The sequence below is a fragment of the Mustela nigripes genome, chromosome 6 (genome assembly GCF_022355385.1).
Source record: "Mustela nigripes isolate SB6536 chromosome 6, MUSNIG.SB6536, whole genome shotgun sequence".
NCBI lineage: Eukaryota > Metazoa > Chordata > Mammalia > Carnivora > Mustelidae > Mustela > Mustela nigripes.
The window spans coordinates 43266580-43337634 of record NC_081562.1 but is presented as its reverse complement, the minus strand read 5'-3'; the positions used below and the strand labels follow the sequence as shown (position 1 = coordinate 43337634).

Below are 71055 nucleotides of genomic sequence, written 5' to 3'. Positions count from 1 at the left end.
AAAAAAAAAAAAATTTGCTACCCGTCATTTGAAGCTTAACAATATGCAAACCAATGCTATAGATACTGTGTAGGGATATATTTGTATGTAATAAAAAAAAAAGTATACCCAAAATGTTGAACTAGACTTCTACTTCCATCTGTATATGATCTGGATATTGGAGAAAGACTTCTTGATGCAAAACATCAGAATGCTGAAAAAATTGCAACAAAGATGCTTTAAAAGTCTTGCTCTCTTGCCAAGGAAGTAAGAAAAACATCCAGCTTTCCCTTATACATAGACACACAGGAGCACAAGCCAAAGATACAAGTAAAAATAGAAAATGGAAGTGCACTGAGAAACACAAATATCAAACTTTCAGATGGAAATAGGAGATAATGCCATTCCATATATATACAACATACCTGAAATAATTTTTGCATCCTTACTGAAAGAATGGGCAGAGTAAAAGAACGAGAGACCTTCCTGACCAGAAAAAGAACAGGTAAGAAAGTCTCTGCCATGGCCTGAGGTCAAATTAATTAATTAAAATAATAAAAATATCATCATCATCATTTCTTTGGGGAATATGTACCCCACACCCTGTTATCACCAAGTTACTTACCCTGCTAGCCAAGAAAACTCTACCTGAAAATTATAAATAAGATAACGTATCCAAAATGATACTATACCTCTTGGCTACATGACAGAATTTGGATCCCTCAACATTCTCACAAAATACAAACTTGCAATGAAAGTATCTTCAGTTTCTTTAAAGATTTCTCTTATAGCTATCATATTCTGCATTTAATAATTCTATTTATTAGGAGAAAGGAGTTCAAATTTGGTAAATTATTATTTCTGCCGAACCTCTACAAATACAATTGTCCTTTCTCATAAATAGAATTACTAAATGCAGAATATAAAGGCTACAAATTAAATTCTTAAATTAATGCATGGAGTTATGAACAAGAAACAGGAGAGAATGATGATGCAGTTATGAAAATGAATAGAACTTTTCAAAATGAAAAGAATGTATGCCAATAAAATTAAAAACTCAGTGGATATGGCAAAACCTCAGTTTAATCAAACTGGGAAAAAGAGACGAAGGAAGGAGTCATCATGGAGCACAATCTGTTGGTGAATAGTCCCTGTTTAGTTATACAGACAGCAGAGTGTGTGTTTGTGTTCCCCTCCTTGTCTCCCATTGATAAACCCACAGGTCATTTTGTTTTCTTTGCTGCACTGTCACCAGGTGACAGTGCAGCAAAGAAACAAGGTGGTGTGCTGAAAGTGCAATCAGATGTGATCAGAAGATGACTGACCATGCGAATAAAGACAATGCCAACATTCCAGGACCCAGGGTACATAGCCAGAGGAAATTAAGGGAGGCAAAATTATCAGTAGAAATGAGGAAAAGTGCCAAAAAGAATAAAGGTGTCTCAGAGGAAGTGAAGTTACTGGTATACTTGACACTGAAGGGTCTCAGATTACTTCAAAATATTGAGGGCAGGGAGTCCAATGCACCCGTAGGCAGAATTGTAAAGATGGTCTTGAGATTCTAGCCACCTGATTATTCAGCCAGACATATGACACTGTAAAGGGGTTTTGCAGATAAATAAAGTGCCAAGTCAGTTGTCCCTAAGATATGGAGATTATTTGGCTGGACTTTGACCCAGTCAGGTGAGGACTTTAAAAACAAAGTGTTCTCCATCTGGTAGTAGAAGACATCAGAGAGATTTGTGTGGAAAGTATTCAGTGCATCATTGCTGGCTTCAAAGATGAAGGGGAAGCATATGAGAAGGGATGAAGGTGCATTTTGGAACTGTTGGCCTCCATCCGATGGGTAGCAAGGAAAGGGGAACCTCAGACCAAAACCCCTGGAAACTGAATGAATTCTGTAAACATTCTGAATGAGTTTGAAAGCCAGTTCTTACCCAAAGCCTTTAGATAAGAGCCACGCACACCTGACTCCTTATCTTTGGCCTATGAGACCCTAAGCAGACAGCTCAGCCAAACATGCCCAGATCTAGGACCTGGAGAATAGTGAGGTAAGTGAGGACTGCTCTAAGCAGCTAGGTTTGTGGTAAGTAGTTACGCAAGAATAAAAACTAATATAGCTGCAACTGATCCAAACTTAAGGAGGATTATGACAATTCGACAAGGCTTAAAAAAGAAATCCTCAATCATGATTTGTGTATGAGAATAAGGCAAGTACTGTTGAAACTAATTTTGATATATTTTAATACAAATGAAACATTCTCAATCTTTCTAATGTTTAAATTTACAATGTACTAAATAAATACTGGTTTTACCATTTTTTATTTCCCCATGCATTTACTTACTGAAAATAAAAGACTTTTTAATGTTCTGACAAAAAAATTTTGTAAGCAATCAGATGACCTTAATTATTCCCATTTTTTTTAGGATTGCTTTGTACTATTTCAACTTGAATAGTCAATTTTAAAATCCATAACAACTTTGCACAGCTAGTGTGGTCTGTGTTACTATCACTTCTTTTATTAAAATGCTTGAGATATTAATGCTGTGTCTTTTCTAAAATATATTCCAAATTCAAAGAATTAGCAACCAAGAAATCACTTATCAACTTTTTATAGATAATTTAGGAGGTTTAGCCTAAAACACAAAAGGTACTGCCCCCCTATATAACTCTTAAGACTGACAGAAGAAGAAGAAAAATAAGGAAAGCAGTTGGTAGTAAGAGGGGAGCAAGAAAAATATAAGCTAAATGAAATCAGGAACACTTAAACAGGAACCCTGAGAAGGAGGGACGTTCTATCTGCATTAATGAAAAATCTCAAAGTGGGGGTACCTGGGTGGCTCAGTGGGTTAGGCCGCTGCCTTCGGTTCAGGTCATGATCTCAAGGTCCTGGGATCGATTCCCCCATCTGGCTTTTTGCTTGATGGGGAGCCTGCTTCTCTCTCTCTCTCTCTCTCTCTCTCTTTCTGCCTACTTGTGATCTCTCTGTCAAATCAATAAATAAAATCTTTTAAATAAATAAATAAATACTGACTGCACGTTTTAACCTAGCTGGGGTAATGGGTAGTGATAGGAGTAAAGTAAGGCTTTCCTGAGAAAGTGACATTTAAACAGAACCTAGGGTTGAAGGAGTTACCCAGGATAAATTTTTCAAAGTAGATGAAAAGTAAATTGGGGATGGGTTGTTGTCGGGGGTGGAAATGGAAGAAACTGATGTGTTAGAGAGAGTGCCATCCAAATGGAAAGTTTAAAGTTCTGGGAAAATAATCATTATGCTTCTTCTAGATGGAAAAAAAATATATTGTGGATACAAAACCACATATCCCTTCTATTTCTATCAGGAAGTTTCAGGATGCTCTTGAAAGCAAATGTTGTTAGACGGTGATTGTTAATATTGTCATAGACCCTCTTACTTGGATTTTATCAGGTAAATACATAAATAACTAGAAACATAATTTCACAGAACTCTAACAAACTAACTCATTTATAAATATAACACTTTATACCTTAGAGGGGTAAGGTTCAAGTGCTGTTTTAAATACACAATGACCTCTCCACTTTTACTGTGCTTTGATCTCCCCAGTCCCCCTCCCCTTTCTGTTTTCAAACACGTGCCCCCATGCATACCCATAAGCCTGTGCAAACACACAAGGTGCAACTTTAAATCAAGCCCCAGTTCAGATTAAGTTTAGCCAATCTGCTTTTGCTCTTGCTGCCCTAGGAATTATTACAGTTCAGGCACTTACTCGCAGACCAGCTACTTTTACAGTTTGGAGGTAGATTAGTATTGGCTTCTTAAGTACTTCCCTTACAGCTAATTTTCTTTTTCAATTGAAAATGCTTGTGTTATTCTGCTTAATATTAAATTCAACAATGATCCAACAATTGATTTAGACTTTGTGTAATAGATTGGGGAGAGAAAAAGCCATTAAGCTCAGTCTTCACTTTGTAAGGAATTCTGTGACCCGAATCAGATAAATTCTTTCGTTCACAAATTAATAAGCTTGAATGAAATGAGTTCTTGACTCCATTCCACCTATAACATTCTGAGATTCCATGAGCTACAATGTTTAGCCCAACTCATATAAAGCATGGAAGATCCAGATTTAAATATCTTTATCCCTTCAGTTTTCCCATATATCCCAAATTACACTATCAGTTAATCCACTGTACAGTTTTTTACTATATGTCAATGCAAGTCATACCTTTATTTCTAACTTATGATCCATTATGCACTTTTATCAAATATGTGTGTGATTTAACACTGTCTTTAAAGATCTGCTCTCATCACTTTCATTATATTTTGGCCTTCAAAATCTATTTTTTAAAAATCTCTCAGTCATAGGGTACTTGGGTGGCCCAGTCAGTTAAGCGTCTACCTTTAGCTCATGTCATGATCCCAAGGACCTGTGAAGGAGCCCCTCATCAGGCTCCCAGTTCACCAGGGAGTCTGCTTTTCCCTCTCTCTCTGCCCCTCCCCCTACTCATGTGCGCTCTCTCTCTCAAATAAATAAAATCGGTTTTTTTAAAGATATAATTTATTTGTCAGAGCCACAGAGAGAGGACAAGCAGGGGAAGCAGCAGGCAGAGGGAGAAGCAGGCTCCCTGCTGAGCAAGGATTGGGCCACCCCCCCACCCCCACCCCCTTCCGGCAATGCAGGACTCAATCCCAGGACCCTGAGTTCATGATCTGAACTAAAGGCAGACTCTTAACTGACTGAGCCACCCAGGCATCCCTAAATACATAAAATCTTTAAATAAATAAATGTTCAAAGAAAAAAAAGCAGGTATTCTGTGAACTCTAACTAGGATAATGATATAATTTATTGCCCAAAATGTAACACTTTTGAAAGGACAAGGTGGCACTATCAATAACACCTAAGTAACTGTTGTAAACTGAGACTCTCCCAAGAAAACCAAAATGTATGGTCACTCTAGTAATGACCTTTTGGGCCTTGTTAAGATAGAAGGTCTGATAAATATTTTTATACAGCTACAAGATAAAGCGGCTTAATTATCTTTTTCATTATAAACCTAACAAATGTCCCTAATATACCACTTTCTGGTCCTCTAGTGTCCTCTTAGGCCTATAGCATAGCTTTCCCAAATAGTAAAAATTGTTACTGTTAATAGACGAGTGAAAGTTACTTTGGGTGGGGGAGAAGGAGTTGTTAGACGGCACTATAGATTATCCCCCTCCCTGTTAATAATGAATAACCTATAATAAATACTAGGTAAACCAACTGGAATCTTTACTCTTTTATGTATTCTATACTTTTAGAATATTATGAGAAGAGAGCTGGTTTTATTAATCTATTGTTCTTGCAGCCTGCCATCATCATGCAGAAGAAGAGTTACTACAGCTAATGGTAATAAGTTGATGATGAGACAAAAGCAAGTCCACATCTGCTACATAGGCATCTGCTATTTAGGGATTTTGGTCATTGACTTTATTTCCATACACGAGGAAAACATATCAGTGATACGTGGTATATGAACAATAGATTATGACAGGCCCCCTTTTTGGAGTACTTACTTGGGCACCCCTGTCTCCTCCACCCCCCACCACCCTAGTCTCAAATGTTCCACACAAATCACTCTCACCTCTCCCATTACTAGCAGAGAGGAGCAAAGTAAGCACACTTTCTGAAAGCAGGGACCCTTAACCTTAACACAGCTCCTTACAAAGTGTAGAATTTTCTATTAGAATGTAAGCTTCCTGAGTACTGATAAGATTGTCCTGTATACTGCCCAACACACTGCCTGGCACATTATAGATTTTCAATAAATATTGCTAGGATAATGATAAAATTAAATGTATAAATGAATAACATTCTGTTATGTAATTATAAGAGTAAAACAATGGATTCATTTCATTCTTAGCAAAGGATGACCAAATTCGCTTATCACTATTTCAATTATGAAATCAGTCTTCTTTCTAGATATTTGTATATTCCAGGTTTTCACTTATTTTTAAAAAAAAATGTAAGATCCCACACTTTTTTTTTAAGGATTTCATTTATTTATTTGACAGAAAGAGAGAGAGATCACAAGTAGACAGAGAGGCAGGCAGAGGGGGGAGGCGGAAGCAGGCCCCCTGCTGAGTAAAGAAAGGGGCTCAATCCCAGGACCCTGGGATCATGACCTGAACCAAAGGCAGAGGCTTAACCCACTGAGCCACCCAGGCACCCCAGATCTCACACTTCTTAAAAAAAAAAAATCTTTTATAAGATTATTTTAGAGAGAGAGCAGGCACGGGGAGGGGGTGTACAGAGGGTGGAGAAAGAAGAAGACACAGAATCTCAAGCCAACTCCTTGCTGAGTGCAGAGCCTGACATGGGCTCAATTTCAGGACCCTGAGATCATGTCCTGAGCCAAAATTGAGTCAGATGCTCAACTGACTGAGCCACCCAGGTACCCCTCACAATTTTTTTTTTTTAAAGATTTTTATTTATTTATCAGAGAGAGAGAGGGGAAGAGAGTGAGCACAGGCAGACAGAATGGCAGGCAGAGGCAGAGGGAGAAGCAGGCTCCCTGCTGAGCAAGGAGCCCGATGTGGGTGGGACTCGATCCCCGGACGCTGGGATCATGACCTGAGCCGAAGGCAGCTGCTTAACCAACTGAGCCACCCAGGCGTCCCACAATTTTTTTTTTTTAAGATTTATTTATTTAATTGAGAGAGAGAGAGAGAGGAAGAGGCACAGGGAGAGTGAGAGAGAATCTTAACCAGACTCCACGCTGAATGTGGAGTCCTACTAAGGGCTCGGTCTCACATCCCTGACTAAGATCATAACCTGAGCCAAAACCAAAAGTCAGTTGCTTAACCAACTGTATCATCCAGGCTTCCCAAGATCTCACACATTTAAGCTAATTCAGTATTTCTAAGAATCAAGAATTTTTAAATTATCTTTCAGAAATGTAACAATTTACTACTTGTCCTTTTGCTTAGTACATTGTTAATCCCAACAGTGAAATGCAAAGTTTTTATGTTTGGTGGCAAAATATAAATAAGCTAAATTAGTATTCATCTCATAACTTCCATTTTTTAGGGGGCACCTTGGCAATTAAAGTTTGATTCACTTATTTCCTCTCTGGGGGCAGCATGAATGAGATCATCACAACTTCTATTAAAAGCTAAAATATTAGGCTTTGGGGGTGGACGTGAGTTAGTCACAAATTTTACACTTTAATTTTACATAGAAAAACAAGTATGTTCAGGTAGCCAATTACAAAATAAAAGTTTATAACAAAACATACAATACCACAACAAAAGCATCCAGTAAATTTTAGAGAGTTACAATTAAATTTAATCACTGGGAGAGGGAAAACCTCCAGCTTTAAGATGTTTCTCTGTTTGCCTACATTGCTCATATATTCCATCATTTATTTTTTCTGTTGTGCTTGCTAAAATTAAATTCATACTGAGGTTTTATCAACTCTGGCATATCTGTTCTTGCCATGATGGAAACTGAAAAAAATTTTAAATCTTGATTAACTTCTTTCAGTAACTAAACAATGGTGGCCAAATCTGAAGTCTATTTAGAGCAACAGATAATTCCATGTGCTGGATAAATGTCATATCTGAGTAGAATTTCTTGAACAATTACTTTTCAAAAGAGTTCACACATTGGAAACATCATTTTTAGATTTGTGAACAAAGATAATTCATATGTTAGGAAAATAACAACTAGACTATAAATCATTTAAGCTGTAATTTTAAGTGCCACCCACTTTCCCACAGTGATTTTGTTCTTTGTTTTTACTTCTGTGGGTTTACTACAGGTCAACCAATTACTCGACAGTTCAGCTAGAGAATCAGTGAACTGGCTCCAGAGCATCGTTTAATGAAAAGAGCCTTTGATCTAAAACATAATTCAAGAGCAATCTCACAGAAAGACCAAATCAATCTACTAGATTATTTTAAAGTAATTGTGATGTATTTTGAACTAATTTGTGATTGAGTTAAATCCCCAAACTAGGAAAAAAGTGCAGTTGGTGGTACCAGTTCTGCCGCAGAAGAACCATGGGATCACTGGTAATTTAAACTCGGGTTTTTGAATATTTAAAAGAGGAATAATAGTTTCTACCATTGTACTTTTACAGTGATGTTATCAGAATTAGCTGAGGTCATGGATATGGCAGGGTTTTTAAACGTCAGTGTGTTTATTCTTATTTGCCTCAGATCAGTCAATGCACATGAATATTGCAACTGCACGCATACCCAATGTTCACTACTATCTTCACGAGAGATCTAGGGGAAGATTCCTGAATTGCCCTCTATTGAATGTCTTGTTATCGGTCATTGAATTTTAATTCTACTCAAACGATACATATCATTTACGTATTCTAGAAGGAAAAATAAGTTACTTCTCTGCAGTGTTATTTATTTGTTTATTTGGTAATTTAAACATATATCCAAGTATTGCAGTAATTTATAGAAAGATGCTCTAACCAAAAAACCTTTCAGAATAGTTAGCGATGCATTTTGTTCTTAAAATCTTTTTTAAAGTGTACGTAAATGTATGAATATAATTATAAAATAATCTTTACTGTGTGACATGTGAAGGAACCAACTTACATAAAAGGGAGATTGCCCAAGAATTACACCTTTACCTTATCTTAATTAAGAGCTTTGCTTATTCTGAAATAAGTCAATCAGAGAAAGAAAGTTATCATATGATATCTCTGATATGAGGAGTTTGAGAGTCAGGGTAGGGTGGCTGTGGGGGTGGAGGGAGGGAAAAACTGAAGCAAGATGGACCCGGGAGGGAGACAAACCTCAGGGAACAAACAACGTTGCTGGGGGGTGAGGGGGAGGGACAGGGTGTCTGGGTTATGGACATTGGGGAGGGTATGTGCTATGGTGAGTGCTGTGCACTGTGTAATACTGATGAATCACAGACCTGTATCCCTGAAGCAAATAATACATTATATGTTAATTAAAAAGAAAAAAAGGGGCTTTGCTTATTCTAAAGGCCTATTCCATTGTTACAGGATTTCTGATGCCTGTGCTATTCTCAGTGCCTGATTCAAAATAATACTAACTTTCAGCCAAATATAACAATTTGACTTCTTCTATCTTTTTTTTTTTTGTCCATGTATATATTTTTTAAACATGGCAAAGGCACAATTACATAATCTATGTGGTTCCCCCTTCTGTGTTTCCTCTCTTTTTTTCTCTGTGGTCTTGGGCTGTGAAATGATCATCTTTATCAGTAATTCATTCCATTGTCATTTAGCAATATAAGGAGTGGCCTCTATGACCAAAATACATAAATGTATAAACCATGTTTTGGAGAACTAAAAAACAATGTTTCTTACATATACAGTCCAGTATATCCAGTTAAACATTATATAACATTTATTGTAATTATTTATAATTATAAATATTATGATTATGATATACCTCTAAGATATATCTCAAAAATAAGTTTTGTTTTCCTAGTCTTGTACTTTCTTGAGGAAGATCAGTAAACTCAGTCTAACCTTTCAGGTTAAGGTTTAAATCAAGGAATACCTTAGGATATAAATATCAAAGGGTTAGAGCATCTCACTAAAGATTATACATTGAATATATATGATATTTTTCTGTTATATCATGATTTTTGCTACAGACTCATTTGTTTTACAAATAATTTTCTGTTCTATCATTTTTTACTTAATAACAGAAGTCATCCTTTCTGCTTCCAGTCTTAATAGGCTTTTCCCCTGTTGTCAAGATTGTTTTTCAGTCGGTGCAAGATACTTTGTTGTAAATATCATATGAAGTAATAAATTTTAAACCATATCCTTTTATGTAAAACTTCTGGCCTACCCAGCACAATTAGGATTGGTAATTGTTGTTAAATACAGATAACTCTGATGCTCCAAATATGTCTGCCAAATAAGAAGCAATTTTAACTTCTTCTCATTTTGAGTCACCAACATCAGTATTTCCTAGAGTATGTTATGGTGACTATTGATCTGGGGGTTCTAGCCAATGTGACAGTTATTATTTACGGCATCTTAATAGGTATTGCATGTCTCTTTGTGTGGGCAGTCTCATAACCTCTAGCTATGTTTCTATTAGACTATAGGATAACTGTCTCATCCCTTAAGACTTCTCACCCAGATCCCAGCACGAATTTTTGTATGCTAAGCCATTACAAATGTACTTTCCAAATTTGGGGAAAACCATCTGGGTCTTTTTGCCAGATGTGATTTACAGATGAATGGACAAAACTGTATTTGTAATAGAGATTGTATTTAAGCTGAATGGTTCTAAATTAGCGCAGCTTTAAGATGCATGAGCATTCTGGCATCACCATCAGTAGTAAGCACAGGTGGTCCAAGCTGATGCTCCCTTGGTGAGATTTTAGGTCTTATAACATCTTTTGACTCTCAGTCTACTTGAACTGAATTTCTGAGTTGAGTCATCTCTATAAATTCAACAAAAGCACTAGGTTATTGTCTACAAATAAGAAAGAAGAGAAGAACATTTCACAGACTCTCATTTAGTAATTTTCTCATAAGCTTGTTCAAAACCAAGTTGAGTCTTTAGAGAGACAGTACTATGCAATGGCAGTGGTATAAGAATCTTCAAATTATAGAAGTCTGGATTTTAATCCTAGCTTTATGATAAATAATCTTTCCATTTTACACATGAGATAACTTTCCTGAGCCTTGATTTTTCTTTCATGTGTACACAATGGGATTATAAAAGCAATTTTTTATGTTGGTTGTTCAGATTAAAAATTACATACACACACAAACACATGTATGCAAACATAATTAGTATATAATGTCTTTATTAAAACAACATATCTGTCCTCTGAAACAGCAAAATTATCTACACAGTGACATCCTCCCTTTATCTGCCCAGTAAACTACCAGAGTCATCTGCTCTTATAGAAGAGACCCTTGTTTGAGTTTGAGGTACCTTGGTTACACCTGGCAACTTAATACACATAGCCATCAAGATTATTCTAGGGGATATGTCATGAGGAAATAATATGGGCCAAATTTTATCTCTTTAAAATTTATATATTGAAGTTCTGACCCCAGTACCTCAGAATATGATTGTATTTGGAGACAGGGTCTTTAAAGGTCTTTAAAGAGAAAATTAAGGTAGAATGAGATCATATGGGTTGACCCTAATCCAATATGACTGGTATCCTTATAAGAGGAGATTAGGGGCACCTGGGCGCTAGGAGATTAGTGGCTCAGTTGATTCCAGGGTCCTGGGATTGAGCCCCACATCGGGTTCCCTGCTTGACGGAGAGCCTGCTTTTGTCTCTCCCTCTGCCTGCCGCTCTGCTTACTTGTGCCCCCTTTCTAACTCTCTGCCAAATAAATTAAATCTTTAAAGAAAAACAAAAAAGAGGAGATTAGAACACAGATACAGGTTCAACAGACAGAAGGATTACCGCACGAGGACACAGAAGGAAGACAGCCATCTGCTGCCAAGGAGAGAAGCCTCTGAAGAAATCAAACCTGATGACTTCTTGAGCTTGGCTTCTAGCCCCCAGAACTGTAAAATAAATTTCTGTTGTTTAAGCCACACAGTCTGTGGTATTTTGTTATGGCAATCCCTGCGAATGAATACAACTTTATGTTGAAACCAAGAGATTTGGTTTAATATTGGTTACTCATCATCTGAAGGGAGGGAGGAATCTGAGTACATTCAGCCTGGTGCTTGCTTATAACTCAAACTGATCCTGCCAGAGTCTCATAGAATTATGACCAATACCCATTGATTACACTGAAGAACAAAAGTACATAAAAATTGAATATTTTTTTGCCACATTTTGTGCCAACAGTTGACTGCTTTAACACAAATATCAAACTCGGAAGCAGAATTCAGGACACCAGATAGATCCCAAGTCACAGGATAAAGGAATACAAGAACATGACCGGAGTAGGGGTAAGATTGAGAAGCATCAAAATAGGAGACAAAATGGATGCCAAGTATTTTATTTGTAGATTTTCAATGAATTTGTTAGTTCTAATATCACAGAGAGCACGATTACGTATAATTATAGCTTATAGTAGAGATGGATTACTAACATAAAACTTGAATTAGTCAAAGAACATGTCTATGGAGTGGGTAATGAGGGACACTGAAGTTATTAAAATGTATCCGTAGCCAATTTGGCAATCATTTGACTTTGATTTAGCTATCAATCCAGAATATATTTAGAAATAAATGATCCTAATAATTTTACATTGATGAACAGCCCAATGAAATGAAGTTGTCAAATACTGGCATCATTCCCCATTCATGAAAAGCTAGAAATGGCCTTTTTAATGAGCAGTATGTTTGGAAAAACACAAGGTCTGTGAAGCCAAGTAAACAGCATGAGGCTATTGGGTACAATAAAATATAAACAAAGAAGCAAGCTTAATCACAAACAAATTTGTGAATTAAGAACTTTTCTCATTTTAAATGCTCAAGCTGTCTTTCCTCTTCTGTACCCATTTTGGTAATGTTTGACTTCCATTCACCAATGCCTAGTGACCAAGTATTGTTCAGTTTTCATTCATGCTGTTCTTCATTTATTCATTCAACAAGTGGCTATTGAGCCCTTTCTTTGTGCCAGTCACTGTCATAGTTCTAAGGCCTAGAGGTTTGGAAATAGCACGGGAGAGAGAATCTCTGTGAGAATAGAGCTCAGCTGGACTTCTTGCTAAGTCTAGAACATGCCAGACTCATTTCTATCTCAGGGCATTTATTGTCATTGATGTTTCCTTTGGACCTCTCTCTGCTCACATCTTCATATCTTGTTTTTCATTTTCCAGGTCTCTTCCCATATTATTCTTAGAGTACTCCAATGGGTAGAGATGTTAGAGGCCTTAGGACCATACAGTCAGATCTCTACAGAGAAAAGGATGAGTCTCATGGCCAGAATTATAGTTTCATGATTTAGAAGACCTTATGAAATAATACTGATCTCAGCAAAAGCAGCTGCTCTCTACTCTCCATTTCTCCTATTTATTATGACTCAGTTCCTTCCCCAACTCTCCTTCCACTCCTTCAGGTGTTTCTGGAGGCCTTAAGAGGATGATCTCTGGGATCAAAATGTAGGACTCAACTAGCCATAGGATGTTGTATGAATTTTTTAATCTCCCTGTACTTCAGTTTTCCACTTCTGTAGGATTTGGAAGGATCTTACAATACTTGTAGAATTGTTGTGATAATTGAATGATATGGTATATGAAATGATCTTCCTAGCATCTGGCTACCGCTGTCCATGCTATAAGTGCCAATGTCCTTCTTTTTTGCTCCCCTTGTATTTTCTGTTCATTAGCAGCCACTTCTGTTTCAATCACAGATTTCACTTGCTACCTTCTCGGTACAGTTTGAGCCTTCTGCTTACCCCCATCTTGGCCTTGTTTATTCCTTTATTTATTCCCTTATTTATTCCTCAAAAAGATGATCTTGCTTTAATCATCATCACGCATGTTTGGCCAAACTTTAATGAAAGTTGCAGCCAGTCTTCGTTCCCCCAGTCTTCTGGCCTCAGTGCATCTGTGACTCAGCAGTAAAGTAAAACAGCCCCCTTATAAAGGGTACTTCAGGCATTAAGACCTTCATGGGCTCCTCTCCATGGCTTCCCCCACTCATGAATGAAACACCTCACCAGAAGTCCAAATGAAGTTTCCAAGTGCTGGCTTCTGACTCCTATTACTAAGAGAAGACTGTGGAGATGTTGGAGATACTTCTGAAAGAGATGTCCGAAAGTCAGGAAAGAAAATCAAGTCAATAGAAAATGGGATTGAAATAAAACAAAACAGGAAGTCTGCTTTTTTTTTTTTTTTCTCTCAGAAAAAGTAAGTTGTTTCCACAGCTGGAGGCTAAAAACAGCTGCATTATCTATAGCCCATTAAATGGAGATCAGTCATTAATATTTTACTCATGTACACACTTCATTTTGATGCAATTTTCCTGTATAACCAGCCAGAATCATTTGCAGGATATTTAACAAAAATGATGGAAATACTCAGCTGCATCTGTTCATCATTTGGCTAACCATATTTTTGCATAAATTTAACATGGGCGTAAGCCACCACCATTATTTTCCCCATCCTTTTTCTTCACTGTTCAAATCTGCATGCCAAAATTTATTATTATTCAGGTATCCAATCACATTACCATCCCGCAATCAAGTCAAAAACAGCACAGCAAAATTGAGAAGATGTTGTTTTCTAAAACTGCAGGCACATACAATACTTCCCTGAGACAACAACCAGTGGTTGTTGCAATGACAAACAGCTTTAATAATGAAAATAGACTCTTGGTTTTACCTACACAGATGCAGTTTAATTTTCTTCTTCCTTATTAGAATCCTCACTAGCTCTCTTCCTCGACCCTGCCCCCAGTTATAAGAATGAGTTGGCAAACACAACAACAGTTCTATTCATTCTCAGTTTAATATACAATTTCTCATATACACAAGGGGGCGAAATGGTTTCTAAAAACATTGGCTGGTAATGATGACAGTAGAATCTAATTCCCTCAGGTGCTCACTTAATACTTATCTCTCCGCTGGAGAGTGTAATAAGGTTGTCAGGATTATTGAAGTTGACAGAACACCAAGCTCAGATTAATTACATCATAGAATTCAGAAGGAATTAGAAAAAGCAACAATACTGCTCTTGGCAAGTGCATATATATATATATATATATATATATATATATATTTATAGTTCTCTAAGGACTCTCAGTATAATATAATACAAATGAGTGAAGGGTGGCTAATGTAGTTGATCTGTAGATTTTATGATATAGATTCTTAAAGATCAATTATTCTGAGAGTAAGAAATTACCACCACAAATTCAAAGAAAATACACAGAGTGGAGTATCTTAAATAAGGGAGGAGTCATTGAAGGGTAAGTGAAGGGTACTAATATATATGAGGCTTCTATGAAGTTCCAGAAAATTTATATTCACTGCAATATTTAATCCATACCAACAGGGTAAATAGGTATTGTCCTTTAAAAATGGAAACGGGCTGAAATAAACTTTCCCAAAATCTCCTATCTAGTGAGTGAGTGGTCAAGCAACATTTGAATTTATTACCCAGATTTCAATCTCTTTCCTCTTTAACATAGGTAATACCAAAGCACGGCTCTTGAAAAGTTGTTGTGTGAGATGAAGAAAAATTTACATAGGAAGAACTCATATGATATTAAAAAATAAATACATACTGAATGCCTTCTTTAAACAATGCTAAGGACTTACTTATTTGATTAAAATATAAGAAGTTTTAAGAAGGGGCGCCTGGGTGGCTCAGTGGGTTAAGCCACTGCCTTCGGCTCGGGTCATGATCTCAGGGTCCTGGGATCGAGTCCCGCATTGGGCTCTCTGCTCAGCGGGGAGCCTGCTTCCTCCTCTCCCTCTCTCTCTCTCTGCCTGCCTCTCTGCCTACTTGTGATCTCTGTCAAATAAAAAAATAAAATAAAATCTTTAAAAAAAAAAAAGAAGTTTTAAGAATTCAGTGAGTCACATAATTGGGTTTTAAAATCTAAAATATTTTAAAAAAATACAGGGCAGCATACACCACTACATTCATCAAAAACTAAATACATAGTTTTTAGTGTGTTGTAAATCTTAAATACACCAGGATAAAGAATAAAACATGACAAAAAAAAAATGTTGCCAGGCAGCTAAAACAGATATTACAAAGCAATTGCTCCTCAGTTTACACAACAGACTTGTAACGGAATATTATATGGGACCATTCCAATTGTCTATATGGAGAGGGATTGACTGAGGATGCAAAGTTGAGAACAAAAGGTAAAAACTATAGCTCGGCACTCTCAAGAGGGCTCACACATTCCCAGCAGCTTCCTAAGATAAGAGGTGGCCAAGCTGGTCATTATCAGTACCCATTAAAAGTCTCAGGGAGAGACTATGGACTCTGAAAAATAATCTGAGGGTTTTGAAGGGACTGGGGGTGGGAGGTGGGGGGATCCAGGCAGTGAGTATTACAGAGGACACGTATTGCATGGAGCACTGGGTGTGGTGCATAAACAATTAATTCTGTTACACTGAAAAGAAATAAAAAAAGGAAAAAAAGTCTCCAGGTGATGTAAAAGAAGGCTAGAGATTTATTAGCGATAGAAACTGCTATGGCATTTCCTCCCCTCCCTTTCCCAGGGAGGCAGGCTCCTTCTACACACTTCAAAGAAGTGGGGGTCCCCACTAAGACGACTCATAGAGTTTGAAGTTGTCAGCCATAAAAGAGATACAGCTGAGCTGCTGAAACTTGTAGGGAAAGAATGAACATGTTGAGAAAATACTTCTAAATACGTGTTTGGAAGGAAAGAAAAAAACAGGTATCTGACCGTCTGTAGAAAAGGTCTCAACTCAAAGCCTTGGCTGAATGAACCCAGAATGGAAGACAGGGAAAATGAAGGGCAAAATCATTAGCAGACCTGAACTTTCCCTGTTTTGTGGTCGAACAAGGATTTGTAAGTTTTCCAGTGGCCTGAAGGAAACTCTGGAGGGCACCAAAAGTGCTTCCCAGGGCAAGGGAACTCTTATCTGTAAAGCCAGTCCATGAGGGTAATGTGAGAAATAAAAAATAAATAAATCCCCAAAAATAAATCCCCCCAAAAAAGAAATGGTGTTGGAATTCAAAGAAGCTGCTGAGATGTCGCAGGAAATATGTCAAATATGGCCACCTGCCAAAACAGAGGAAGAACCACAATAGGAAATTGTTGGAGTAGGGATGAGAGAAGGCATTTGGAAGAAAGAGAACAAACCAACAGTCCAAACCCCATTACCCCACACTCGCCCCTCCCTCTTTGCTGGGCCTATAGCATATGGTCAGGTCTCAAATGCTGAGAAGGGAAAGCTTTACAGTGAATGCAAAATTAAAGTATTGATTTAGATTGGACCACATATTTTAACATCTGAAAGTGACCTCTAAATTAGAGTCTATCCCTGAAATGCCACTCAAGGGCAGAAAGGGGACCTTAAGAGGCTGTGATAAAAGCAATGAGAAGACCAAATAAAGCTGTGTCTATACCAGACATTGCATAAATCAGTTGCACATGCAGAGAAGAGCCCCCTGAGCTTACGGTACGGAATATTTACTCTGACTTTGCAAAGTAATGTACCACTTTTGCAGTATTTATCATTTTTTCAAATATGACTACATTAGACAGCAGGGGAATGGCTATTACTAGCTGGTTCACTGGCAGCAGTGAGCAATGACAGCTGCCAGCCTCAGAGCAAGGGAGAAAACAGCAACACTCTAAGAGGCAGATTCAAGACTGTAAAATCAGACCAGTGGCCCCCAATTTGCACTGAGGCAGACCTCCTGGCAACCCTTCTCAAAGCCCAGCCTCCTTCCTGGAAACACACACACTCAAGTGGTTTCTGAGAAAGTGATTCAGTAGGTCTACAGGAAGCCCCAGAATCTTTAGGGACTCTCAAGGTGATTTTGCCCAGATTTTGCCCAATTTTGAAGAAAAGAAAGTTGTATTAGAACCTCCAGTTAATAGCATTAGTAATGATGTTCTTATGTTCCATGTATTTCCAATTTTAGTATCAAATAACCAGGCAAAAGAAAAGCATAATACATCTTAAGTGATTTCCATTCAAAATTAAATTTTAAGAATTTGCTGCTCATAGATGCCTATCTTCAGCTTGTCAGAAAATGCAGTTGATTAGAATGATGTGTTTCCTATATATATTAAGTAACCAAGATTTTCCTGGATGAATATATTAAGTGCCATATAATAGAGTCATGAAATTAAAACCAGGGAGATTCAAGGTAAGACCGATGTACCGGGCTGGCAGAATGTTTTCAGGCGCTCAGATTTAATTCCTGGACTTAAAGACTAAGTAAATGAAGACATTTGTAAATGTTAACCAGCACGGAACACGGTGCAAAACTAATTCAAAGGAGAAGTAATTGCCCATCTAGTCCTGAGGGTGGGTAAAATTATTGTGAAAAAGAATTTTGGACATTTTGCTCTCAGCATGCTCCTACAAAGGGAGGACAAGCTGAGAAAATGGCTGGGTTTATTTATGAGATTGCTTAAAGGATACATTACACAGAAGATAAACTGGAGAAATTGCATGGTCGTGTTTGCCCATATACAATCAAATGCTCCGCACAATTGATGTATCCAATAAAATCATGAGATGCTACATAGACTGTACAAAATAGCAGAATGAGGACATTTTGCTTGGAAGATGTCCAGGACAGAGTATATGAAATAATTTATTGTATTGCCTAAACCCTGAAATCAGAGATGTCTGAGAGAAAAAGAGAGAGAAAAGAAACCACTAATAGCAAATCATGGAAGCCAAAGCCGTTACCCACAAGAGGTTTGCAATTTTTGTTCACTGAGCATTCCTGTTTCAGAGTACTTTAGTACATAGTGACTATTTGAAAAGTTGTAGTGAGGCTAAATATTAGGACAATCATCCCCTTAACTTCATAAATTAAACTCAATTCACTAAAACAAGTAGATAAATTGACAATAAATACATGTGGGGGCTTGCTTCCTTTTAGGATTCCTTTCCATGACACAGAAAATAAAAGTTATTAAAGTCTCCTGAGGCATCACTGCCTTTGTAAACACATATAGGTATTATTCACATATAGGTAAAATCAAAGAAAAGATTGATGCCTGGTTAGCTCAGTTGTTGGACATCCGCCTTCAGCCCTGGTCATGAGCCTGTGGTCCTGGGATCAAGCCACACTGGGCTCCCTGCTTGGGGGGAACCTGTTTCTCCCTCTCCCTGCTCTTCCCCCTACTTGTGTGCGCTCTCTCTTTATCAAATAAATAAAACCTTTAAAAATAATAAAATAGAATATTTAATTTATGACTATGCCTACTACAAACTTGGCGGGAGCGAACCCATGCAGTCTTTTTATTATTTCTACTTCATCTGTCAAGAAACTATCTTAAATTACTTACTCTTTTGACTGTGTTTGCCCCTTCTGGGTAGGTTTGCCTGAAGATTAAAATATCCTTAAAAATTTTCTTCTCTCTGATCCATTTATGATCCTTTTGATATGATCTCTTTTACCTTTTGCCTCATATTACCTCTTAGTTCCTTTACGCAAATATGTATTTAATATTCTCTGTGTCCAGATATAGAGCTGGTTCACCTGCTGGCACTTACTTCACAGTCTCCACATAGCTTCATGCGTATTGTCCCTCTGAGCAGCATCCAGACAGTCCTCCTACCAAGAGATGTTTATAGCAACATCCCTGTACTTCCTCCCTGAAAACAGGCCACAGTTTTAGAAAGAGAAGACCCATCAGTCCTCCTTGGAGTTTCTTCTCTAGAGAAATTCAAATTCCAGAACATCCAGAACTTCACAGCTGGCTCAGATTCTGCTTCATTCTTCTGGTCCATGGTTCTTTCTACATACTCTGTGGTGATAACAATTGTTTTCATTCCTCACTGCATGGACCCCAACCAGGAGGATATTTTGATCCATTGTATGTTAAAAGCCATCCTATTCCATAGGTGTGTCATAATTTATTTTTATTTCCAGGTCCAAACAGAGGAGCATGCAGTTGACTCTGGTGCTTTCAGACATCTGGTACTAAAACACCACTGCTGCATTCAACGTTTCTGTGGACTTCATTGCATACATGTTCTCATATATGTATTAAATAAAGTCTTAAAACTGGAATATAATATTAAACATCAAAAATTTAAGGAATAAGGTCCATTTAAAAAATGACAGAGTGATTTGTCATTTTCTTCCATTTTTCTCAATTACCCTAAAAATAACATACTTCAAGACTATTTTCTAACACCTTTTCTCATATTATTCTCTACTACTGTTCTGCTTATCATTTATAAAATTGAATAAGAATAGTTTATATCTTTCTCTATCCATTCTTCTGGACCAGTGCTGTCCAACAGACTCTCTGAAGGTGGGCATATTCATATGATGTCCAATAGAGCCACTAGCCATGTATAGCTTACTAAATACACGAAATATGGCTAGTATAATAGATGAACTGGACTTTAAATTTCATTTAATTAAATTTCATTTAATACTAATTTAAATTTAAAGTGTGTTTGGTGGCTCCCGTTTCTACAGAACAGTTCTACCCTTTGGGTCCTTGAGGACAGCAATTTTGTCTTTCATTTCTTTATGGCCAGTGCCTAAAATAGTCAGGACAGTCTAGAGTCCACTGTGGTAACATGTCAGCCTCAATGTATCTGTTTCATTTTTACATTACAAAGTATATTCCTTGCTCATCATACATGTTCAGTGTGAATTGGTGGGAGCTATGATACCTACCATTATTCAAGGTTCCAGGCTAATGGAAATTCCAACACCTTGTAGCTGCATTTGGAATATAAGTCCTCTGAGCGTCTCATAGTGTGACTAAGTGTGCATGGAAATTTAAACACCCTCTTCTATGCTTTGCTAAAAACCTACTGATTAAGACAAGTCATGTGGATTCACTCGAATACCAGTTAGTGGGGAAATGTGGGGGAATATATTATTATTAAGTGATGAGTAATTATTTCTGCCACATAAAGTATCTGGAACATAATACTCTATGAATGCTGCTTGAATGCTGAATAAGGGAAGACTGTGATTGGCAGACAGAAGAAGAGCATTGCAGAGAAATGGAAAAACAATGACACTGAAGTGGGAAAGTAAAAAGAAACTATTCTGTGAAAATTGGTAAGTATAAATTTGAGACAGATAGATAAAAATGGTGGATGATCAAGAAGTTTAAAATAGACTTGGAAAATATCCACCAGTGGATGGTTTGCTCTGGGTCATCAAATTATCAGACCTTTAAAAATGTTTTTAAATTAAGCTTAATATGACATTAGAACGGAAGAGTCTTCTTTTTCGACATCAGCAAAATAGAAAGAAAATATGGGTGAAAACATAAGAGAAATTTTGAGAGATCCAACAAATGTGCTAGTAGACATACAAAAATGTCAGTAACACAACAACTAACATATTGTCACCTATAATATACCAGACACTGTCTAAATGCTTTACATCTATTGATTTATTGAACCACAAGAAACATATGTGATATATACTATAAACTCTCCCTGGGGCGCATGGGTGGCTCAGTGGGTTAAGCCTCTGCCTTCGGCTCAGGTCATGATCTCAGGATCCTGAGATCAAGCCCCGCATCAGGCGCTCTGCTCAGCAGGGAGCCTGCTTCCCCCCTCTCCCTCTGCCTGCCTCTCTGCCTACTTGTGATCTCTGTCTGTCAAATAAATAAATAAAATCTTAAAAAAAAAAAAATCTCCCCAACTTAGGAATAAGGAAAGTAAAGTTTTAACAGAGCAGTTAAAATTTACCAAAAGTGGTATAGCTCATAAGTAGTGATTTATTTGGTTTATAAAGCAAGAGGTATGCAATACACTAAGAAAAGAATGAGGATCTGAAGAACTGTAGAAAATGCCTGAAGAGTCACTCTAAGGAATAAAGTAAGTCAGTAAGCCCTCTTAGGTTTAGTAAGAGCTATGTCATGTCACTCCAATTTTCCACCACAAAATCAGTAATTGGTAAAGCTGTTCAACAAAGATCAAAGTGGAGGAGCCTGGGTGGCTCAGTTGGTTAAGCAGCTGCCTTTGGCCCAGGTCATGATCCTGGAGTCGTGCACGGGTTTGAGGAGTTCCAGTCCCATGTTGGGCTCCTTGCTCAGTGGGGAGTCTGCTTCTCCCTCTGACCTTTCCCCTCTCTCACTCTCTCTCAAATAAGTAAATAAAATCTTTAAAACAAACAAAAAGACAAAAGGAAATCTTGAGCAAAGGTCTAGCTGAGGTAACTAGTGTTTTGTTCTATTGGGGTTGATACCTTGTAGAAAGGTATCATGCCCCATCCTTCTGGCTACTTTTTACTTACAACTTAGGAACAACTCCAGAGGTAACAATATATCTGGTACTTACTTACTTTTGTTGACTAGTTGCTCTAATTGGTTTTTATTTTTAGCAGTGTTGATTAAAAAAAAAAAATGAGGGGGAAAGAAATTGGCTTCTTTAGATGTCAAGCTATTTGTATCCTACTTATCTATATTTGGGGTTCAAAAACTATCTGTTCACCATTATCATGCATAATTGGAAGTTGAGGGTATGTTTCATATATAAAATACATAAATTCTTCTGTTTTTAAGATCAAATATACTTTTCTGTTTAATTATTGCTAATATTTATTCATATCAGTATTTATTTAAAAAGTTCCTGAGGCAAATAAAATGCTAGTTATAAGAAAGATATAGGCTCTTGGTTGTACCATTTTGCTGCTCTACAAAATCAGTGAGGACTCAGGAAAAAAAAATGTCTCTGGCAGTGCAAACTCACACAGTTGCACATCGATTATTTGCCAGGTGGCAGTACATTTTGCTGAGAACAAATGACATCTGTAGAAAATCAAATAAGGCAAGGCAACAATTTTGAAAGTGCCATCTGAGTTTTCATTCACTTCCTAATGTCATGTTTTTCAAATTGCATCATGTTCTCATTTCTGTTCTCTGTTGTTGCTTTGGAAATAGAAACCAAAAATTAAACTGCATTTTGAAATGTGACCTCAATTAAGAAAAGAAGTTGTCATTATCCTTATGGTAAGCATCACTATTTATCAATGTATTTGATTCTATTTAGCCAGGAACTAAAGAAAGATATGTTCAGGAACACTCAAGGGTCTTTTTTGCTCCCATAGAGAGAGTTCTTTCTCATTTTCTGTAGTCCTAAAATTGTCCATGAATCTCAAAAGTGTACATGCAAATGAAAAAATGTATACATGCATTTTTTTTTCTGGAAGTGGGCCTATCATGCTAAGATATTCAGTTTCTAAAATCAGCTAAGATTACCTGCTGTCTTTAAATAAAATTATTTGCTTGCTCTTCTATCCCATTTTCCCCTTCCATAAGTAGCTTAAGCTCAAGGAGAATGGTTAGTAACGGTCATCAGTCTCTTTTTAGGAGAACCAACAGAAACCCTTGATTTACTAGGAAAATTTCAGTTACATTCCATCGTATCTACCTGATACTTGAGAACCCGGAAAATTACCTAACGGGGCATTAATTATCACAGGGAGACACTGGTTTTTAGGACTTGATTTTAAAAGATTCAGGTTCAGGAAAAATAAAAATCATGTTCAAGGTTCACATATTTGTGTTGAGTCATCTGGGGAGACAAATCTGGAAGGCAGGAAGAAAAGAAAGCTAGAAGAAAAAATATGGGTAAAGGGAGACAGGGAGAGATATAGTTTCATAGCTTTACTAAGGGAAGAAACAATTTAGAATAAATTTTCAAAGAATAATTAATGCATATTTTAATATACTTATTGAGGTATAATTCACATACAAAATAGTCATTCTTTTTAAAGGTACAGTTTAATTAGTTTTAGCAAATGTGTGTAGCAGTGTAACTACCAACACAACCAAAATATAAACATTTATCCTCATCACCCAAAATAAGTTCCCTCGTGTCCCTTATCTGCCCATACCCAGGCCCTGGCAAAAATGATTCCATTTTTTAGGAGTTTATTTTTAAGTAATCTCTATACCCAGTGTGGGGCTTGAATCTGCAACCCCAAGATCAAAAGTCGCATATTCCACTGACTGAGCTGGCCAGATACCACAGAAATGATTCACTTTCTGATTCACAATATTGCCTTTTCAAAATGTTGCATGAAGGGGACCATACAGTGTTTAGTTCTTTTTGTCTATGTTACTGTTAATATAATGCCTTTCCAATTCATCCATGTTATAAGATATATTAGTAGACCATTCCTTTTTATTGCTGAGTATTATTCTATCGTACAAATTTTTCAGTGCGTTAACTCTTTTCTCAGTTGATAGACATCTGAGTTGTTTCCAGTTGGGGTCTATTATGAATACAACTGCTTGAGTTACAGGTCTCTTTATGGTCATTTGCTTTCATTTCTATTAGGTATATACATGTCCACAAGTAGAACTTCTGGGTCTCCACTATATGTTTAACTTTATAGGTAATTCTGAAACTCTTTTCCAAAATAGTTTACCATTTTGTATCACCAATAGTGATGATCAGCATCATAGTATCTTTCCTTACATTTGGTATTGTTCATTGCTTTTTAAAGCCATTTTAATGGTTTTTAAGTGGTAACTTACTGCCATTTTAATTTGCATTTCAAATTAAGTAATAATGTTGAGCATCTTTATATTATTTATTGACCTAATTATTTTTTGTGAAGAACCTGCCCATTTTTTTTGCTGTTTTGTCAAATTGCTTTCTTTTTATTATTGAATTGTAAGAGGTTTTAAAAATATATATATATTTTGATACAAGTCCCTTATCCAGGATTTGTTTTACAAATATTTTTTCCTAGACTTCTTAGAAACAATTTAGAAAAAGAATAAAAAGGGGGAAGAGTCAACTTACTGATTTCCAGGCTTGCTATAAACCTATAATAATCAAAAGGGTATGATGTATGTATAAGGATGAACATATAGAACAGTGGAACTAACTAGGAAATATAAGTTTACACTTCTAATAAAACTTCACAGACATTGTCTTTTATCTAATTTAGCCTTCAAGTTTTCTTTTCACAGTAGGAGTATATTATACATCTTTATAATTTTTCAACCATCAAAATGAACAAAAGGAAGATATGGTCCATATACACTATGGAGTATTATGACTCCATCAGAAAGGATGAATACCCAAGTTTTGTAGCAACATGGACGGGACTGGAAGAGATTATGCTGAGTGAAATAAGTCAAGGAGAGAGAGTCAATTATCATATGGCTTCACTTATTTGTGGAGCATAACAAATAGCATGGAGGACATGGGGAGTTAGAGAGGAGAAGGGAGTTAGGGGAAATTGGAAATGAGAGACTATGGACTCTGAAAAACAATCTGAGGGGTTTGAAGGGGCGGGGGGTGGGAGGTCGGGGTACCGGGTGGTGGGTATTATAGAGGGCACAGATTGCATAGAGCACTGGATGTGGTGCAAAAATAATGAATACTGTTATGCTGAAAATAAATAAATAAATAAAATTGAGAGATAAAAAAATAATTTCATAGGTTGTGTTTTATTGTTTCTTAAGATAAAATTTTGTTTTGAGCTCTTATTTTCCCTTTATTGTTAAACTTCCACTTGGCCATAATATGTATTCCCCTTCTGACTTATTGTAACAGACTAGTCATATATTGTTAGGCTTCTCTAAATTTCTTATTGTAAAGTCTTTATCTCCAAGAGTGTGTCCTTTAAACATAACTTTGAGGCTATAATTGTTCTATAATCCACATAATATTATCTTAGAGTTCTTGGCAAAGTGCATTCAAGGCTCTTCAACTTCATACTCAGAAACAGGAATTGGGCAGAACTTTCACTGTACCCAGGTAAGCCTGAACAAAAAAATATATTAGAATCTTCCTCTTAAATTCTCCTTCTTAAAGTAGTCTAAGAAATACAGGAATTCAGGTGGTGGTGAGGGGATATTCCAGCCACAAATTTCCCCTTTGTGATTCTTTCCTTTTGGACACAAGGTCTCTTGTTACAATCCTGGAAATGCTTACCATCTAAAATGAAGCCAAGTCTGTTTAAGGAAAGTGCCCTGGTTTGCAGGTCCTCCTGCCTCTACCAAAGACAAAAAGCACACTTCCTTAGCCAGTCTTCACTGACATGGGATCTGCATTAGAATTTGAGACAAGAACCTTATTATATTCCATACTTAGTTTTGGGGACCTTATGGGATGAGGTGAAAGGTCAAATATATATTATGGCATCCCTGTATATCCCAGCATTAATAACCTCATTTCTGTGATATCATATCTTCCTTTACTCGCATACTTCATTTGGGCTGGTGGTGTCCGAATTTTCCCAGAAACTTAACTAGAAATAAACTCTTACATTAACAAATCCCACATAATCCCTTAGCACTGTCTTCATACCTATAGTATTTATATCCTCGGAAAATTGAAATAGAGTTTGAGAAGGACCTTGGAACCTTTGGGTACATGGAGGGCTTGGAGAATTATGGGGTTCTCAGTCGAGAGTGAGAGCTCAAGTAGCAACCAAAAAGCAAGCAGAGGAGCTATTTATGGCCTCTCTTTACCACTTGACTCTAGCCTGGGGCAACACAGCTGCAACACAGATTTTGTAGAAAAATTCAATGAAGCAGTGACATAAGACAAAAGAAATATTGTTTTAGTAATAAAATTATTTTCTAATGGATAAAGTTGTCTCTGGCTTTTCTGTGAATCCTGGTGAAACCAAGGTGCGTTGAAAATGCATTACTTCTAGCTTTCTCACCCTACTTTGCCCATCCATACTCATTTTTCAACCAGGCAATCACTTCATTCATCCACTCAGTATACATTTATTGAGTTGTAGGTATAGTTTTTAGCCTCTGGAATACTGAAATTAGAAGAAACTCCCTCAAGGTGTTCACAATTGCTTTAGAGACAAATGGACAGAAAGACCTGGTCTACTGTGAAAATGAATAGCATGGAGTGTTTGGACAGTGTGGAGGAGAGACTGAATTACACAAAAACCTGCATCCAGTAGTGCACATTCATGCTGGAACTCAAGAAGCAACTTTTCAAGACAACCTTTGTTCAACCCTATCTTCCTAAGAGCCCTTGTTAGCATATTTCAGTGAACTTCAAACTTTGGAAGGTGGTGATGGGACAGAAAGAACTCTCCTGGCTACCTCTTGTGGAATTTAGGAATATTGTTATACACAGAGTTTGCAATTACTATCACCAGTGCCTTTATACTAAAGAAAATTATATGTACTAAGGAAAATTATAAAACCCACAAAGCTCTGACTCCTAAGAAATAAATAATTTCAAGATTGAGAATAATTAAAAGATGTCATGAACTTGTATGTGTTTCACAAAAAAAGTACATGGGTACTACTGACTGGATCTTCAGAAAATTTACTAATTTTTACAAATGTTTTGTGTTTCTAGGACATTTTCATATTCATGGAAAGCACATTAAGAATAATATACCTCAGGGCACCTGGGTGGCTCAGTGGGTTAAAGCCTCTGCCTTCGGCTCGGGTCATGATTCCAGGGTCCTGGGATCAAGCCACACATCAGGCTCTCTGCTCAGCGGGGAGCCTGCTTCCTCCTCTCTCTCTGCCTTCCTCTCTGCCTACCTGTGATCTCTATCGAATAAAAAAAAAAAAAAAAAAAAAGAAGAATATACCTCTGTATCTACATTGATTTAATAAATAAGAAAGAACTTTTTATTAAGGTATTGCATAATTTCAAATGTATCTTTTCATCGCCAAGACATACCTCAGGTCATTATTAATAACTTTATTCACAATAATATCTAAATTTAAGCAACTTGGTAAAATATTCTAGAGCAAATGCTCCATTATATTGTATACATTTTATTTTTAAGATTAAAATTATTGGAGCTCCTGGGTGGCTCAGTGGGTTAAAGCCTCTGCCTTCCCCTCAGGCCATGATCCCAGGGTCCTAGGATCAAGCCCTGCATTGGGCTGTCTGCTCAGCAGGGAGCCTGCTTCCACCTCTCTCTGCATGCCTCTCTGCCTACTTACAATCTCTGTCTGTCAAGTAAGTTAATAAAATCTTTTTAAAAATTATTGTTATTTTTATTTTATTATTATTAATATTTATATATTTATTATTTGTTTCTTTTTCTTTTTTTTTTTAAAGATTTTATTTACTTATTTGACAGAGAGAGATCAAAAGTAGGCAGAGAGAGAGGAGGAAGCAGGCCCTCTGCCAAGCAGAGAGCCCGATGTGGGGCTCGATCTCAGGACCCTGGGATCATGACCTGAGCTGAAGGCAGAGGCTTTAACCCACTGAGCCACCCAGGCACCCCTATTTATTATTTGCTTTTAAGAATAAAATTAAACTGTATACAATATAATGGAGCACTTCACTCTGTGTGCTTTTAGGTTTCTTCTGTTTTTGTCTTGTTTTTCTCCTGGTCTGAGTGCTGTAGGCTGAGGGTCTATAAGGAAGAAATAAAGGGCACACGCCAGATGTGTGTGGTGGGGTTGTGGGGTAACCTGCCAGGGCACATCCAGGCAGCAAATTTCCCAGGAGGATAAGGTCTGAGCCCTAGAGGTTTGGGGAAAAACCTGGGCAGGGAGGGGACAGCCTCCCAGTGGTTTCCGTTTGCCTCTCCCTCTCTTCCCTTTTCTCTGCTGATCAGTTTGCGGTTTTTGTACCCACAAAAGTTTCAGGAAGTTGTAATGAAAAGAAAATAATTTTTTTTTGCATGGGAGTGGCAGGGGAATGCTAGAAGGGGATGCTGAGAAGGAAGTAGGTCCCCTGCGAGAGGGCCAGGCCACAGTCCAGAAATATTTTAGGTCTTGCAGGGAACTGGATTTGCCTAGCACTCTCAGACTGCTGCCCGGGGCTCCCTGCAGGGGAGAAACTGAAGCCCAGAGGGAACAACAGAGTTCTAAAAATGGTTGAGGCAAAGCCATTCCCTTTCCCCTATGGGTCTCTATTCCTCTGCCAACTACTGCACAGGGATCCCCACCCCTACGTCCCCATCCAGGAGCCCTGGGATCAAGAGATAATGTGAAATGTCGACTGTGGACCAAAGGTAATAAAAACCTCTTTTTAGGAAGAAAACCAAAAAGGTTCCCTTACAAACCTCTCTATAATAATTACTTGAGCTATGTACTTTCAACTCATTTCAGCAGATTGATTCCAAATTACTGTTCTAAAATAAGTTCTGTAAATGGTCCTGTATCAATGGTTTCCAAATTGTTGGTCTGCTCCTATCTCCCTACCTCATCTATTACTCTGGCCAAAATATTCTCTAATCTTGCAGAAGTGAATGTTGTCGGATTTCCGCCAATGAAGTGTAATGATAATCCTTTGATTCCTCAAAAACCTGTGGATATTGGGCTTTTCCTGATTGACTAGAAAATGCTATTAATGTAAAGCGTTAACATAAAAGTTAAAAAAATTAGTAAGCACACACACACACATACACAAACAAACAAGAATATATGAAACTTTTATTAATAATTCCTAATACAAATTAATAACATAGAAACTTGGAGCAAGATACGAAATCCTTCTCAAAACAAGTATGAATCAATTGCTCTACACAATGGCTTGTTTTCTTAAACTTACTCATTTTCTAAATGTTGTAATCATTTAACTTCTAAGGTTTTTTTTTTAATGGTACATTTGTCTTAGAGAGATTTTTTGCAGGCCTCCTTTCATATTTCATGCATCTGTACATTAACGAGGATTATAACATCCATGGCAAAACCTAGATTTCTTATGTTGAATTACAAATAAATATATTTGGGATAAGCTTTAAAATTTATATTTGTGGCCTCTGTCCTCACAAGTTATAATATAATGATAGGTTATTGAAGTTCACTGCAACTTGAATAATCAAGATATCTGATTTATCATAATGATTTCTGCTTAATTAATATTAAAATATCAGTAGTTTCAGAATAAGATGGTATTTCAAGTAAGGATATACTCACAGTCTACCGTCTGAAACCTCGCGCTGAAACATCTTGTCTCTAGTTAGGAATGATGCAGAGATGGCTAGAATGAGCAGGCAGATTTGTAAAGCATGAACATAGTCACATAATGATGAATTTTCTCTCTTTTAATTGTAGAAAAGTCCGTTATCTTTGGCTAGTATAGAATTCAAAATATCACCTCTATATTCTAGATTTGTTTATATCCACATATCTTCATCTTCAAATATTTTCTATGTAGGTCAATGAGAATTTTTTTCTTTTCTCTCTCTCTTTTTTTCTTTTTCTTTAATTTTTCCATGTGTATATGATGAAGTCTTAGAATATAAGTGAGGTTCAGTGGGATGAGATCTGGAGCCGATGACCAAGAAAGAATTCTTGAGACATCTTTGGTGCGCAATGGTGGTTTATTAAAGCGTGGGAACAGGACTGGTGGGCAGAAAGAGCTGCTGCCTTGGGGTTGTGAGGGGTGGTCCATTATATACTTGCAAGATGGGAGGGAGTAAGGAATAGCGTTAAATCTCCAAGGAATCTTGGAAGCAAGGTTTCCAGGACCTTGAGGGGCTAGCTGTTGTTGGGGAACATCATGTATTACTGTCTAATAAAACCTTAGTCATGAGGGCGCCTGGGTGGCTCAGTGGGTTAAGCCGCTGCCTTCGGCTCAGGTCATGATCTCAGGGTTCTGGGATCGAGTCCCACATTGGGCTCTCTGCTCTGCAGGGAGTCAGCTTCCTCCTCTCTCTCTCTCTTCCTGCTTCTCTGCCTACTTGTGATCTCTCTCTGTCAAATAAATAAATAAAATCTTTAAAAAAAAAAAAAAAACCGTAGTCATGAGACCATTCAGATATATATCAGTGGGCCATATGCTTGGGGATGATCACCAACATGTGTCTTGGAGGGTTTAGAGATAAAGGAAGTTTGCAAAGGAATTTTTATATGTTAAAGCAGACCCATAGGATCCTGGTTGAGGTTGGGGGGTGGGGCGGTAAGGCTTTTTGCCCTTAGCAAAGTATGAAGGTGGAGGGAGTTGAGTCCCCAGAGGAATGTCACTCTGCCTGTTTCAAGGGCTTGTCAGTGGGTAAGGAAATTTAATAACTTTTCTTCTGTCTCTATTTCCCACATCATATATTTGTACATATACAAAAGACATGACATTGCCTATATTATAAACCATGTCAATGAAAAGATTTATAAAAAGCATGAAATTGGCAATGAAATTTTAAATAAAATTTTTTTAATAAGGAATATTGAGGACTGAATTCTTGTACCCTTTTATTCAGTGACCTTCTATATCTCATATCATATACAACATTGTCATAAGTAAATGTACTGACCCTCAGAGGTTGGTTTCTGGTTACTTGTACATTCAGTTATATTTCAAAAGATGACAGAATATTCTTCATTAAATAATACTCTCCAAGATAGATATCATGTCTAGGCAAATGTGCATTTGAAAATGGTGTAGTGTTAATGATTTCTTTTGAGAATGAGTAATTATGTGTCACCATTTTGGCCAGAAAGATAATTTTGCTTTTCACTTCTAGGCAAAATGCTAAGATACTGATTCTTATCAGCTTATTAAATTCCACAGTAGAAAATGTACCTTGAATTTTCAGAGAGAAGAAAGTTTCCTGTCTTCAAATGAGACTTCACACTTCCCTTTCAAATTAGATTTTAACTTACAGTTGTGTTAAAGTTTTCCTAACAAAAGTCATTTAATTTTTCACTTTTTTCTACTTTCTCAGTAATTTTGCACTGAGATTTCTTGAAAAGCCTCAAAGATTGAATATAGGACAGCATATATGAGCAAGATCAGCTCTCTGGTAATAATGGGCTGTCCGGTAGATCTTAAACTATATACAGTGAAATGTGTGTGTGTGTATGTGTATGCGTGTGCACGCTCTTGTGCACATGAGCACAGACATACACCTGTTTTTTGTTGTTGTTGCTTTAATTAACTACTATTTGCCAAAAGTTGCCAAAATATTTAACTGCAGGTTACAAATCTAACTGAAATACAAAGTAACCTTATTCCAATTGATAGTTATTTTTTGAAGAATAAAGAAAAACATCAAGCATTTCCTCAAAATATTAATAAAACAAAACAACATCACCTTAAGCATTTTAAGTGAATAGCACATAGATTAAATATGAATACATTAATTTATAAACTGGTGTCATGCTTAAAATTAGGAGACATTTGGGGGAAAAAACATTGTTATTAAAACAATAAAAGACTTAAACAAGGTAACAAAGCAAAAAATAGCAATCTAATGTTCCTTGAATGCCCAAGGGTGGGTGATGATCAGCTTACATGCTATGTATTTGAGATGGTCTAGTGGATTGCTAGGAGGCGATTCTCTTTGTCATTTCCAACAAACAATAAATTCCACAGACAGTGCCATCAATATCACTACTAAAAACTTCCCCTATCAGCAATCTGATCTTGTTGCTATTGCTACTGCAATGTACCTTTTATGCCTCATTACTTTATTTAGAAAATGAACACATGCAGTTTAACCTTTGGAGAAAGGGACTCTGTCATTTTCAAGTTAGTAAGAGCTGGAAGGGGGAATGGAATGAATGTATCTCAAACTTGAGAAAGATAGACTATGAAGGTTGAGAGGGCATGGGCTGAGGCTCTGAGGGGAAAGTCACACCGTTGGAATGGAAGCAGTTAAAGAAGGAACTGAGAACTCCATTCAGCTCAGATTTTAAAGGCATATTTTAAGAGCTTTTTTAAAGTAAGGCTGAATTGAAGACTTCTAGAGTGTCAAATATTTCTTAAAACTAGACAGATTAACCTAGTGGTGAGATGCATGAATTTTGTAGCCAATTCCCTGGGTTGGCATCTTACCTTTGCCTTTTGCTACTTTGTCTTAAGCAAGTAAGCAAACTCCTGAGTCTAGTATGCTGATCTTCAAATCAGGGGTAATATTAGAACTATTCCTTTGCATTATTGTGAAGATATAGGAGAAGTAAATACAGTCTGGCAAACAGTGCACAATAAATGTTACTACTATTTTTAAAAATATATTTTAACTTTTTGTTATTTTTAAAGGGTTGTAGCTAGGTTAATATTCTTCAAAGAAAATTGTACCAGACGCAGAAGATTTTTTTTGCAGGACTACTGCAATAGGGAAGAGAAATTTAATCAACTTCTGAAACGTAAGGTGGAGAGTGTTTAAAAGCTAGGTGAACAAGTGGAAAAGTACTAACTAGTGTTAGCAGGAAGTTTGGTCACTGTGATTTGGCCATCTGTGTTTTATCCTCCCCACTAAGACTAGAAAATAGGGGCACTATCTTTCTTAATGATACATTTCAAAGGGATAGCTCCGGGGTCCTTGAAAAAGATATTCCTGGATCATAAAACTGGCAAGAAGCTTGGAGAAGATTTACATCTCAAAGGGACAAAGAAAAACTTTACAGTTGCAAGTTTTCTAAGGTTAAAACTCTGAGGGAGGTAAGGGACTGAGAGTCAGGAAGAAAACTGTCTAAGGTTTAGTCAGGCTGAGAACATTAAGGTAATCTCGGTCAATAGTAACTAATGATTAAATGACAATGTACCACTTTTCAATCTCCTGTTTTGTACTTTTTTTCTCTCTCAGGAACAATGACCTACTGCTATTTTTAGTCTAAGTAAACATTATGCAGATGGAATTGAATCCCAAGATGAGTGCAGAATTTTAGGTCTGTTCCTAGCTGTTCTAACTGAAATTTAAGTTTTCTTTTTTGGAGAAATTGAACCCCAGCTACTGAAAAAAAAAAAAATGCATGGGAAGTTATTATCACCCACTGCAATATTTTTGTAATTATGTGGAATGTGAAGATTAGAATGAAAAAAAAAAAGAGTCATGTCTTTCAGGAAGGTAGAGAAGTTAGATTCAAGACTAGTGATATTTAACAAGGGATGTATTTATGATATTTAACCAGGGAAAAATTCTAGAATTAATCTTCTAATATCACTGTGTGTGTGTGTGTGTGTGTGTGTGTGTGTGTATGCACATGTACTTGGAGTGGAGATAACTGGTAAACCCCAGATGAGTTCAAAAATTGCTGAGACTTAGATGGATAAAAAGCTGATAGATGAGAGGAATCACCCAGGGATCTCAAACTCAAATGCTTTTAGGGGCCACCCCAGGAACATAAAAGTGTGGAGCAGTAAATCAATATGGAGTACAGAAACCAATGGAAAGATGAGAATGCATGTGCCTTCCTAAAGCCACTGATTTCTTTTTAATCTTTGAGGTCCAAAAACTATATGTCAACTGTAAATTCCACCTGTGTCAATAAGTCTGGCATTATTGATTATAATCTGGATTTTGTTGAAGATTTTACCAATGTTTATCAAAATATTATGTGGCCATCAATGGAGAAATTCAGACTTGGAATAAAGTTAGGAGAATTCATAATTGATGAAATACTGCATCAAAAAAGATTACTGAATGGTAAAACATATCTGATTAAATGTCCAAAAGTGCCTCTCTAAAAATCTTAATCATTTGGAAGACATCATTTCTGAAGAAATAGCAAACAATTTGGCTAGGATAAAATGATCATATCAAGTTTGAATGATGGAGTAAACCTAAGAAAAAAATTGCAATAAAAATGGAGTCCTGAAATCAGGTCTAAAAATGAACTGACAAGTACAAAATAAGCTACAGTTTGGCTGTATCGAAAACAAAGAACAAGGATTCATTGTTGCTGGCAAGCTTGGTAAAAATCAATAGTATAGGCTGTTGCCTCAAATTTAAGTAGCCATTCTTAAATAATTGTATAAGCATAAGTAACAAAACAAAACAAAAACCAATTTACTAATTACATGTGAAAGAAGAACATTGACTTTGGGATAATAATTTTGTGTGAATATCAATCCTGCTACTTCCATAAATCAAATAGTTTAATCAAATGCAAAATGGGAATAAAACATATCACATGACTTTTTGTGATTAGTATAGGACATAAAAACCATAGAATATGTTATCATATCCCTGATATATCACTGATTTTCTTTTTTATTTTTTTAAGATTTTATTTATATATTTATTTGAGAGACAGAGATCACAAGTAGGCAGAAAGGCAGGCAGAGAGAGAGAGGAGGAAGCAGGATCCCCATGGAGCAGAGAGCCCAATGTGGGGCTCCATCCCAGGACCCTGAGATCATGACCTGAGCCGAAAGCAGAGGCTTTAACCCACTGAGTCACCCAGGTACCCCACTGATTTTCAATAAGTAATTTTTTTCCACAGAGAAATTATATATTATAACCCCCACATTAGATAATTGAGGCTGAAGGAGGTACCCAAAATTGTAGATCTATTAGTTAGAAGAGCCAAAACAAGAACTTGGATCTTTAATTCCTTGCCTCTGTTCCTTTCACATCACCATATATTTTCACTCATAAGGAAAAATAAAATAAATAAAAGGGAATGAAGTTGATTGAAAAGGTAAAAAATATAGTTTGTTATTAGCATAAATCACTAAGTGAACCCTTCTGTATTGAGAAGAATTAGTCACTATCAGCAGAAACCATTGTTTAAATGATGATTTTCATCTGAAAAATAAATAACAAAAGTCATGATTTCTCCTTTGCCAGATCTTGTGTTTTTCACCCTATAAAACTGCAAAATATCATTAAATTGAAAATGGAACCAGCAAATTCCTTTTAATCCTCATTTCCCCTGTTGTTTCACTGATTTACAACAATCTTGGGTATCAATCTGCCTTCCAACGTAATCCTGTCATAACTAAAGGATTACATTCTTTTCTATTGAACAAATTTAAATGCCACTGTGCTAGTTATTGATGTAAGAACAAGAATAAATGTAATATAGTTTTTACCATCATTAAAAATTCAGTAAAGGTTAGGAAAACAGGAAAGTGCATAAATATTTGGTACAGGGGTAGATGGATGGGAGAGAGAGATGATAGATGATTAGATAGAAAGATAAATAGATGACAGATAGATAGATAGATAGATGATAGAGGACCTTAAGAAAATAGGGGAGAATTAGTTACTGGACTAACTATGAAAATGGTTGGAAATAATGTTCCAAACTTTAACATTAGTAAGATAGTATATACAATATTTTTATCTTATTCCTGTGACCCAGAGAATGGTAATATGTCTTAGGATATGTGATGTCAAGATGCAGCCTTGTGTCCTCAAGTGTAAAGTATTACATAAGGTGAAATCAGGTATTCTACAAGGTAGTACATTGGAATGAATATGGACTTTAGAGGAAAACAATCCAAGGTATTTGTCTTGCTTATGGCACTCATGGGTCACGAGACCCAGAAAGAGGCGTATAATCCTCTATCTTCATTGTCTTTAACTATGAAACAGACATGATGTCTATTATATAGGTTATTAGGAGGGTTAACTGAGATAATATTTATAATGTACTGTGCCTGGCATAAAGATATATATGCTCTACTTTCCCGATCCATATTTTTTTATTGTCTCAATGGCTATCATTTTAGTTGAGTTCAGATATAACAGTACAAGCTTGAAAATATAATTAATATCAAATTTCATTTTAATTCATAACATAAAAGGTCATAGAAGAATTCTTTTTGTTGATTCTATGTATTTAATTTGTTATATACGGAGTCCTACCTCAGCAGAGTTTCTTTTATAATAAATGAGCTCTTTGGGGTGCCTGGATGGCTCAGTGGGTTAAGCTTTTGCTTTTGGCTCAGATCATGATCTCAGGGTCCTGGGATCCAGCTCACATCTGGGCTCTCTGCTTGACAGGGAACCTGCTTCCCCCTCTCTCTCTGCCTGCCTCTCTTCCTACTTGTGATCCCTTTCTCTTTGTCAAATAAACAAAATCTTTTAAATAATAAATAAATGAACTCTTTATCAGTGCTTGTGTCACTGTATCCATAGATGTCCATATTTAATTTCAGGTATTATACTTTTGTAAGTATTCCAAATTAGTGCCAACCTGTGGGACTACTGTTTTGCCAGAATTAAAGTTACTGTATATTTATACGTTGGTTCTAATCATTCCATTAATTGCTATATAACTTTTCAATTTTCCATTTCTCTAATGTCAATAAAAAAATTTAAAAATGAAGGAAAAAGGGGCACCTGGGTGGCTCAGTGGTTTAAGCCTCTGCCTTCAGCTCGGGTCATGATTTCAGGGTCCTGGGATTGAGCCCCACTTCGGGCTCTCTGCTCAGCGGGGAGCCTGCTTCCCCCTCACTCTCTGCCTGCCTCTCTGCCTACTTGTGATCTCTCTCTGTCTATCAAATAAATAAATAAAAATCTTTAAAAAAAATGAAGGAAAAAAATTAGATAAAAGAAAAAGTAGATGTGCTCATACCCACCACATCTAAGTTAAGTTCTTGCCTCCAGAAGTCATGTCTCAGTGGCATTTGAAGGACAGAAGCTTTCAATATTCATGATATTTGTTTGACAAAATGAATTAAAGACAAGATAAAATGAAGATATGTTATAAGCCTGGAGGTCTTCCGAATGGCAGAGGCTGCAATCAACGAAATGACTAGTCAAAGAGAAGACAAAAGGAAAAGGAAAGCCTGGTTTACAGCTTGTACTGTGTGTTTCCTCTAAGTCTGGCAATAAAGTGAGAATATTGCTTCGTGCTCATTAATTATTTATCACTAGCTCTTCGAACTTCTGAACAATTTCTGTTGAAGGAACTACAATACACATGGAGTTATTCATCAAACGCAGATGTTTGCACATTCCCTTTAAGGCTATAAACACGAATGCCAGCTGTCCAACGAGAATCAGCAGAGGTCTGATTTATTAAAAGTAGTGAATTCCTCAATATACTGAAAACAGAAAAGATATCAGGTTCTGCTAAATTAATAGGGATAAAATACACATATCGTCACTTGTGGGAAAAGGTCTAAAGATATTATAGGTACGGTGGACAGCGTAAAAATGTGTTTGTCTATTGGAGAGATGAAATAGAGACAGATAAAAGAAACTGTATCCTAGTACTTTTATCACAATGTAACTTAAATTACTACTCCTTTGACTTATTACTTTGGACTGATTCCACCAATTACACAAAGTTAAAACAAAAATCCTTTGTACCAAGAGTTAAAAGACAGATTCTCAGAGAGAATTATGTTTTCTTAATACTGAAAGAATCCTGAATGCAATATACAGTTACCAGCATCATAACAATTGCCTCTTTCCTTCAAAATTTCTTCATATAACTCTTTACTTTCTTCCTCAATATTTGCATCTTTTCATCACTTCTTCTACAGCCAATTGCTTTTGCCCCTAGATCTTTACTAAAGCTACCCTCTAAAATAATGGTTTTCTAATTTACTGCACATAAAAAGTATAGCCAAAGCTTATTAAAATGCAGATTCTTGGCATCTATCTTGCCAAATTCTGATTAAGGAGGTAGAGATGGCCGGAAGAGGTAGTGAGGAAGAACTATAATTCAGCATTTTAAATCTAGTGATCAACGTTCCAGATAAAATAAACTACAGCTTACCACAAAGTCTACTTTTTTTTTACATTTTTTAATTAATTTATTTTAGAGAGAGAATTCATGTAGAGGTGCTTGCAAACAAGGGGAAGGGCTGTGGGAGGGCAAGGAGCAGCAGACTCCCCATTGAGCACACAGCCCAATATGGGGTTTAATCCCACAATCCTGAGATCATGACCTAAACCAAAATCAAGAATCAGACACTTAACTGACTGAGCCACCCCAGCACTCCTGGCTTAAAGTTCTTTCTTTATTTTTTTTAAAGATTTAATTTATGTGTCAGAGAAAGAAAGAGAGCGAGCCCAAGTAGGAGGAACAGCAGGCAGAGGGAAAGGCAGACTCCCCACTGAGCAAGGAGCACGATGTGGGGCTTCATCCCAGGACCCTGGGATCATGACCTGAGCTGAAGGCAGATGCTTAACGGACTGAGCCACCCAGGCTTCCCATTAAATTCTTTAATTTTTTAAAAATTCAAGCAGTATAGAAGTAAAAATAAACTGAAATCTCTCTTCCCACATTTTCCCACTCTTATAACCTAAAGTCAATCCATGTTAGCATTTGGATGAGAATCCTTATGTATATATTATTTTAGTGCATGGATATGCATACTATGATTTCATTTCTGTAAAACATGAGGAACTTCTATAGCAGCCACATTTCCAGCATTGCTGCTTTACTTCAGTAGATATCAACTGATCACTTGGACTTTGCTAAATAGAAAAATATCTGCAATTTATGAGAATTTTTATACCTTCTTTTCCATACTTCAGATGACTTTTCAAGAGCAGTAATAATAGAAAGGCTTGAGTTTTTACTCACTGAATATCATATGCACTGTAAGATTTTGTAAGGAAACTTCTTCTGTGGAGAAGACACCCCAAACTACAGTGCTATTCCCAGTATATTCCCTATGGCTGAAAATGTTCAGCTCTCTGTTTGACAACTGTATATAGATGTTATGGCAATACAATAATTTTTAAAAGTCTAAAATGAAACTTGTCTTTTTTGAGAAGGATGCAAATGGTGAGAGTCAGGTCTTCACTTGTTCTCATGAAGTACAATCCTGCTTCTACTCTTCCTCTGTAAATTCTATCCATTTCTTACATTCAACTATCCTCCATTTTCCTACCTTGGAAATTTACAACTTTGAGAGGCCCTGTGGTCAGTAGGTAAGTCTCCAGTGACTAAATGCTGCTTTCATGATAAATGGAAGTACTAGAATCTTTGTTAAGTTTGATGTCCCTGTATGGAGGGTCTTGTCACCCTAGTTTAACCTAACAGCTATTCAGTTTAAAGTCTTATAAGCAGCCTCATCTTCCATCTTTGCCTTTCTGTCTCAGCCCCATAAATAATGTATTACAGAAGTATAGTTGTTATGGCTAAGGGACTGGAAATACTGCTTGAATCCAAACCCTGGCTCAGCCACTTACTTATTGGTACTTTGTCGCAAGTTATTTAAACTTAATTTTCTCATCTTTAAAAGGAGTTAATATTGGTGCTGATCTAACTTATAAGGTTGATATAAACAAAAGTGATAAAGCATGCAATGTATTTAGAATTGTACCAAGCACAGAGCTGTACACCTGTGTTTGTTTAGTGTTTATTGTCCTAGACACTGAGCATAATCATTAAACCCTCTACAAAGAAAGGAAGTGCAATGACCTCAAAATAGCACTTGATTTCCAACATGCTGCAGTGACAGCAAGGAAAGTCAAAGCAGAACTTCCAACTTGAGAGAAAATCAGAGAATATTTAGAAAAAGTACAGATTAATGTATTTAAAAAAAAAAAAAAACTTATCGGGGCACCTGGGTGGCTCTGTGGGTTAAAGCCTCTGCCTTCGACTCAGGTCATGATCCCGGGGTCCTGGGATCGAGCCCCGCATCGGGCTCTCTGCTCCTGGGATTGAGCCCTGCAGTGGGCTCACTGATTCTCCCTCTCTCTCTGCCTGCATTTCTGCCTACATGTGATCTCTGTCTGTCAAATAAATAAATAAAATCTTAAAAAAAAAAATACCTTATCCTGATGTACTAGATTATCCAAAAAAAAAGGGGGGGAGCGCATTAATTGCTGTGTCCAAATTAGATCATTTTTGGCCTCATAGCAAAGAGAAAATTAAGGATTCAGAATAAAAATTGCACAAAAAGAACATTGTAAACATTTAGCAGTAAGACAGTGAAAGTACACAAACCTTAGTACAATGGTATTTGACATATTTGGTTCTAAGCACAATACAGGTGGAAATACAGCCACTTCTAGAATATTTTATGAACTTTTATTCCATCTCAAAACAATGAAATAGTTTCAGTTAGCTTTGTCTCTTGGTACTTATTAATTCAAGACATAAATTGAACAGATACATACCTAAAATAATCCTTTCTTCCATCATGAATAATTACCTGGGCTTGCTGTAAAAGTGTACATTCTCTAAAGCACCTTATAATGTAAATACTGTATCATTTACTAGATATTTTTTCCTTAGTTAATTTTACAAGGTCATCATGAACATTCAACTGCATAACAATTTTGGAATTAGTTGGAATTGAAACTTGGCTTTATAGGAAATTATAGCCAGTAAAATATAAAATCTTACATCAGATTTAAAACTATGCATTAATACTTTAAAACCTTGGTAAATCTCAAACACTTCCTTCTATTATACAGGGATTAACATTTTGCAACCTCAATGGACCTAAATAATTAGCACTGATTTATGAAAAAAAAAAAAAACAGGTTTTAAGATGACTGTTGTTTTCTACTAGTTCTATTTGATTAATCTATGACCCATTAAAAACTCCAGAATTTAGGGAATTTAGTGAGGAAAATGTTTTTGAAAGCTTCAGTAGGATAATAAAAGAAGCAGAGGAAGTCTGATATGTTAAGTATGAAGGAAAACAAGAAACAACAGAAAAAACAACAACAACAAAACTTTCAAAAAGGTGGTGGGGCATAACAAATAGCATGGAGGACGTGGGGAGATGAAGAGGAGAAGGGAGTTGGGGGGAATTGGAAGAGGAGGTGAACCATGAGAGACTGTGGGCTCTGAAAAACAATCTGAGGGTTTTGAAGGGGCTGGGGGGTGGGAGGTCGGGGTATCAGGTGGTGAGTATTATAGAGGGCACGGATTGCATGGAGCACTGGGTGTGGTGCAAAACAATGAATACTGTTATGCTGAAAATAAATTTTAAAAAATTAAAAAAAAAAAAGTGGTGGGGATCACTGCAAACTGTTTGCCAGTTTACAAAATCAAGTTGGAGTCCTGTAGGTTATATCTTTGTCATGTGGTTTAGCTCCCCAGCCATTGAACTGGAACTATAATGATGATGATATTATATCAATGCACACCAGCACCTGAAAAGATGATCCCTGAGTACACTCAGTAGAGTTGCTAGCACTAAAAGAAGGAGACAGGGATTCAGAAAAGTTCTAATCTAAAAAGCAAAGCTTCGGACTCTACTTCTTTCTTGTTTTCTCTTTACCCGCTTCTTCAAGCCAATTTGTATTAGTCAAAGTAATGAGTTTTTACTCTGAAAGAAAATTGAGTATAAATTACACAAAACTAAAAAAGTTGAGGGAACTTCCTTTTACTAATTCCTATTTATAGTTATCTACATAGTCTGATTTTTCAGGTGACTGTAACTTCCCAGGCAACAATCTTAAACTCCTCATTAGATGGCTTAATCACCCCATGGCAGGTTCTACGTCGTTCTTAAACATGAGGCTGATGTTATTTCCTCTCGATTCAACTGTTCTTTAACTGGATACTACCTGTCTTTCCCAGAATTTTGCTTAGCTTTTCCTTACAAGTCTTTTTCCATATTTATTCTGATCTTCTTGAAAGCAACGAAACAAAGCCCAAGCTGGTCCTTGTTGCTTACAAACCATGAAGTAATTCTCCCCTAGCTAATTCTATAACTCTATGTACATCAAAACATGATCTGCTACCAAGAGTTCTTTCCTGGATCTTTTACTCTTAACACCCATCCATGCCTTCAAGTCTTTCCAGATTTGGTATATTTGTTTTTCTTTTTCCTTTTTTTGCATTTTTATATTTACATCTTACATTATGATATTACATTTCATATTTTCTTTGATTTGTAATCTCAATATAATATCATTTTACTTAAAGTCTATATTTGTATTTAAAATTTTTGCTAATAACATTTGTGTAAAACATGCCCACAATTATTTAGGAAATGGATTTCCATTACAGGCCAAAAGATTAGTTCAATATGATGTGACATGCAGAATGAGGTACACTTGGGTGGTTCGGTTAGTTAAGCATCTGCCTTCAGCTAAGGTCATGATCTCAGGGTCCTGGGAATGAGCCCAATGTCAGGCTCCCCACTCAGCAGGGAATCTGCTTCTCCCTCTACCCCTTCCCCACAATTATGTTCTTTCTCTCTGAAACAAATAAATACAATCTCTTAAGAAAGATTGTATTTATTTAATTGAGAGAAAGACAGCATGAGCAGGGAGAGGGGCAGAGAGAGAGGGAGGAGTAGCTCCCCACTGAGCACAGAGCCTAATGCAAGCTCCATTCCAGGACTCTGGGATCATGACCAGAGCTGAAGGAAGATGCTTAGCCAACTGAGCCACCCAGTCACCCCCAAATAAAATCTTAAAAAAAAAAAAAAAAGAAAAAGAAACATGAGAATTACCTCATATATTTCTTTCCTGTTCTATTTCTAGAGTTAATCAAACCAGAAGATGTGTGTTATATCAACCAACTATTTGGTCATATATGACTTTTGTAGACAAGGCCCGAACTAGATTTTAAATTTGTTAAAACCATATCTTTCATTGGCAAGCTATTTCATAGCTTACACAACATTTTAAAGCATAATGTAATTTGTATTATTTGACTTTTATAAAAACATTATTATAAAAATTGTATACCAATATACCAACAAAGGATCAGTGCTCATCGTTTCTAATCTCAGACTTAGAATCAGCATTCGGATTTATACACTACCACTGTATATTTTGTTACTCCTCTCCCCAAAGTGCACAAGTTGATCGAGTGAGACTTTTTGTATAAGTTGATTCATACCCAAATAAAATTGAGTTAAGAAGGTAGAAATATTTTTGTAGCCTTTACTTAAAAATCTATAGGTTAATTATATTATGTCCATAGTAGACTTAAAGAGAATTTTTAAAAACATAAAGTAAAAACAATTTATTTTCCTAAGGAAGATCAAAACTTAAAGATGAGTAAGTTTTCCTGATATCCAAAAGAAGCAGTAACTAAAGGATAGACATATGACTCATGATTCTTATTTTTGCTGTCATATGTTCCATAATAAGGGAAACAAGTGAAAATTTCTTGCTTGTCATTTCATCTTTTCCAGTTCCAAATTTCTACATAATATTACATAAAAAAGTTAACTCTATATTAACCCAAAGTAAAAGACCCTCAGCAAAAAGAGTAAAAACAATTTAAAAAAGTCACACAGGACATCACTTTACCTGTGGACAACTGTATCTGAATTAAATAGAGAGAAAGGGAAGCCTCCTGAATACAGATTGTATATGGGATCTAACCCCAGAGGATACTAACGGGACCCAGGAAGTGACCCGTGTTGTGTTTCCTAAGACAATAGAATCACCATATATTAGATTTCCAGCATAACTGATTTAATCACACACTTTGTAAAAATGTTAAATTTAGGGTTAGGGGAAGAAAAGAAGGCAACTGAAAAATAATTTTCCCACATTTAATAAGTGAAAATATGCAGACCTCAGAGAACCCAGTGGTTTAGTTAAGATTATATAGACAAGAAATAAGCCTGGATTCAAGCCTGTAACTCCTGATTCTCAGCCCAATTATGTTTCCTTTTCAATAAGTTGTTACATTTCAAGAATAACAACTACAACAACAAAAATTGTTTTGAATATCTGACTTAAATCTGTGGTATTAGAGAAGAAAACACTAAACCGTCTGATTAATTTAACATAGACTATGTCTTAAAACTCAAACTATGAAGTAGAAATGAATAAAGCAGCTGTGTTATACTGGCTAGAAAAATTTTCATGAAAATACATTAAAATACATTATGCAATACATTATGCAAAGAGCTACTTTGAAAATAAGGTGGAAATCTGAGCTGAACTATCATCTGTTTCCAGGAGGTTATGAAAAAATAATTGCTTTTCACAATTTAACATTATAAATAAAGCAACTGTGATATGTACCCTCCATTTGTTGACAGAGAACTTATTTGCTCATGTCATAGTCAGTGGGTAGACGGAAATGAATGAATCATGGGTCCTTTCATTTCACTAGCCTTCAGATTTAATTGAAGAAGACTGCCTTGCTAATCTCCATCTCAGGGACTCTGTGAAATTGCTTATTAGGTTATCTTTCAATGTTAATCACTTTCCAGACTAAAAAAGCCCAAGCACCTAGCACAAGGACTGAGAAAATACAATATTGTTAGTATATAGTTTCCCAACTCATATGTTTGTAGAACAGACATATCAGTCATATGGAATTACAAGACTATGCTTCTAATTAGCCATATTGTAGTTTAAAATGAAAAAAAAATAACAAAATTGGTTTGCAGTTTTGCTAAATTGTTAGGAAGGGGATAATCAAAGATTTGCTACCTTGATACGGCAAAATACATTTCCAGGTGGCTCTGTGTTTGCCAGAATGCTGTGTAACTTGCTGTTATTGAAGGTTTGGGTCAACTTTCTGGATCCTCAGCGAAGACACTCCTTCTGTCTCAGTTCATGGGATACAGAGTGCTGGAAACCTACATTTTTGTGTGTGTGAAAAGATTTTCTGTTACACGTTAATGCATAAATATAGCATTCTTGAACAATCTAACAGCAAAGGGCACTATCCAATGTGAATAAAAAAAAAGTGTGTGTGTATACATATGCATATGAACATTTTTAGAATAATTGTTTTCTATAATTTAATACTGTGAATATAATAATTTGCAGTGGTGATAATATAATTTTCTCAAAGCTACTGGAGAGAAATTGTTTTCCTCTACTTTGAATAAAGTAAATTGTTGTCAGCCACTGATAAAATAATAAAAATTAGACCAACACATTATAAGAATTCTGTGATTTGGTGTCTTCTTCATGGTCTGTTTCCTTCAGTTTGTATTCAAATCAGAGCCAAGGAATTTTCAAGAACAAAAAAAAAAAAGAAAGAAAGAAAAGAAAAAATCCATAGCATGATAGTAAGGTAGCTATCACTTCTGATCTCTGATCACTTAAAATATTTCACAAAATTGGCTAAAAATATAGGAATTACTCAATATATCCTCTCTCATTTCATGTATATACAACATTCTACAGGTGATGAGACTGAGGAATGGAGGCCTGAAATTACTTACTCCAGGATGCATAGCTGCCAAATGATAAAGCTAAGAGTTCAGATCACATTTGTTGAATGCTAAAGCCTATGTTCTTACCCAGACCAGCACTGCCTGTCCTAATAAGCTTAAATTCAATGACCAGGTGATTCTAGATGACTGGGTCAAAATTTGAGAAACAGCTGCATAACTTATGTTCCATCTCAGGAATAACTTCACACAATTCTCTAGTGAGGCATCTCTTTGGGTTGAGAGACTTATAGTCCATGTGTTCATGTGATTTTTGGTAATTACTTAGAAAAGAACAATGATGAAACCAAATAAACAAAAAATTGGTCTGCTTATAAGTTTTATATGAAGCCAAGACACTTTAAAGCTTAAATATCGTGTTTTTTGCTAATTATAAAGTAATGTTAGTTTTTTTTTTTTGTTAAGATTTTATTTATTTATTTGACAGAGATCACAAGTAGGCAGAGAGGCAGATAGAGAGAGAGAGGGGGAAGTAGTCTCCCTGCTGAGCAGAGAGCCCAATGTGGGGCTCGATCCCAGGACCCTGGGATCATGACCTGAGCCAAAGGCAGAGGCTTTAACCCACTGAGCCACCCAGGCACCCCCTAGAGTAATATTGTTTTATAAGTAACCTAAACAACAGAAAAATAAGTAGCAGGGGAAAAAATTATCAGCCAAGACTCCATAATCCAGGAGAAATTTATGTAAATATTCTGCACATTTCCTTCCATAATATGAAATATATATGGAAGTAGATATTACACTTCCATATATATTATTATATATTATACTATATATAGTATATATTATAGAATACAGTATACAATATGGTTTATTTTAATTATGTATTTATATTTATCGGTAAAGAACAAGAACATAAATCTTACATATTTGCCTATAAGTCTTTGTCCTATATTGACATTTTTAAAATTGTTAAATCTTCTTGTTGGACAGACCCTTTGAGTATGATATAGTGTCCTTCCTCATCTCTTATTATAGTCTTTGGCTTAAAATCTAATTGATCTGATATAAGGATTGCCACTCCTGCTTTCTTCTGATGTCCATTAGCATGGTAAATTCTTTTCCACCCCCTCACTTTAAATCTGGAGGTGTCTTCGGGCTTAAAATGAGTTTCTTGGAGGCAACATATAGATGGGTTTTGTTTTTTTATCCATTCTGATACCCTGTGTCTTTTGACAGGGGCATTTAGCCCATTCACATTCAGGGTAACTATTGAGAGATATGAATTTAGTGCCATTGTATTGCCTGTAAGGTGACTGTTACTGTATATGGTCTCTGTTCCTTTCTGATCTACCACTTGTAGGCTCTCTCTTTGCTTAGAGGACCCCTTTCAAGATTTCCTGTAGAGCTGGTTTGGTATTTGCAAATTCTTTCAGTTGTTGTTTGTCCTGGAAGCTTTTAATCTCTCCTTCTATTTTCAATGATAGCCTAGCTGGATATAGTATTCTTGGCTGCATGTTTTTCTCGTTTAGTGCTCTGAAAATATCATGCCAGCTCTTTCTGGCCTGCCAGGTCTCTGTGGATAAGTCAGCTGCCAATCTAATATTTTTACCATTGTATGTTACAGACTTCTTTTCCCGGGCTGCTTTCAGGATTTTCTCTTTGTCATTTTTATAAGAAAAAATTTTAGAAACGAACTAGGGAAAAAATTGATTTACATTACCAAAACTTCTTTACAGGAAATTTATACCAACTTTTATGGGCAACACCACTATATGAAAGTAATTAATATCTTAAATTAGTGGTTGCCAAGGTATGAAGCCCAGATTCCCTTTCAGAGCTAAGACTCATGACCCAAGCTATCAAGAATACTGCTTACCAAGAGTTTATACCTGAGTTCCTCCTCAAAGTTAAGCCATCACTGTGGAGAGCCATTCAGCAGAAGCTGGGAGTCACGTACTAGGCGAGGCTTGAGGAGAAGGGCAGATGAATGTTTATGTGGGAGCGCTCCAGGGAATGCACAACCTGTACTGAAGTATCGGGACTAGTATAAGATTAACCAGGGACCATGGGAACGGCACATGGGAACAGCACAAAAACAGAGTGAACAATAAGTTTCAGGGGCTCACGTCAGTAGGCACGAGCTCCCCGCATGATCTGGATTGAAGTCATCTGTATCCCTTCTGATTGGATGTTATAGTAGTTGTGTTATGTGGTGATTGGTTACTTTCTATCCACTGTATCCTATAACTTGGGGCTGTAATCGATGTTCGGCGTCCCGGGGCTGAAGACTGAATAAAGAAGTTTGCCACCCACCTCGTCTGAGGGTCGTTCTTGCGGGTCGAGAGCGACAATCACCCCCTGGGCACCTAATTTCATGACTGGTGTTAGCCCTAAAAATAAAATAACCAGGGCTGCCTGGTTGGCTCAGTTGGTTAGGCGGCTGCCTTTGGCTTAGGTCATGACCCCAGAAGCCTGGCATGGAGTCTCACGTCAGGCTTCTTGCTCAGCAGCGAGCCTGCTTCTCCCCTGCCTGCCATTCCCCCTGCTTTTGCTTGCTCTCTCTCCCTCCTACGCGCTCTGTCAAATAATTTTTTTTTAATCTTATAAATAAATAAATAAGCCAGTTTTTTAAACTTATAATCTGAATGTATTTGGGAATAACAAAGGAATTACAATTTGGGACATTTGTAAGCTATGGTGAACCCCAGACAAGTTCTAGGAGACAAAGGGAAAGTTATTTTTTACTAGGTTTCAGGAGAATATTGAGGAGGGTTATTTTAAACAAAAGTTCATTGGAGAACAAGAGTTCATAGTTGTAGTGATTTTTCACTGGTTGCAGTGATGGTTAATATGTTGTTGGGGCAGAGAAGGATCTTCCTTTTTAAAGCAGAATGTTAGGTTCCATATGAAAAAGTCCTCCCTGGGCACCTGGTTGGCTCAGTTGGTTAAGCGACTGCCTTCCACTCAGGTCATGATCCTGGAGTCCCACGATGGAGTCCTGCATCGGATTCCCAGCTCCACAGGGAGTCTGCTTCTCCCTCTGACCTTCTCCCTTCTCATGCTCTCTCTCACTCTCTCTCTTTCAAATAAATAAATTAATTAAAATCTTAAAAGAAAAAATGTCCTTCCTTGTCAAGCTCATTCTTACCTTCCTTCTTACTGTGGGTTAGGCAGGCTGCCACCAGTGGTAGATATGTGAGAGCTCCGCTGGCAAGATTTCCTGGCTCCATTTTTTAAAACGTTTCCTTTATTAATTTTCAGACTGGTTAAGGTATAGGGACAAAGTCCGGACCCCTTGCCTCAATTCAAGACCTTTCTAAATGACCATCCCAGCTTCTGAGCTCCCCCTGGGACTGGCTCAGACTGTTGTTAACTGGATAGGGTTCAGATTCTTAGTTGACCAAATCCTGCTTCCCCATTCCCTCACAGGTGTTGTATCAAAAACACTCCTCACTAATCGGCCTTCAAACAAATCTTCTGACACTGTTCCCATTGAAACTGGACTTAAGACATAGCAATTGTTGACATCTCCCCTCACATGCTGCCCCCTCTTTTTATGCAAGACTGTTTTCTCTACTGTCTTTTGACAATGCTTTGTGCTTTTTTCCCCATCATCTTACTTTGTAGAAATAGTGTGTATTTTTTGATACTTCAAATAAAATGAATTCATACATTTTACTACCTAAAAATAATTTCTTGTCATTACAATCCTTCAAAGACATATAAAAATAAAGTAGGAAATATTCACAAGGAATATTTCAGTTAACATTTGGTTAAGTGGCTGCCTTTGGCTCAGATCATGATCCCAGTGTCCTGGGATAGAGCCCCACATCAAGCTCCCTGCTCAGCGGGGAACCTGGTTCTGCTGCCCCCGCCCTGCCCTTCATGCACTCACGGGTGCACGCACACACTCTTTCTCTCTGTCTTAAACAAATAAATAAAATATTTAAAAACAAGGTTAGTATGTTCAATATGTATAGTGTTATTGTTAACTAGTAATCAATTACTAACACTTAAATATAGTAATTACCAGAAGTATCTTCTACATATTTAGCTTTGAATGAACCAGTTCTGTTGTACCCAAATTGCAAAGTAGGTCAGGGCAGACCTGTGGGTCAAAAGCTAGAGTCTGAACACCCACTGTGCGCCTTCAGCTTCTCTTTCTCCCCGTTTTCCTGGTTTCGCAGTGAGTACGATTTGTCTGTGCCATTTGTGTCACTAGCCCCCGCTTTTCTGGATCACAGTGAAGGAGAACCAAACGCAATTTGTCTGTTAGGAAATTAATGGTCCAGTGGCAAGAGCAAACGGAGAACTGAGGATCAGACCAGCAGGTCAGTTGTGATATAATTAATTACAGGCATGTAATTTGGAGTTCAAGCTGATGACCATTTCACTACACAACCCAGAGAGAGACAGTCTGCACAAACTGATGCTGTCCAAAATCGTTGGCAAAAAAAGAGATCATTGTGTTTTACTCCGCTCACAAGTGTAACTCATAAAAATTATCATCTTAATGGAAAGAACTAATGCAGCTTTTCTTCATTAAATTTTACTTGAAGCTGTTTTTACGAGTTATAAATGGCTAATGCATCAGTGTTCTTTACAGTTAAGGGCTGTAGGATTTTATCTTTCCATTCATGAAATAGTATAAGGAAAAATATGCAATTAAGCCACATTTCCTAAATTTTTCTACTCTGTTTAAAAAACATATAGTATCAGTGAAAATAGCTAAAACAAAAATCAATCATTTAATATCCTCCTAAATTCATTTAACTTTACTTTACTGGAGCATATGTATTTGAAAGGAATGAACACTTACGTTAAGTAATTTATTCTCATAGTTGGTGTTAACCTAATATGTGTTAGGTTCTGAGTCCAGTTCAATTTATAGGGAAAAAATCTGGTTTCCACATTGATACAAATTAATGATGTATGTTGACTGTACATAAGCAACAATTCCATTTATTGAATTTTTAAACTTTAATGTTTAAAAAATTGGAAGGGGAGGTGAACCGTGAGAGACTATGGACTCTGAAAAACAACCTGAGGGTCTTGAAGGCACGGGGTGGCGGGGGTGGGAGGTTGGGGGAACAAGGTCGTGGGCTCCTAATGGGAGGACACGTATTGCATGGAGCACTGGGTGTGGAAAAACAATGAATACTGTTAAGCTGAAAAGAAATAAGAAAAAAAAAAGCACTGGATGTTTAAGCGCATGATTTTTCCTGTGCTTTCTCTGATTTTCATTTCTACAGTTCTCATTTCTGAGCCTTTTAATGTTTTAAGTTTTCCCTAAAACTTTCAACATTCTTAGAATTACTCCGTTTATCAATATTGTTTTCTAGTATTTCTCTGTGATATTTTTGAGTCAGCATAAAGGTCTCAAAGATATTTTTGAGACAATTCTCACTACAAATAACATCAGTTTCACATTTTTGTGAAGTGATTGTGCAGTTTGAATGCCATGCTAAGGAGGCTAGAGTTTACTTCTTTTTTTTTTTTTTAAGATTTTATTTATTTATTTGACAGGGCTCACAAGTAGGCAGAGAGACAGGCAAAGAGAGAAAAGGAAGCAGGCTCTCTGCCTAGCAGAGAGCCCAATGCAGGGTTCGATCCCAGGACCCTGAGATCATGACCTGAGCCAAAGGCAGAGGCTTTAAGCCAAGGAGCCACCCAGGTGCCCTCGAGTTTACTTCTTAAAATCAGTATCCATGATAAATATATTTGTGTAAGGGAATGGCTTAAGAAATTTTATGCTGAGTTTGAAGGCACTAGCAAGACCACTTGAGGAATGAGAAAATGGAAATTAGGAAAACTTCAAATATTAAATATTATATATTTAAATAGAGTATTCCAAGATACCATTCCAAGATATTATTCCAAGATGCTATTCCAAGTGTGAGTTTATAAGTTCCTAAACAAAAATTTAAAGAAGAAATTTAAAGGAGTGGATAGCTCTGAGAACTTTGTTATTATTCATCCCTAAAAATGCCCTCATTTTATTGCCATCCCATTCTTTATCCCTTCCTTTCTGCTTTCCTTCTCTCTACAAATAACAGTTTAATGACTAATGTAAGTTAAGTAGTGAATGAGCACCAGTGAAAGAAAATGCATAATCTCTACCTATTCACTCATTTTCTTTATTAGTTCTCTTTTGTGTTTTTAATATATTGACTGCATTGTTTTATGTTCTTACCCACTCTTTTAAAAGCTTTCTATGTACTCTCTTTATATCTACCCGGAGTGTCTTTTGCAGTTGTTCGAAAATATGTTAAAAAAAAAAAAAAGACTTACATAAAGAAAGAAAATAACTCAGTATAACTCTATTAAAAGCTAAGAGTGTTACATATCTTTGCTTATTCACCTATATGCTTCTCCAACTTTTTAAATTAAAAGTGTGTTTGAGGGGCACCTGGGTGGGTCAGTCAGTTAAACACCAAACTCTTGGTTTTGGCTCAGGTCATGATCTCATGCGTTGTGGGATTCCCCCCATCCCACCCTAGCTCTTGGCTCAGTCAGGAGTCTGAGATTTTCTTCCTCCCCCTCTGCCCCTCCCCTACTTGTACCCACACGCGTGTGCGCACACACAAATACACGCCCTCTCACTCTCCCTCCCAAATAAATAAATAAGTCTTTTAAAAAACACATTAAAAGTGGGTTTTAGATACAGATACTTATTTCATTGTTTTGCATATGTCTTTGTTTCAGTAATATTTTTTGAGAACTGCAGCACTTTATCATCAGGTTGTAATAATTATCTAAATTATTTTTCACAAAATCAGGACTCCCATTATTTTGTGCCATGACTTTCTTCTAAATAGTGAATTTAATGTTTACACCAATGATATACGCTTATTACAAAATGTTCAAGAAAATCACAACAGAGAACAGAACAACTTGTTATTATTATTCTGTGCGATGACTCTTTAATTTTTTTCCAGTTTTAAGTCTTGAGGTTGACAAATTTCATCTTTTCATACTTCTTTAAAAAGTTCTGTTCACACTGTCATCTATGAAATACTTCGGTAAATCTAACAAAGTAAGAACAAGATCTATATGAAAAAAACTACAGAACTCTGATGAAAGAAAGTAAAACTCTTACTCAAAATTTTCTGTGCTTTTATTTTGAACTCTTAATTAAGCAGTATGATCAATTAAAATTGTTTTGTAATTATTTTACATTATGGAAGCATAATTCTGCACCTGAATAAAGATTTTATATGAGAATCTTTCTTGCATAGTTGTTTCTCCTTTGTCTTCCACAAACACTACCCTAAAATGACCTGAAATTTATTCTCGTGAAGAAGTTTTTGTTCTCATTTGAGTGCTTCTTTATAAAGCTTTGTTTTATTGTGTTGTCATTCAAAAACATTCCAAAATACTTCCAAATATTTTATCTTTGATTTTGTCCAGAATGAAGCGAAACACCAGTTTGAATACACAAATCCTATTTAATTTCAAAAAAGTTGAATCCATGTTCCTAGATTTTATTTTTTATTTGTTTTCATTTCCTCTTAGAACATTTTTTCTTCTGTCCCTTTCCAATATTTAAAATGATCTGCCATCTGACTTTTCTGTTTGTCTTTTTCCTTTGCAAATTTGGAGAACTTTTCAATGGTCAGTGATTTGATTTTCCTTAATATAAATTTCACTTTGTATTGGTTCCAGTGGGGATTTAATTTTGTCTTTGCATCTGTTGGGATTCCTGCAGGCACTTATTTCCTTTCTCTCTTTTCCTTTTCCTTCTCTCTCTCTCTCTCTCTTTTTCCCTCCCTTCCTTCCTTCCCTTTTTCCTTTTTATTTGTCCATTCTCAGTGTTACTAATAAAAACATTTACCTTTGTTTTAGGGTTTTATTCAATTTCAGTTTTCTGGTACTAAGGAACTCGGACCCAATCAAGTATACAAGGATGTGTTAAGAATCACATTTCTTAAAATGAAGAAAACTGAGACTTTTTTTTTTTAAATCTCAGGGTAATATTTGTGCAAAGTATGTTTTTTACTAATACTGGTTCTATGAGTCAAATGACTGACAGTAGACTATCTCTAAAATAATTTCCAATATATAGTTAGGTAGAACTGATTTTATAATAAAAATCCAGGATGTTCGTTGGTGAAATATGTACCCATGTATTTATTTTGGTCAAGGTTTCTACCTAGTAAAGAATAAAAGTCCTTCCAGATAGTTGTTTTTGATTAACTAATAGGATTTCATTTTATGAGTTCTTTTGCTTTAAGTTTACCCAGATATTTATTAGAATGTTGAGAATAATAGATGGTAGCTAGACTTATCATAGAGCTCATTTTGTTATGTCTAAAAATATCAAATCATTATTATGTATACCTTAAACTAGTAAGATATTATGTGTTAATTATACTTCAACAACAAAAAAGATTAGATTTGTTGTATAGTGTACATAATAGGGAAAAAAAGTTAAAATTCTAAGAAAACACAATATCAGTGTACGCAACTAAAGGAAGGAACTCTAAGGAAAAAACACAAAGAGAAAAATGGGAAAATAGTGTCTCTAAAACCAAAGGAATAGAGATATTTTGATAAGTGAATCAATGTCCAAGAGTGCAGTTGACATAGAGACAAAATGAAATAAGGATAAAGCATCTGTGGAGTTGGTCAATTAAGGCATGAGCAACATTGTCAAGTAACGGCTATGAAAAGATAGCAAGAAATAGAGTATGTAAAGGTAATGAAACTTAGAGGTTTCATTCTTTCTCCTTCCCCCACCCACCATTCTCCTGATCTTCCTCCTCCTCTTTCACCTTTCACCTTCCTCCTTCCCCTTCTAATTTTGAAATTGAGGTAAGGTACACATGACTTTAATTTTTACAGATGAAACTCTAGAGTGGAAAAAGAGAGACTGCTGAGGAAATGAGGTCTCAAAATAATGGTGGAAGATTAGGTTCACAACATAAGTAGAGGTCTTCCCTGTGAACAGTAAAGGGGACACCACTTTTTCAAGAAGTATAAGGATATAGGTGAGGATGCCTTCAGGTTCCTAGTTATAGCAGAGCACAGGAGGGTTCCAGTTGGAATTATTTATCTTCAACATTTTCAAGGCATATTGAAAGTCACCATAGCATTAAGAGTTGATGCTAAATCTAGCTAAGGACTGAAGGATAATGCCAGAGTTGCGTTCTTTTTTTTTTTTTTTTAACTATAATCTTTTTTTTCCTCTCTTTTTTCTTTTTTTCTCTCTTTTTTCTTTTTTTTATTAAATTAAAAAAAAATTTTATAAACATATAATGTATTTTTATCCCCAGGGGTACAGGTCTGTGAATTACCAGGTTTGCACACTTCACAGCACTCACCATAGCACATACCCTCCCCAATGTCCATAATCCCATCACCCGCTCCCTCCCCCCTCCCCCCACCAACCTTCAGTTTGTTTGTTGAGATTAAGAATCTCTTATGGTTTGTCTCCCTCCCGATCCCATCTTGTTTCACTTATTCTTTTCCTACCTCCAACCCCTGCCATGTTGCATCTCCACTTCCTCATATCAGGGAGATCATATGATAGTTGTCTTTCTCTAATTGACTTATTTTGCTAAGCATAATACCCTCTAGTTCCATCCATGTCATCACAAATGGCAAGATTTCATTTCTTTTGATGGCTGCATAGTATTCCATTCCACATCTTCTTTATCCATTCATCTGTTGATGGACATCTAGGTTCTTTCCATAGTGTGGCTATTGTGGACACTGCTGCTATAAACATTTGGGTGCACATGCCCCTTCATTTGTACTATGTGTGTACAAATTTAGTACACACTACATTTGTACAGAGTTGCATTCTTAAGAGTTTTTTTTATTGTATAGAGACTTTTATAATAAGCTGCTTATATTTATTTAGTTCAATCATCCCATAATTCTTTGTCATCTAAGAAAGTGTTTAGTAATGACCCCCCTTGATATTAGAGAGAAAGAAAAATGGAATGAAAGATAAATATAATAGGGGGAGAGGGGAAAAGGACAAGGTAGATCATAAAGGGCTGTTAGAGACATTTGTTTTCAAAACAACTGCATCAATATCAATGACATAATTCTTTCATTATGAAGTTCATTTCTATGTGTTTGGTAAGTATTAGTAGAGCAAGTTTTTTATCCTTCATTTATTTCCTTTCATCTAAACTACAGGAGAAAATCCTGTAATCATAAAGGAATTTTGATTTCTAATTGAATAAGAAAATTCCTTCAAGGGAGAGAGGTGTGTCTCTTGCAGTTCTTATAATATTCTTTTTTTTTTTTTAAAGATTTTATTTATTTATTTGACAGAGAGAAATCACAAGTAGATGGAGAGGCAGGCAGAGAGAGAGAGAGAGGGAAGCAGGCTCTCTGCTCAGCAGAGAGCCCGATGCGGGACTCGATCCCAGAACCCTGAGATCATGACCTGAGCCGAAGGCAGCGGCTTAACCCACTGAGCCACCCAGGCGCCCCAGTTCTTATAATATTCTTATAAATTATGCACATAGAAGATCTTACATACATCTTACATAGGACCTGCAAAGAATCTAAGGGGAAAACAATGAAATAGTGACACAATCAGGGAAATTAAACAATCTTGACTGAAACTTGACTTGCAGTCAGACTGAAACTTAAAATCCTGGGTTAATTTTCACAGTGTCAACTTCTAAGACAATAAGAGGGTTCCTATCAATATACTCACAGGGCCAAATATTTTATGTAAAACTTGCAAAAGTCAGATATTTTAATTGCTCTTGGTTAAAACACTATCGCTTTCCTCTCTGACTTTCTCAAATCAGTTGGCATTGAAGTGGCCAGAGACATTTTTTAGGCTCCTGTTGAGAGTTGGTAATACTCAATTTTCACTGCCATTTGTAACGACTATTTAGAAAGTTTCAACACAGTAATGAGAAGTTGCTAACTCCTTACTTGGGTACTTGTAAAAGATTTTTCTTTTATTTTTTAAAAAATGATTATTAACAACTACAAAGGCCCAATAGAAAATGCAGAATAATAGAAAACCCCAAACTGAAAATCATAATTAAAATTTACATGAGAAATAAGGGAGAAAAGTCTATTTAAAATATTAAAGAGAAACGTAATGATACATGTTTAAGTTATATCATTTAGGGAAAGGAAAATACATGTGTAGAATAAAGTCCAAGGATTTATGTATCACATAGAAAGCTGAGATATCACATGTTAGATATCACACAGAAAGCTGAGCATTTAAAATGATGATATGCAGATGTCTGGGTTGCTCAGTCTGTTGAGTGTCCAACTCTTGATTTCGACTCAGGTCATGGTCTCAGGGTCATAAGTTGGAGCCCTGTGTGGGGCTCACACTGGGTGTGGAACTTACTTAAGATTCTCTGTCTTCCTCTCCCCCTCCCTGCCCGACTACCTCATATGCTCACTTGAGCAATCTCTCTCTCATAATAAAATAACATAGAATAAAATAATGATATACAAAAGCACAATGGAAGAAAGCTGTCCAGAAAACTAAAATATAAATGAAAGCATGGACTAGATTTCTAGACAGATAGTAAAAACACTTATGTCTTTGTCTTGACTAAATAGTTAACATAGAAATTGTATATAACTTAGCATATGGGGGTGAAACAAAAACCTGGACAGGAATAGAAATCATCTGGACTTCAAGTACATACTCTATGACACCAGGTTCTACAGACAAGGTAGGCAAAGTTCATGGCAAGCTTTTAAATATAAAATGTAAGTCTGCTGGTGGAACAAGGTGCAAATGGATGCTTCTCAAATATGAAAGAATATGAAAATCATTAAATCACAAATTTTTGGTCTTTTCTCCAGAGATTCTAGATTCATAATTGTGGATCAGAGTCCATGAATTTGCATTTCTCCCAAGATCCCAAATAATACTAATGTTGCTTGTCTGCTCTGTGAACCATACTTTGAGTGGCACTGATTTAGACTTTAAATTTTATTCTAGAAGCTTAGATTGGCACTGCCAGCATAGATTGGATCCGTAATTAGATTTAGTCAATAGTAAAATAAAGTTTGATGATACAGTGTATTTGCTTTTCTTGTTGGCATTCAATAAAGAGAACAAAAGTGTTCAGTTGTAACACACATGTTAGGAAATTAGCGTCCTCATATAAAATTAGTATTGTTTCTTGAATTCTTAGTATCAGTTTGGATTATTAGCCTTAAATATAAACACATACTTGGATCTAACACTTTTACTTCTGTGCAGGTTTCTTAGGAAATAATCAAATATGTGATCAGTAATATATACATGATTATTAATCCCAGGAGATTACTTAAGGACTAAAAATCCAAAATTTGCTGATCTAAATTCTGTGTAGTTTCTTTTATGCTGAAAAAAGATTCCTTTGTGATTTCTTCTTTCTAGATAGAAATTTATATTACTAACCTTATATTTCTGCTCTTCTAATATGTATATGAAATGTTATAAATTTTCCTCTAAACACATTTATTTTGCTGCCTCTCAAAAATTCTGAGAAGTTGTACTTTTATTTTCATTTAGTTCAAAATATTTTTAAGTTTCTCTTAAGACTTCTTTGACCCATGTGCTATTTAGAAGTGTGCTGTTTAATCTCTGAGTATTTGGGGGTTTTCTGGCTAGCTTTCTGTTATTGATTTCTAGCTTAATTCCATGGAGAGTAACTTTGTTTGACTTCTATTCTTTTACATTTCTATTCTTTTAATTTTTTCTATTTGTTTCTATTTTTAAAAATTATCTTTATTCTTGTAAAATGTTTAAAGTTTTATGGCCCAGAATATGGTCTATCTTGGTGAATGTTCTGTATATGTTTGAGAAGATTGTATTCTGCTTTTGTGTGGTTAAGTATTCAATAAATATCAATTAGATCCACATTATTGATGGTACCATTCAGTTAAAATGTATCCTTACTTATTTTCTGTCCACTGCATACATCAATTACTGATGGAGATGTGTTGAAGTCTCCAACTCTAATAGTGGTTTACCTATTTTTCCTTGCAGTGCTATCAGTTTCTACCTCATGTATTTTGACACTCTACTGCTTGGCATGCACATCTTAAGGACTGGTATGTCTTCTTGAGAAAAGACCTCCTTTTCATTCTTAGCCCCTTGTAAATTTCCAATGTAATATTTTCCAATTTTCTCTTCTCTCTATCGTATCAATTATACATTTTCCTTTTTTACATTTTTGATGATTGTCCTATGGTTCACAGAACAAATTTATATCAACCCAAGTCATTTTTCAAAAACACTGTACTGTTGCATGAGTAGTACAAGTACTTTATAGCACAGTATCCTCAATTCCTTTTCCTGCTCTAATAGCATTGCTGTAATTCATTCCACTCATCCATAAGCTAAATTCACTGAATACATTGTTGCTATTATTATTTTAAGCAAACAGCTACTTGTTAAATCAATTTAGATAAATAATACAAGATTTTATTTTACCTTCATTTATTCCTTTTCCACCATTCTCTTTCTTCAAAGAAACCTTCAATTTCATTCTTATCTTTGCTCCACTATTCCCCTTCCCCCAGCTTTTTTCAAAACTTTTCTTGGGATTTTTCTGCCATGTGAAATGTTTGCCTATGTGAGGATATTTTAGTATTTATCTCACTTGGTGTTTCTGAAGTTCTAAAATCTGTGATTTGGTGTCTGTCATTAGTTTTAGAAAATTCTTTGCCATTATTACTTCTATCATTTCCTTTGTTCCTTTTTTCTTCTTCTGTAATTCTCATTTTACATCTTTTACCTTTTATAAATGTCCCACAGTTCCTGGATACTCTGTTCCAACTTTTTCATCTTTTTTTTTTTTTCCTGTATGCCTTTCTGTTTTAGACATTTCTGTTGCCATCTCTCTAATCACTAAATTCTTTTCTCAACTTTGTCAATTTCTTAATGAGCCCATCAAAGACATTTTTCATTCCATGTACAGTCATTTTTATTTCTAGAATTTCCTTTTGATTCCATCTTTCTACTTATACTACCTATCTGCTTTTACATATCATCTACTTTTTCCATTATAACCTTTAGCTATTAATCATAGTTATTTTAGATTCCTATTATATAATTAATTTTAAGTCTGGTTTCCTTAGACATTTCTGCAATAGCTGCCCTATCTGGATCTTGTTCTGATGTTTGATCTGTCTCTTCAAACTATGTTTTTAAAATGTGTTTTTTGTCTCTTGCCACGAACTATGAATTTTTTGAAAGTTGGACATGATGAATGGGTAAAAGGAACTGAAGTAAATAAGCCTTTAGTATGAAATTTTGTGTTTATCTGACAGGAGGCTAGACCGTGTATACTATTATCTGTAACTGTACTGTCTGAAGGTAAAGTTTCCTCTGGTGCTCTTATTTTTGTCTCTTTGGATTTCTCTAGAGACTTCTTAAATAAGGTCTGAGATATGCAGTTCTTTTAGCTGTAATCCTCGTAATTACGCTGGAGCGCTATTGATGTGATTATAAGCTGTATTGGGAACAAAAGTGTTCCATAGTCCATCAAGTCTGAGTCTTTTAATGAGTCCATGCTGGTTAAGTCCTTGCTAAGAATACAATACTATGGATGCATTTCAAAATAGTTACTCTCCTCTCCTATTCTGGAAACGTATTTTTTTTTTTTTTAATTTTCACTGTGAGAACCTGATAAGATACCTGGAGATAAAACTCATGAAAATGAGTCCTCCTTCCTTCTCCTCGCCCCCATGATTGAATTTCCTTAGGGTTTTTCAACTCACGGGCTCTCTATATTGAGCAGCCAGCAATTTGTCAATTACAGTTCTCCAGTACTGGTTTTAGCAGTGGTTCATGATCCTGGGGTTCTGTTTAGGTATCCACTTCTGTATCTACAATTTTGGGAGTGGCTGTTTTCCCTATGACCTCAATTCTCTGCTCAGGCAATTGATTACATTCTCCTTTCCTCCTCTGGTATATTTATTAGTCAGTCCTATCAGGGTTTTCACATTTGATGTTCCCTGGAACACTTGTTTCCAGTTATTTCCATGGCAGTCACATTTTCCATTATTTAGGTCTTTGTTCAAATGATAGCTTAATCATTTGTCATCATAGATTGAATACCATGAAGAAATCTCTTCATAGATTTCCTTCCTGACTACCTAATCCAAAATGGTCTTACCAATTCTGACCCATGCTATATCCATAGAACATAGAAGAGTAGTTTTTCAACAGATATTTTTGAGTAAAGGCATATTGTCTTTCAGAAAAATGTGTATCTAAAAATGTATGTCTGTAGCTGTCAAGTATCATCTGTATGTATATCCTATGTTTAAAATCTAAAAGCAGTTTCTTTTTTTTTTTTAAAAGACTTTATTTATTTATTTGACAGACAGAGATCACAAGTAGGCAGAGAGGCAGGCAGAGAGAAAGGAAGGGTAGCAGGCTCCCTGCTGAGCAGAGAGCCCAGTGGGGGACTCGATCCCAGGACTCCAGGAGCATGGCCTAAGCTGAAAGCAGAGGCTTTTTTAACCCGCTGAGCCACCCAGGTGCCCCTAAAAGCAGTTTCTTAAGTAAACTTTTCCATAAGGAAAGAGAAATGCATCAAGATGATGTATTTTAAAGGTTCACTATAATGTTATTTTATTTACTATTTATGCATTTAAGGGCCAACTGTATTTTCACTATTTTCTAGAAATTAAACATACTTTTATTTCAGTAGACTTTTGTTTCTACTTATAAGCTCTACACTCTGTTCCATGTGCTAAGGATCTAGTGGTGAATAAAGCAGGCAAATTCCTCGGCTCTCTGGAAATCAGTAAGATAGGAGTAAAAAAAGAAGATTGTTGTGGTTTGGAAGCCAAGCGCAGAAAATGTATCCAAGGGGAGTGATCAACTGTGTGAAATTCCCTTGAAAGGTTAATTAATATGAGAACTGAGGACAGAAGATTGGATTTTGCTAATTGGAGGAATGATTTCAAGGTGTTAGAGTCCAGACTTTGAAGTGATATAAACCGAGGTTTGAAAATTTCATGTACCTTTATTCAAATTGCTTGTGTTCTCTGAACCTAGAATTCTGAAGATGATAAAATAAAAAGTCATATTGCCTACCTCACTGGTTTCTTCAAAGAATTAAAGGCAATAATGAAGATGAAGAGTCTAATAAAGTAGCACATGTTAGACCCTAGATAAGTGTTATCTCTTATGAGTTATTAAGTTAGAAATTAGATGAACTTTCAAAATTGAGGGGTTTTGTCTCTTTGTTTTAAATTGTAGTGATAAAACTGCAAGATCACTGACAACAAATTTTATTATGTTAGTTGCTGTTCCAGCTAACCAACTGGAAGTCCATTCCTTTGAAAAGATATTATATTTTTAAATTCCTGATAGAACTTTGGTCAGAGTATTTCAATGTTTATACATTGAATTTATTTAAAATTTTGTATTCTGTATTGGCTCTCTTTAGTGTCAGTGTTTTGTACCCCACTGCCGACTCCTTTGCATCATGTTTTCCTTAATAACTAGTTTTTCAGAAAAAGATCAAAAGATTATTTCCTAAGTAAGCGTATCAAACACAATGCTCAATTTCTAATTGTATATTTTGCTACCTCAAACTAGATTTAGATCTTTCAGATTTTGCCCAGTAACTATATGATTGATGCTCAAATATTTCATATCTTTTCAGCATAATTGCTGCAATCAACTGAATATTTAAAGGCCATTTTTGAAGTTCACTTACAGAAATACTTACTTAATGCATACATATTTGTAGAGGTGAAGAAATATCTGAAATTTGAAAAACAGTTACTTACAAATTAAAGACAATTTTTCCTATGACTTTCCAGTGAAAATTTTATCTATTCTTCTAAAAACACAACAAAACAACATCTAATTCCGTGTAACTCGTTTATTTCTGAAAGAACTAAATTGTATAATATTTTACCATACATTATGCTAGGCACAGAGACATCATCTGTTGAAAAGGGACTGTTTTGTTATGAACAGAGCTAATAATAATAAAGACATTACTGAAACACCTATATTTCCTAGAATGAATTTTGATCTTTAGCCACAAAGTCCTGATAGCAGATGAAAATAAAAACAAAGATAAAACTATCTCTGTAATCCTGCTTTCTTCTCTTCCTGAAGGACAATGGCTCCTCCCAATGGAGAGACTTGCAACTGAAAATATGATAAGCTTCATTTTTATACTTGCTATAAGATGAAGAGCTATTGCTAAATTCAGCATAATGTTGGAAGTTAGGGAATATTCTACTGGGCTCATTTGATTGTTACATATTAATTACGTAAAGGAAGCAATGAATCCTCTTGGCCAACAATCTGAACATGTGCATTAAATGAAACAGAAAGCAAGATAGTATTTTTTGCCAAATTTGAATGTAGCATAATTTGAACTTAAAAACATCTAGGTTCATTAAAATTACCCACTGGCTTTTGTCACGGACAAAACAATTCTCCACAAATCAGGGGAAAATTAAAGTAAAAAGCACTTCCTTTTTCAATTTGGCAACATCTTGAATGTTTAGCAGTCTGTGAAGGATTGCTTTAGTTGAGAAATAGATGAGAAGATGATGCATGTGTGATTAAGAATCTTTTTCACACAAATAAGCAATTATTATGGACTTGGAAACTTTGTTAGTTTTTTGTTTGAGAAGCTTGTTAAGTCATAGTCATTTTTACTAACATCTGCTAGTTTCATTTATACTCCCCAAGGACATAGTTATAAGTAGAAATTTAAAGAATTGAGCAAGAAGCTTAAAAAACATTTTGAGTGTGACTCATTTTCCTTTAGGGAAACCTAAATTTTCTGAATTTTTAGAATGAGAATCACACATATTAAATATTATCCTGGTTTTTCACCAGTAATAAATGTCAGCTTTGTTGTTATTCTTTTTTGGTGTCTTGGTTCATGTTCTATATCTATATTTGCAGAATAATTTTTTCTTCTACTTTCTTTAAATACTACCATATGCTATACATAGACTGAAACAGAAATTATTTTTGATTTTGATTGATAGCTAGAAACAATTGTCTTATGAGAAGGTTTCAAATCAATTCTTTAAGAATATGTCTCTTAAATTGCCTTTATTTTTATAGTGCAGCTGCCCTAATCCAATCTCTCCACCTCTCATTCAAATCTAGATCATTCAATACTCTTTATTGGTATACTTGCCTGTAGTACCTGTCACGAGAGCTATTTCAGAGTTATAGTATATTTACCCCTGTCATTATATTTACCCCTGAAGTTATCATTTAATATAAATAAGTTTCCTCCTTTATACTTACATTTTAAGTTTTAATTATATTAGAGACCTTTAAAATCCATGTTTTTTGTTAAGACCAGAGATTACATAATCAAATTAATTTGAATAATAATATTTACACTTATGATACATTTTTGTGTCAGAGTAAGAATTTAATTTATTCTCTCATCCAGCAACTATTATTAAAAGTATTACAATGGATTCACCAATATTGGGGGAAGGATGTCATTTTGAAGAAAAGATAAAATAGTTGCAAGCAATGAAGAAATAGGCAGTTGACCCTCATTACTTGTAAATTTCATTATTATGCATTCACTTACTCATTGAAATTTATTTGGCATCACAAAATCTATACTGATTGAGCATTCATAGTCATCCCACTCTTGGACATGCACATGCTCACTGTAGCAAAAATAAATAAATAAATAAATTGAGTCCCCCGATGCACACATTCCCAGCTCAGATCAAATAAGGCATTGCTCTGACATCTTGTTTCAGCTTTCATAATGTAAAAAGTCGTCTTTTCATGCTCTATTTAGTGCCACATTTGTCACATTTATGTGCTTTCTCTTGGTGATTTCACTGTTTAAAATGGTTCATAAGCTTAGTGTTGAACTATTGTCCATTGTCCCTAAGCTCAAAAAGGCTATGATGTGCCATATGGAAAACATAGGTGTATTAAATGAGTTTAATTCAGTCACAAGGTATAGTGCTGTTGGCCATGAGTTCAGTGTGAATGAATATGCAATATACATTAAATAAGATGTCTTGAAACAGAAACACACATAAAACAAGATTATCTATTGATCAGTTAAGGAAATGTTATGACCAGAGGCTCCCAGAAGCCTCACTTTCTATTTTATGTCACCAAAAAACAAAGATTCATTGTTTGCAGTGACTTTATAGAACATAACTACCACGAATAATGACAATTGACTATAAATTTCTTAGAGTGAAGTACATACCATAAGACTGCTGTGGTATTTAAAACAAGAAACAATTGGGGGTGCCTGGATGGCTCAGTTAGTTAAGTGTCTACCTCAGGCTCAGGTCACGATCCCAGGGTCCTGGGATGGAGCCCCACATTAGGCTCCTTGCTCAACATGCTCTATTTAGTGCCACATGGAGCCTGCTTCTCCCTCTCGCTCTGCTGCTCCCCCTGCTTGTATTCTTTCTCTGGCACATAAGTAAATAAATAAATAATCTTAAAAAATAAATAATTTCTGGGAAAGGTTCATAAAAGTATGTTCTTAAGGAAAGTAAGTTTTGAGGCTGATCTTGAAACTGTTGGATAGACAGAGTGAAGGGAATAGCAGAGGAAAAAGCAAAGAAGTGGGATTGGCCAAGATGTGCTAAATGTTGTTGGGTGGCTGGATGAGGATTCCAGGAATGTGGTTGGATGAGTGGAAGTACTAGAATCTGATGATAAAAGGCACTGGGTAGTGAGCTGAGAACCTTTCCTTTACTTTAACACGCAAAAGTTATCATGAGACCTAGGGTAAAAGAAAACTTGTTTAGAATTCTGATATATTTAGACTTATCTCTATACTATATAAAATGCTATCAATGGACGAACATGTCTGTGGCATCCATAACAAATCATTTCGATATTTACCGCAGTAGTTTTTAGATCCAGATATAAATAAATTTTATAACTTGAACCTATACTCTGAATTAACTTTCTTTTCTAATGGATTAATATTTATTGATAAAGATTCTTAAAAATACAAGTTGCTTTCCCCACAGTACTTATCCAATAACAATATAAATACAGAATGAATATTAATATTAATCCTCCTCATTTTTTTTCTTTATCTGTTTTATTAATGATTTTTCTAAATTGTCTTTCAAGTCCATGCAGAATTGATATTTTGGAGGTTTTTTGGTTGACTTTTTTGAGAAGATTAAATATTTTTATTGCATTGCAGGAGAAACTAACCAAATTGCTTCAATTAAAAGTTAACATTTGCTACATTTTCTTCTGTTTTATTCTATTTGCATGTCTTAAATTAATTAATTCTTTAAAGATTTATATTATTAATTTAGAAAATAAGATGTAGAGAAGCCATATCTTAGGACAAGCTGTGTTTCTCTGTGATTCATTACTAAAAGTACCATCTGGAGACATGAAAAGAAAAATCTATTCCCTAAACTCCAATGAAAGCATGATTATCTACTCCATGTGAAGAGAGATTTGGGAGGCCTTTTCTAAATGTGCATTTCAAAGATTGAGGAATTGTCTATCCCACTGAAGAGCAGAAACAACACCGAGGGCATGGCAAAGTTAAATGAATTCCAATTACTAAAAGCAAACATATAAACATCTGTAATTCTAATGGCCATAATAAATCTTAGCTGTTGAAAAAAGAGAAAAGTTCTAGCTGGCTTGATAATTGGATCAATTTTTCACTTATGGGCTGTCAATTACTTGACATTTTAATGCATGCCAAATACAGCTAAAAGTATTTTAATTAGAATAACGTTGCAAAAACTAACCCTACAGCTTTAATTGTGGTTTTGAAGCACAAAATGCGCTTCTGAATACCTATTTACTGAGCAGAAGTTAATTAAAAGCATAGTTTTATATTGAACATGCACTGGGCAGAGCGAGGAAAATAATTGGCAATTAGGAATATGTAAGAGTCCACTCTATAAAGCTAAGCACGCTTGCCACAAACTTGAAACAAGTTGAGAATTTCATTATTTTGAGTAGTATCAGAAGTTGTAACAATGACAACAGAAGTTTTCACTCTGATAACAAGTTATATTTCTATGATAATTTATTATTTTCAAGCTACGAGAGCATAAATGATTTTATTTGGTTATATGAAATGCTGAGGTTGTTTTGAGGGTCTCGACAAGTAACACCTCCCTTTTTTAATTTGAGTTAAGAACCAATTGAGTACTAACTCACACAAAAGGTAAACGAAACATCTCCTCTATGTGTAATAAAACTAGTATGAAGACATAGTGTGAAGCTCAAATGGGACCACTCAATTCCTATGGCTGGGTGTAGAACAACCAAATTACACACTGCATTGTTCACCAGCTCCCCTCCACCTCACACCCCCCCCCCCCACCGGACTTTACAAAACTGGAAGAACTTCCTTTCCCAGGACTTGGAAGGCAGAACCTTAAGCTTGTATATAGTGTGGTGGTGGCTCTTTTAGCAAAAGCTCAATAAAGAAAGAGTGCATTTCCAGAGAACATTTTGCCCAAACAACAAATGCTTCAGTCATTGTTCAGCAACCGCACACTGATCCAGAGCAGAAAAGAAAGGATAAAATGGCTCCCATTTAGAGCCATTTCTAGCTTACCCTCACTCAACCAAGAATCCTGAATTAATGACAATTAACGAGCATCAAGGAAGCCGATTCCACTGGTGAAAGAAATAAGGGCAGGGAAGAGGTTAGGGATATTTAGAGGAAAAGAGCTTTTGCATGGGAAGCAGATCAATGGGAAAGAGGACTCTCCTAATGTAAAGCATCTATGAAAGTTAGACTTTGAGAGATAAAGAATTGATGTTCCACAAGTGGCATAATTAAGATCAGAACTGAACTGCTGAATTATAAGTCTAATACTCTACTGTATGTTGCTGCATCTTTGTCTTATGCCTATATTCTTTATTATTTTGTTTTGTTTTGTTTTGTTTCAGCTTTGGCCATTGGAAACCTTTTCAGTTGGCTCCTATGACCTTTTGACATAGCCCATCACCATCATTGTGGATTTTTCTTTTTTTAATCATTTCTTAGCTTCATGCCCCTACCAGATGCTCTAGGCTCTGTAACTTAACCAGGATATTTCAAGAGATAGAATTATCCTTACTATCTTCAACAATGAATCAAGTACCTAAATTGCTTTTTAAACTATTTGTGTATGACCAGAGGTATTTTAGTACTTAGGTTATGTATCAACATTTCTTACACTCTGATAATTAACTATTTAACATCAATTTTATTCAGCTGATTTGTGATTGCCTACACTAACCCTAAAATTGTTATTTGCACGAGAGCACATTAACGCAAACATATACATCCAGTTGACTATTTAAAGACTTCATTTAGTTATTTGACACAGAGAGGCAGAGAGGCAGGCAGAAAGAGAGGGGGAAGTAGGCTCCCCACTGAGCAGAGAGCACGCCTGGGCTTGAGGACCCTGAGACCACCACCTAAGCCAAAGGCAGAGGCTCAACCCATTGAGTCACCCCCTCAGTTGATTATTTAAATCCTCAGGATAGCAAAAGGACTTGAATAGGCCTTTTTCCAAAGAAGATACATGACAACAGATACATAAAAAAGCACTCAACATAACTAAACATCAGAGAAATGCAAGTCAAAACCACAATGATATATCACCTCCCAGCTGTTAAAATGGCTATTATAAAACAAACAAACAGGAGAGAAAAAATGCTGGTTAGGACGTGGAGTAAAAGGAAACTTTCTGCGCTGCTGGTAATACTGTAAATTTGTTCAGCTACTACGGGTAATAATACGGAGTTCCTTGAAAGTTAAAAATAGAATCACCAAGTGATCCAGTAATCTCACTTTTGGGTATATATTGAGAGAGAATGGAATCACTATCTTGAAGAGATGTCTGCACTCCCATGTTCATTACAGCATTATTCACAATAGCCAGGACATGGAAACAACCTAAGTGTCTGTCAATGGAATAATGGATAAAGAAAATGTGATATATAGATACACATAGATCTAAAAAATGAAATATTATTCAGTTACAAGAAAAAAAAAGGAAATCCTGCCAATTGTGACAGCTTGGATGAAACTTGAGGGCATTATGCTAAGTGAAATGTCAGACAGAGAAAGACAAGTACTGTATGATCTCACTTAGATGTAGAATCTAAAAGTCTGAACTCAGAAACTGAGAACAGATGATCGTTGCAATGACTGGAAGGTGAAGGAAATGGGAAGATGTTGATCAAAGGGCACAAACTTTCAGCAGTAAGACATAAGTCCTAAGGATCCAATGTATAGCATGTTGACTGTCATTCACCATACTGTATCATATACTTGAAATTTGCTAAGAGAGTCCATCTGAAATGTTCTCAAGACACACACACAAAGGGGGGTGCCTGGGTGGCTCAGTGGGATAAGCTGCTGCCTTCGGCTCAGGTCATGATCTCAGAGTCCTGGGATAGAGCCCTGCATCAGGCTCTCTGCTCAGCAGGGAGCCTGCTTCCTCCTCTCTCTCTGCCTGCCTCTCTACCTGCTTGTGATCTCTCTCTGTCAAATAAAAAAATAAAATCTTAAAAAAAAAAAAAGACACACACAAAAAGGTAATTGTGTGAGGTGATAGTTGTGTTAACTAACCTTACTGTGGCAATCATTTCCTAATACATAAATATATCTAACACACAACGTGATGATTGGAAACAACTTACACAATGCTTCTTACCAACATTATCTCAATAAAAATGGGAAAATCCTCAAGACATAAGATATGAGACATGATAGTGTTTAGGGTGGGAGACAGTAGGGGAAGGAAGGAAATCCACGTTCTAAGAGAAGGGGCCTAGGGAGCAATCATGAGGACACATGGCACTTTGATTGGAAGCTTTTAGGTCCTGTTTCTGCAAAGCTTATTTCTTCAAGTGTGAAGTCATTTTCCTGGAACTATTTGTATCAGAACTAATACAGACTTAGGCAGGAGACATTTGAATTAGAACCCAACATTCTCACTTGTTATGAAGTCTGATGTTATGCCTCTCACTGTGACTCCTGTGTTGATGTCCAGACAAGTCTTAGTCATCGCCTCATAGACTTCTGGTACAAAGAAACTTGCCCTCCCTCTCTATCTTAACAACATGATACGGGTACAGTTCCTCCTACACCTGCACAGCAACTTACTCTTATCATTGACAATCTCCTTGCCTTGAAACCCCTTAACTGGGACTCTGATTGCCATTGATGGAAATGTTACCTGACTCTAAATTCACTGCATCGGTTGTCCAATTCCCTCTATTAAGATTCTTCAAGCTAGGGTGCCTGGGTGGCTCAGTGGGTTAAGCCTCTGCCTTCGGCTCAGGTCATCATCCCAGGGTCCTGGGATCGAGCCCCGCATCGGGCTCTCTGCTCAGCAGGAGCCTGCTTCCCTTCCTCTCTCTGCCTGTATCTCTGCCTACTTGTGATCTTTCTCTCTGTGTCAAATAAATAAATAAATAATCTTTAAAAAAAAAAAAAAAGCTTCTTCAAGCTAGCTATCTGCCAATTTATTGTCATGTACTTTGGAAAACTTGTGTTGCTGAAAAATATGCTTCTCTTTCCTTCTTCCCCCAGATCACATGGAAGGTGTTAGTTTATTTATTAAGCTTAAAGCAGAAATTTTAACTTTAATAGATGATTCCAAAATTCTGAAAAGTCTTCAAATAACAGTGGGTGCATAGAGGGTAAAATCCATTTCTGAATCCCCTTTTTAAATCACAGCTCTTGTCCTCGCGTGTAATTCTGCAAACCTGGCATTCTATTACACACACCTATTTGCTACTCTCAGTCGACATGATCTGGTGAAATAGAACCTCTCATGCCCAGAGGTTGACCTTGATTTATCTCTATGTGAATGAGTACATCCTATTTCTGGCCAGCGATTGTATTTCAGAGATATGGATATGGGAAAAATAAAGAAATAGGATGTGATGATCTCTTTCCTGGAAAATTTCAGAAAAATGAAACACCTGCATTTGATTAGATGGTAGATAGATAAAAGGCTTGTTTCTACAGCAAAAAAAAAATGTAGCCAATACAAAGTAGGCAAAACTACAAGAGTATGAGGAAGAAACTGGATGCTGAAGAAATCTTTGGAGTCCCCAAATCTAACTGCACATGAAGCTAGCTGTACTCCCTGAACTTTTAAATGCATGAGCTAATAAAATTCTTTTTGCCAGTCTCTGATATCTGGTAAAACAGGCAAAATAGTGTGAAAGTTATTGGAACTGAAATAAGATAAACCTGGATCTAATTTTGCTGTTATCAAGTTATGAGTTTACTCCAGTTGCCTAACCTTTGCAAGTGTAAAATAAATACCCAGCTTACTCAAGATTTTACCTCACCTAATCATTAGTATTCTTGCACTGACATTGTTTAAGAGTTTGGTTATTAGAGTGATAGTCTTTTAAGAGACAATTTAAAAATAGGTAATTGAATAATTGATTTAGACTAGTGACTTCAAGTTGAAGCTTTACTAAATTTTTATTTAGTGATACATTTTATTTATTGCATATATAACATTGTTTTTACTTTCTTCAATTCTTGATTTTTTTTGTTGAGGTATATTTGACATATGGTATTTGTTATATAACATTATAACAATATAATGATTTGATGCTTGTATGTATTACAAAATGATCACCACCATCAGTCTAGTTAACATCTGTCACCACACATACTTGCAAATTTCTTTCTTGTCATGAGAACATTAAAGATCCACTCTTGTAGCTACTTTCTAATATGCAATGCAGTATGCCATCATGCTGTACATTATATTCTCAATATTTAAGATTTTTTTAATCAAGAGGGCCTACATATTTTGAAAAAAAAAATCTAACAATAAATTTAGAATTTCATTGTTTAAAGTTTGATTAAGTTTAGGAAAAGAAACAATTATTTAAAATTTCTCAGATGGGTGCCTGGG

General features: G+C 36.0%; 1 long non-coding RNA gene across 1 annotated transcript; it reads right to left on the bottom strand.

Annotated features, from left to right (window-relative positions):
- Nucleotides 1-11904: 11904 nt before the first annotated feature.
- LOC132020561 (uncharacterized) lies at nt 11905-47496 on the bottom strand. Its single transcript, XR_009405029.1, has 3 exons — nt 47072-47496; nt 44501-44649; nt 11905-13680 (listed from the first exon to the last, which is right to left on the bottom strand). It is a non-coding gene; the product is annotated as an uncharacterized LOC132020561 (long non-coding RNA).
- Between the last annotated feature and the right edge of the window lie 23559 nt (nt 47497-71055).